Genomic DNA, 70,625 nt, shown 5'->3' with positions numbered 1-70,625 from the left:
CAAAGTATTCTTAGGGAATAACCCCATGCTTATAGTTACAGTATTTTTCCTAGTTTATATATTTTTTGTAAAAGATTACACAGTATTGGGTCTTTTTTCACTCAATATCATAGTTAAGCATTTTTCCACATTTTAAGAGTTTTCATAGACTGAGTATATCATGTTCACATAAAATTTCATCCTGTAGCTGGACCATGATTTTCTCAACCATTTTAGAATAGCCAGACATTGACACTCAGAAGCTGAGGATGGATTGGGTAGTGAGGCACAGCCCAGTTTTCTTGTGCATTTCAGTTGCCTACATGGTACAGCCCTAATACACTGAAGCAAGACCTACCAGTTCATTCAGCACATATTAATTGAGCTCCCACAATGTGCTAGACTCTGGTCTAAGAGCATGGGTTAGACTGATGGTAAACAAAGCTCCTTGCCCTTAGAGGGCTTACCTTCTAGCAGAGGGGGACAGAAAATACACCATAAATATATTAGGTTGGGTCAAAAGTAATTGTGTTTTTGACATTAAAAGTAAGTTGCACCAGCCTAATAATATAACGGTAAATTAAATGATAGAGGATGATGTATTCTATGGGGAAAAAATTAAGCACAGAGGAAGGGAGATCAGGAGTGCAAGGATGCGGTGAGGCTACTTGCAATTTGGAAATTAGGAGTTGGGAATGGCCTCGATGCAGAGTGAAAGTGATGAGTGAGTAAACACTGGAATGCTGTGAGGTAAGTATTGCAACTATTTGACAGAAAAGAAGCTCAGGGAGAGACTGCCAGTATTTGGGCTCATGACAGGTTCAAGTTGCTTGCGTTCCAGAAACCAAAAGGAGAGTGTACCAGGAGAAACCAAGCCTTTTAGTATCTACGAGTTTAATTATAAGAAAGAAAATACATGTCCCAGGGAAGCTGAGACAGTTCATAATTATCCTTTGATCCAATGTAATAGGGAGATATTTGAAATATCCTGCATGCATTGCTATTCTCACTCATGAAACCTTTTTATGCCTTTTGCTGTTGTCTGCTCCCTGCTTCCTGGTAATGGTTTTTGATGACTATGTATTATTTCATCATATAGCTTATCCACAATTTTTTCATAACTCTTCTTTTGGTAGATATTTGGATTAATTCCAATTTTCAATTATTATAAGCAATGCTACAGTGATATCCTTGCTAATATAAATTATTTTTAAAGAATATAAAAATAATAACTGGCCAGATGTGATGACTCATGCCTGTAATCCTAGCAATTTGGAAGGCTGGGGCAGAGGGTCACTTGAGCCCACAAGTTCAAGGCTGCAGTGAGCTAGTGAGCTATGACTACACCACTGCACTCCAGCCTGGCTGACAGAAACAGACTCTGTCTCTAAATAAAACCAAAAATTCTCTTTGCAGTTCACAAGTTGACAGTACAGGAAAATGGACATACTCCTAAACTACTAATTTGTCTTTAACTGTGTGAAGAGTAATTTGGAAATACATAAAAAACAGGTTAAACATTATCAAGAAATCCTTGAAATTTGTTCTCTGAAAACAATATGAAATGGGCAAAACATTGTGTGATTAAGAATGTTCATTGAAGTATGATTTGTAATGATTAAAAATGAAAATAAATTTAACTTATAAAAACTGTTAAATTAATGATATATCTATATGTTGAATTATATGGAAAAAGCTCATAGGTAGCACATTGTATATACAATATTGTAAACACATTGTATATTATGATTTTTATGGCATATTTGTATTTTTTGGTGTCTGGTGGTGGGATGTTTGTTTTTATAAACACTATGAAACACACTTTTGTTTGTTTGTTTGTTTTTTTGAGACGGAGTCTTTGCTCTGTCACCCAGGCTGGAGTGCAGTGGCGAGATCTCCGCTCACTGCAAGCTCCGCCTCCCAGGTTTACGCCATTCTCCTGCCTCAGCCTCCCAAGTAGCTGGGACTACAGGCACCCGCCACCTCGCCCGGCTAATTTTTTGTATTTTTAGTAGAGACGGGGTTTCACCGTATTAGCCAGGATGGTCTCGATCTCCTGACCTTGTGATCCACCCACCTCGGCCTCCCAAAGTGCTGGGATTACAGGCGTGAGCCACTGCACCCGGCGAAACACACTTTTAATAGAGATATAAGTATTCTATTAATGTACACAGCATTTTTTATTCCTTTATTTCCATTTCTTTTGTAATGTTTCTTGGGGTTGAGCATTTACTAATGAAACGGTGTCCTGAGGGGATTTTTCTTTGTCTTGTAGACTTTTTGACCACCTCTGACCAAATACTCATCTATTCTGTGTATTAGAGGTATTTGTGCATGTAATGCTTTGTCCCCAGCATGCCCAGATCACCAAGCTTGATTTTTTTTCTACGTTTGTCTATATCATACCTATAAGACCATGCATCATGCAACTGTGTGTCTTTCCCTTCTCTAAATCATGTTAATAATGAGTGCTTATAGACACCTTTGAAAGAATCATTCATGAGACAACAATCATGCAATTTCCAGTGTAGTGGCAGCTACTTGGTTTTCTTCCTTCCTCTCTTTCTCTCTCTTTGTATCTCTCTCGTGCTCTTGTTTTTTCTTTTTTTTATCGTTGTTGTTATCTTTCCCTTGTTTGCTATATATTTTCATATCTCCATGTTATTTTAATACAAATTTTGTGGCTTAAAATAGCATATTCATCTGAGTGCTGCTTCTGTTCCATATAGCCTTGGCTAGAGTCACTCATTCAGCTATATTTAGCTGGCAACTGTCCAAGAAGACTTTAGCCGTTTGTTACACATCTCAATACTCCTCCATAGGACCTTTTTAACTGTATGTGACCTAAACATGGCAGCTGGGACAAGTTTCAAAGGGACAAGTCCCTAAAGGCAAGCTCTTAATGATCCTCTACATTACATTTGACCCATTTGGTCAAAATGAATCACAATGCCAAGCCCAATGTGGAAGATTCCCAAAGGGTATGAATACTGGGAGGTGTGGGTGTCATCAATGTAACAGTCTACAGAGTAACACTTTTTACTAATGGATCCCAGAATGTGCCCAACTTCCAATCTTGAGATGTATGTGTCTCTTCATGTTTTTATGTGATAATTCCTGCTAGAGAGATGTTATATACATATATACATGGTACACACACACACATACACACACAGGTGCACCCATACCCACATGCACACATTCTCCAAGAGTAAAATTGCTGGGTCCTAATTATGTTTATATTTAATTTGCCTTAAGTACTATCACAGTGATCTCCAGAATTGCTGTACCTGTGGACATTACCATCACCAGTACATGAGAATTCTCATATTCCTATATTCCTTGCCAACATTTGGCACTGTACTGCCTATTTTCCTTTCTGGTCCTAACCACAATCTGACCACCTCATTCAGGAAACTGCAGTAGCTCTTTCTAAATTTGTGGTAGGGTGAAGATCTTGGATAAGAATTCAAAATCCCCATCTATTCTTATTTAGAATACTCTTTCCCCAGTAACTATGACATTTACTGCGATTATCTTTTCATACCACAACAAAACAACCTAAGAAGCTGCTCAATATCTGTATTAGATAGATTAGCCAATACCTACCTGAAAGACATGCAGTACACCCTCCATCATGTTACAGGGGATAAAATGTAAGTGTGACTGTTCATTCACCCTGTTGACTCTTTTGGTGTCACAATTTCTGTAGCAGGTTTACTATCTTCTGAATCCAGTCAAAATTACACAGATACCTAGTCATCTTTCAGCTGCAGCTTCTTCCTACTTGTCCATGATTTCTTGTTCTCCAGGACATCTCAAATTCCATCTGCCCTTCAATGCCTACTGAGCTCTTATAGCAAAAAATTAATGCTCACAAATTAGTTTGGAGAAATCTTTATCACAAGGTAATGGTGGATTTCTGAATATTTATGTGCTACTGTTGGTTGTATAAATCGGTACAGTTATGTCAGGGAGCAATTTGACAATATGTAGTCAAGGTAAAGATGCATATACCAAAAAATTTTATCAATTTCACTTCCAGGTACATACTAAAAGGAAATGTATACAGAATTTCATTGCAGTATCTTTGTTATAAGTGGAAATTTGGAACTATGTAAATATGCATTCATAGGGGAAAATCAATCAACAATAATATATGTATGGATGTAATTTTGTGCAATAGTTTAGTAAACCAGATCTTTACTTGTTAACATGAACATACTTTAAACAGGTAAAATTGAAAAGTATGTTTCAGGCTAATGTACATAGCATGATTTCATACACAGAAAATAGGATGGAAATACGTCAAAATATAATGTTGGTTAAATCTGAATAGTGCTAGCTATGTCCAAAAATTTCACAGGTTTTTTCTGGTAATTCTTTACCACTTAAACTACATACTTCCTTCCTTTATCCATTATTTGCCTGCCTTTGAGTAGGTTTTGCTAGGGATATTTAACTGCAGATACAACTTTTCCAAACTTAAATTTATTTTTTCCTTGGCATTCACTCTCCATGGATATGACATTAACACGATTTTCAGGTATTTCCTTCCACAAACACATCTCCATTCTAGGATTATTGTCTACTCCTTTCATTTATATTTGGGTCTATAAGTAAAACTATAAATCTTTTATTATAACATATAACTTCAGTGGAGAGATTAAATTTTTGCTTTATATACCACACCTCAGTTGATGTTATCATGTTATTTCCTAAACCTTCCGGCACAGATTTTCTATATAAGATGCATTTCCTGCTACTATGGTAGTTACCAGAGGCTCATGAAACTTCAGGTTCCATCTGCAATAGGGGGAGCTTAACCATAACTCAGCCTTCAAGAATCAAATTTTTTCAACAACATAAGATTCCAGGTGTATTAGTCCGTTTTCACACTGCTGATAAAGACATAGCCAAGACTGGGAAGAAAAAAAGATTTAATTGGACTTACAGTTTCACGTGGCTGCGGAGGGCTCAGAATCATGGCGGGAGGCAAAAGACACTTCTTACATGCTGTCGGCAAGAGAAAAAATGAGGGAGATGCAAAAGCAAAAAGCCTTGATAAAACCATCACATCTCGTTGAGACTTATTCACTACCACGAGAATAGTATGGGGGAAACCGCCTCCATGATTCAAATTATCTCCCACTGGACCCCTCCCACAACACATGGGAATTATTGGAGTACAATTCAAGATGAGATTTGGGTGGGGACACAGAGTCAAATCATATTACCAGGTATCATTATGAAGCACTGACCATCTACCTCCCAACCAATTGAATGTACAATGGGAAAATTCCTTGTTCATTTGCAGCACTGTGGCCAGGAAATAGTAATGTTACATGAGTGTCCTTACCAGAGAATCATTGACATTGGCTTAGTCTGTACATAATATTCCTACAGATGTACTCCTGTAGCTTCAATCTTTATCATCTTGAGCCACTGCCTCCCCACTTTTAAATACACTTTTTTTTTTTTTTGATGGAGTCTCACTCTGTTGCCCAGGCTGGAAGGCAGCAGTGCAATCTTGGCTCACAGCAACATCTACCTCCCAGGTTCAAGCAATTCTCCTGCTTCAGCCTACCAAGTAGCTGGGATTACAGGTGCCTGCCACCACACCTGACTAATTTTTTCTATTTTTAGTAGAGATGGGGTTTCATAATGTTGGTGAGGCTGGTCTAGAACTCCTGACCTCAGGTGATCCGCCCACTTTGGCCTCCCAAACTGCTGGGATTACAGGCGTGAGCCACTGCACCTGGCCTAAATACACTTTTAAAAGCAGTTTTAGGTTTATACACACACACACACACACACACCCACACACACAACTGAGTAAAAAATACAGAGCTCCCATATACCCCCTCAACCCACCATCCCCAGTTTCCCCTATTATTAACATCTTGTATGATTGTGGTACTTTTGTTGTAATCGATGAGCCAATATTAATGCCTTATTACTAACTGAAGTCCATAGTTTACGTTGGGATTCACTCCTTGTGTTGTACATTCTATGGATTTTGACAAATGCATAATGACATGTATCTAACATTACAGTATCATACGGACTAGTTTCACTGCCCTAAAAATCCCGTGTGCTCCATCTATTCACTTTTCCCTCCTTCCCTCAAGCTCCCATCAATCACTGGTATTTCTAAATTCTTTATGGTTTCCATAGTTTTATCTTCCCCGGCATGCTATATCAGTGGAATCCTGTGGTATGTAGCCTTTTCAGATTGGTATCTTTCACTTAGTAATATGCCTTTAATGTTCTTTCATGTCTTTTCATGGATTGATAGCTCATTTATTTTTATGTTGCTGCCCTATTATTGCAATCAAGATCTTATCAAATCCTTCCTGACTAAGGATATGTGCTCTTTCCCAGGATGTTTGGGAAGTGGATGCTCCATTAGTGTAGAAATATCTATTGTCCCTTGTATCCCTACATTATCTTTTCAGGCAGCTTCCAGTAATGCCAGGTCCCCTAGGTGCTTTATGGATATTCTGTGAGTAGATCACCAGTGATAAATGAATATACAGAAGTATGAACATGGTCAACATAACTTGAGGAAAGAAAATCCCAAATTATGATTCCAACTTGCTCTTCTTTTAGGCAGGTCATCAAGGGATACTGATTGATATACTTTTTCAAATAACTCAAACAGAGTTGTTGGGTTAACATCAGAGTTTGCCTTCAGGTCACTTCTCCACTTCCGGGGAAAAGCAAATCCAGGGGTTGTCTCAGCATGGATCCTGACCCATACCCCACCTTGAGAGAACTAAGAGTCTTAATTATCTTGCTCTGAGTCTCTCTCTCAGGAAAAGAATAATAGCATCCTTTCCCATTTGTCATTAACATGCTCTCTTCCCATCTCTCACAGTGTCTCCCTTTCCATTTTCACCTGTCTCATCTCAGACTTGTCCTCTTCAGGTGAGATTTTTCTCATTCAGTCATTCTACCATCTACAGACAAGTAGCAGAAACAGCCTTCCTTGAACATCCCAATCTTTTGTCCATTTTCAAGAAGAAGTACCATTAGAAAGGTAAGGATTATAGGACTATCCCTACCAGAGGCAGTGGGTCAGCATTTCCAGTCAGCCCCCCGTTAGTTACATGATGTGGAGTCCTCACTCGATCTATCTGTTCCCTTAGGAATATTTATACTTTCTGAAGAAGTGGCATAATATTTGCATGGTCATTCTTCCCAGGATGCAGGGCACACAAGTGTAATCCCAGATCTGGTACAACTCGATGCAGTAAAATAAGAAAAATGTTTTTGAGGTGAGAAAGTCAGAGAGTATCCTTGAACCTTCATCCTCATCCCCATATCCCAGACACCGTTTCAAAGGTGTTCCTCCTCCACTATTCCTCATATTCAGATAAGGTATTTACTCAGGAGTCAGCTCAGCTCTTCATGTCTCTAGCACATCCTTCCCACATTTTAGTAAGGTGTTTTGATTCCAGTTTGAGGGTGGTAGGGGATATAATAAGATACAATGTTAAGCTTCTTATCTCATGTAGGTACATACTAATAGCAGTGGCATGTCACCTTGTAAATAAAATGTATTTGGTAGAAACCAAACTGATCGACAATCTGTTTTTCCAAACCTTTAAGGAGGCTTAAATTTTAATAATCTCCGTTCTCAGCTAGTTAGCTCTTCCCTGACATCAACCCCATATTATCTCTTTCAAGCAAAATACAGTTTCCCCTTGAACAACGTGGGTTTGAACTCCACTGGTCCACTTATACATGGATTTTCTTCCACCTCTGCCACCCCTGAGATGGCAAGACCAACCCTTGTCCTGTCTCCTCCTCCTCAGCCTACTCAACATGAAGAAGACAGGATGGAGAGCTTCATAATGATCCACTTCCACTTAATGAATAGTAAATGTGTTTTCTTCTCTTCTTCATGATTTTCTTTTTGTTGTTGCTGGTTTTTTGTTTTGTTTTTGTTTTTTGAGACGGAGTCTCGCTCTGTCGCCCAGACTGGAGTGCAGTGGCCGGATCTCAGCTCACTGCAAGCTTCGCCTCCCGGGTTTACGCCATTCCCCTGGCTCAGCCTCACGAGTAGCTGGGACTACAGGCGCCACCACCTCGCCCGGCTAGTTTCTTTTTTTGTATTTTTTTTTAGTAGAGACGGGGTTTCACCGTGCTAGCCAGGATGGTCTCGATCTCCTGACCTTGTGATCCGCCGGTCTCGGCCTCCCAAAGTGCTGGGATTACAGGCTTGAGCCACTGCGCCCGGCCTCTTCATGATTTTCTTAATAACATTTTCTTTTATCTAGTTCACTTTGTTTTAAGAATACAGTGTATAGGCCGGGGGCAGTGGCTCACGCCTGTAATCCCAGCACTTTGGGAGGCCGAGGCTGGAGGATCACCAGGTCAGGAGATTGAGACCATCCTGGCTAACACGGTGAAATCCTGTCTGTACTAAATTAGCGGGATGTTGTGGCGGGCGCCTGTAATCCCAACTACTCGGAAGGCCGAGGCAGGAGAATGGAGTGAACTTGGGAAGCGGAGCTTGCAGTGAGCCAAGATCCCACCACTGCACTCCAGCCTGCGTGACAGAGCGAGACACTGTCTCAAAAAAAAAAAAAAAAAAAAAAAAGAATACAATGTATAATACATATAGCAAATGAAATATGTGTTAATTGACTGTTGGTGTTATTGGTAAGGCTTCCGGTCAACAGGAGGCTATTAGTAGTTAACTTTTGGATGAGTCTATAATGATATGTGGACTTTTCACTGCACAGGGACTTGGTGCTCCTAACCCTTGTATTGTTCAAGGGTCAACCGCATATGTATTTGTCGTTTTCTTACCACAGGAATATTGGAAGATAAATTAGTGAGCTATATGTGATACTTAATACTTCCTAAAATATAGACTTCCTCAAGTTCAAAAAATAGGAGCATTTTCTCAATTGTATTCTGCTACTTGACCCATTTTATGTTAGACACAACAAAATTTGTGGAGTCCTTCTATGAATCACTCAAAATACAAATTGTTTCAATATTTTTCAATATACTGAAAAAAAGGGGAAAGAATAGTATCTTCTAGCTTAATTTTTAAGAGGTCTCCAATCTCTTGGCTTCCCTGGGCATCACTATATTCAAGAAAATGGAATTTTCTTGGGCCACACATAAAATATACTAACACTAATGATAGCTGATGAGCTGGAAAAAAAAAGATCCATGTATAATTTTCATGATATCCACCAACACAGATAAGCAAAAAAGTTATTGCATTCAAAGAGTTGCACATGGCTATAATTGGAATCAATATTTGGATAAGTAGGCTGGGTCTGGAGGTTCATGCCTATAATCCCAACATGTTGGGAGGCTGAGGTGGGTGAATCACTTGAGGTCAGGAGTTCGAGACCAGCCTAGCCAACATGGTGAAACCCCATCTCTACTAAAAATACAAAAATTAACCAGGTATGGTGGCAGGTACCTGTAATCCCAGCTACTTGGGAGGCTGAGGTAGGAGAATCGCTTGAACCCTGGAGGCAGAGGTTGCAGCATAGGTTGCAGTGGCTGAGATCACACCACTACACTCTAGCCCGGGTGAAAGAGCAAGACTCCATCTCAAAAAAAAAAAAAAAAAAAAAAAAAAAAAAGGATAAGTAGAAGAATTGCAATAAAGTCAGAAGCTGCATGCCACATTGGTGGGAGAATTTCTCCAGAGTATTTACCCATTTACCCAAGATTGGGATTTCTGAGTTATGAGATATTCATATTCCTAATGTTAGTACCATCAAATTGCACTGGCCTCATTCTCACGGAACTAGTACTTGCTTATCATTAAGCTGGAAAACAATATCAAGACTTTCAGGAGTTATTCTCTTACATCTGGAAGAAATTGCAATACCATCGAGAATAAATTAGGGGATAGATTCTTTGACTTATTATTATTTCTTAAATATGTTTGAGAATTCGTCTAAAAGTCACCTTTAATTGAATATTCTGAGAGACCGAAAGTAGATCTATTACCCGAAGGGGAGAGAGAACACCGAAACTCCTGAATTTCCCTCTGGACTAAATATGTAAATAGAAGTACTTGGGAAAAAAATGAGAAAATGCCATGCACTTTCAAGATAGCATACATATAACTTTATTTTCAATTAGATTGATGTTAAGTACCACCTGTATGGGAAACATAGATTTCTGTCCCTCCAAAAGTCACTTACAATAGAACACTCCACATAAAATAGAAAAAAAAAAAGTATGTCGAATCTTAATGAAAATAAAAATTCTTTAAAACTTTATAAAGCATAAATTATACATACCATTTCTTGAATAAAGAAATATTTTGTTTCCTCATGTATAGTTTATTGGGTCTAGTTTGCATATTTAGTCATAAATAATGTCTTTTTTTCACTACACCAATATTCTTTCATTGAAAAACATTTATGAGATGTCTTTTACATAATCTTTACTGTTCTAGGTGCAGGGAACACAAAGGTGACAAACATAGTTCCTATTTCTTTACTTCATATATATACACACACACACACACATATATGCAGATAAAGACAAATAGAAATATTTATGAAGAGATATATATCTTTAATGGCTTTTATTGAACTCTCGAAACTATGGCAAAGTGATATAACAATGAATTAGTCATGATAAATCTGAAGGTATCATGAAAAGAAAAGAAAATTATTTTATTCTAAATGACCATTAACACTCCTCTATCCTATTTTTATTTCCCAGATGATTCTGAGGTGGAGGAGTCCACTGGGTCATTTCAGGTATCTTCAGCAAAAAGAAAATGCATATCCAGTAGAAATTGGTGAATAGATACTCAATAATCTCTATGATCGTGATCAGACTGGCCCCACAAAATAGACCCAACTGACCACCAAGATCTGCTGTAATAAAACCAGTAAAGATTCAATGTCATTATTTTTCATAAAAAACAAATATTATCAGAAGTTAAATTAGTTGAAGCAAAATATCATCATAACTGAGATGAAGATTGGTTAATTGTATTTTAGCATTTGATATGAATAAGTTAATAGCAATTGGCAATATCAAAGCAATATTCCTACAAATCATCATAAAAAGCAGAGAAGAAAAGCAAACATAAAATCTGATTCCAAACATATAACTCTAAGACTTTGGAGGATATAAAATCTAGGTAAATTCATTAGAGAGAGATTCTAGATAATTACAAACTCATTTCTAGGTGTTAAATGAAGAGCACAAAAGTGTCATCCAGATGGCACTACTGGATGATGATGTTTTCCAGAAAATTAATTTCCAAGCAAGTTGTGACATCAAGTGTCAAAACTGTATTTCTTTTTATCATTCATAATATTGGTTTTAACCAAAATATATTAACACAAATATATTAACACAATTGCCTTTTTTGATATTTTTAAATTGATACTTATATTTACTGTTTGTGCTTTTTTATTGTGATAAAATATATAAAACATAAAAACTACCATACTAACCACAGTATACAGTACTGTGGCATTAAGTACGTTCACATTGTTATGCAGCCATTCCATTATCTTTATCTATTTCCAGGATATTTTCATCTTCCCTAACTGAAACTCTATGCATTAAACTTGAACTCCTCATTCTTCCTCTTCTCGGCCCATGGCAACAACTCTTTTACTTTTCTGTCTCTGAATCTGACTACTCCAGCACCGCTTTCATAAAGGGATTACATTATTAACCATTATCTCATTGCCCTAGGCCATTCTGTTTTTGTAAAGTGCGATAATGAAGTATAGGCTTCTCCAAGAGCTTTGGCGAATTGACATATTTCCTCCATATTCAGGGTCTCAGCTGCAATGTCTGACTGCTGTCACTTTTGCCTGAGTCTAAGGCCTTCTTCTGTCTCCCACACGGCTTCCTCTAAGATGCGGTGAGATCTAGAAAATCAGCCACTATGTTTATTAGGGACTGTGTGGAGAAGGCAAGCGAGCAGGCAGTGGTTGTAAACGAAATGCCTAATTTTGCTTTCTCAGGTTCTTCTTTTTAAGCCACTCTGGGATAGAGCCCTGTATGGAGGTATGCGGTAGCTGACATTTACCCAGGTGTAGGATAGATGAAAGATCCTACAAGAGTCACTTGATGAGGGATCTAATGGTAAAGTGTGATGTGAGTGTGAGTGGAGACGAAACACCACCAGCCTTTTCTTTATAAAAGTCCATGTGAGATTGTACAGTGTTTTCTAGGGAGCGGAAATATGACAAATTTAAATAGCAGCTGAATGACAAGTTTAATTGAATTCTTGTCCTCCATTGATAAGCTAAACCTTAAATATGAAAGAAAAAAACGATAAAAATTTTTAAAAATAAGGAGCAATTAGGCCAGGCGCGGTGGCTCACGCCTGTAATCCCAGCACTTTGGGAAGCCGAGGCGGGTGGACCACGAGGTGGGCAGATCACAAGGTCAGGAGATCGAGACCATCCTGGCTAACATGGTGACACCCGTCTCCACTAAAAATATAAAAAATTAGCTGGTCGTGGTGGTGGGCGCCTGTAGCTACTCGGGAGGCTGAGGCAGGAGAATGGCATGAACCCGGGAGGCAGAGCTTGCAGTGAGCCGAGATCGCGCCACTACGCTCCAGCCTGGGCGACAGAGCGAGACTCTGTATCAATAAATAATAATAATAATAATGATAAGGAGCAATTAAATAACACTTACCAAGTAACTCAGGCACACTCACTGCCTTTTGCTGCTGGGTTATCTTATAGTTTAGGTCACTATAGTTAATTTCAATTTTTACAAGATTCTCTCTAGGAATAAAAAAAAGACTTAATATAGCTTAAGATTGTCAGCATTACTTTTAATTCCCATCTAATAAAAGTAATATTCATTTTTGTTTTATACGCTATTTAATGTTAAACTGGGCACAGGATTGTTTTTAATATTAGGCACCATTAGCAGGATGTAGAAGGCATTTTGTCATGTTGGTTTTTAAGAAAAAATAATTTTCCCCAATAATTTTTCTGTACCTTATTCCTGAGAAACTAGAAAAAGGCATTAAATGTAAATATCTACTGAATAAAGTATTTACAAACATTTAAATGTGTGTTTGATTTTCATTCAAATCTTGGTTCTGTCTTTTGTTACTTACACGACCTTCAAGAAATCATGTTGTATTTTTTGAGTCATGGTTTCCTCATGAGTAGTCAGGATTTTAAAGTTGTGCTCACAGAGTGGTAGTGAGGTGAAATTAAATTATGTATATGCAAAATTGACACAGAGCCTGAAGTATATTGGGTGTTCAATGAATACTAATTATTAACTATATGTCATTAGTATACTTAGGCAAAGACTCTGTTTTCTTAATGTCTGTTTGAAATCTTTATACGTGACCAGAGTGGCTAAACATCTTTTAAAATGATATTAATAGCTCGTTACATGGTCTTGGAAGCCCTCACTTTATCTCCAGCCCAGACCCCTACCTTGAACTTCAATAATATATTAAGTTCATTCTTATATTTCTACTTGGATGTCCAACAGATGTTCCAACTTTAGCATGTTCCAAGTCAAATCCTTCACATTTCCCTTATTTATAGTGTAAATTTTCACACTCCATAGCCAGTTCATCAGGAAATCCCATTTTTTGTGTTACCTTCAAAATATATCTGGACTCCTATGACCTCTCACCCCATTCAAAGCTACCACCTTTGCCCAAGCCTTCATGACCTCTCACCTGGATTTTTGCAATAGCTTGCTAACTGGTCTTTCTGTTTCCAACTTTAATGCACCCCCACTTCAACAAGTATTGTCAGGAAGGACTTTTCTGATAATAATCCACAGACCTGAGAACAACCTTCTCTGACCCTAGCTTCCCCAGACTGCTTTTCTGCTGCCGCTGCCTCACAGTGCTTTATACCATCCGACAAGACTATATACAGTGATCACCTATTTCCATCCCAGTGGACAGAAGTGCAGCAAGGCAGGATTTTTGTTTTTTGTACACCGAGGTATCCCTAATGCCTAGACTACTCCTGAATCTTAACAAATAATAGGTTGTTCCTTACCTATATGTAAAATGGACAAATAAGGGAGCAAATTAAAGATGAAAACCAATAAATGAATGGATCAATATTACCCTCTCAGTGTTATAAGCTGAATCTGAAACCAAGCACCTTCTGATTTTAAAATGTCAATAATAATAATAGTATCCATTAAGAATGGATACTATCAGCAGGGTTTCCTAAATTATGTGGTGACCTTTAACACACCTAAGGAACATGGCTGTAAATCACTCTCCTTCATGTTTACAATTTTTGAAATCAATAATTACAAATATACTTAATTCAAAATATATCATTAATATGTTTACTTAATTTCCACTGGTTTAACCCTGAGTAACAGGAGAATGTACTATGTTTAAGTAGATAATCAGGGACTGCAGTAATATTTACAAATGATAAACCAGTTCCCAAAGTAATGGAAATAATAAAGTTGTCTTGGAAGTCCAGAAATTTTAGTAATATTCCAATCTCTTTGGCCTCCATTGTGCTCCTAATTTGCATGTGCACTGATAATATTGTTTAATTTCCCAAGCACAACATTCATAATCATTTCCAAGCATTATCCACCTGCGATTTTGAGAGAAGATAAATTATTCCCCTGCAAAAATATTGTGATATTTGCTCAACTTCTCTCAGGCAGTTGTTTTGTCCAATCGTTTGTGTCTCGCTGAATCTGTGCCTCATGGCAATAGTGAAATTGTTCAGGATTTAACAGGATTTAACTCCAAAAATATTTATTTGTGTCAGGAGAGGCACAATTATAAAATAAAAACTAAATTTTTTATTCTATCACAAGATAGTTTTTAAAGAGCTTCCAGATGCTTGAACAGGAGTGCTGCATTAGAGGAATTAATTAATTTGGCATAAAGGAAATAATTTTATACAATTTTTATTTCAAAATTTGTTAAGTTCAAACAGAACAATTTTAAAAATTCACTTGTTTTACTAATGAGGTTGGCCTAACTTTAGACACAATTTAGCCTTATCTTCAACGGTAAACTCCACACTGCCTGCTACGGTCAAGCTAAGCCTCTCAACATTTTGAGGTCCAGCAGCAGCTTCACGAGGCCCTGGATTGACCATGAAGTAGCCTTTATTTCTGTCCCAGGAAGACACACATGCAGCTTCATGATTAAGTGAGGGGTTGCTTCTTTTAAAATGACTGCTGCTAACATTTCACATTTGCCGTCCTGACAAACTGCATTTCTGTTTTCTGATTTACCACTCTCTGATTTCCAGCACCTTTGCACAAACCAGTTATTTAATTATATGTGTGACTTCTAACTGTCTCTATGTAGGAGCTGAACAATCCCTGAATCCAGCCACCTTTGTTCAGCTGCCCACCTTAGTCTTCCTGGTAATGGCCTCCACTATTTAAAACCATGTAAGGTCCCTACATGTACATTATGTGATAAGATTAATTGGAGAACTATTCATAATTATATGGACAGGAAACAGAAAAATACTGGGTAGAAGAGGGCAGTTCCCTAGCAAAGGCCCACCCTCAGGCCTGGATAAAGTGGCTCTAAATGAGAACAGGCATTTCTGTTTTTGCACCCAAAAAGTTGCCTTTTGGCCTACTATACCCCTTATCCTGCCTCCATATGAAACCCAAACCCCAAGCTCCAGAAGATACCAGCAGACCAGCAGATCAACAAACCAGTGATGGCAAAATGATGCGGCAGAGAAAGAGAGAAGAGGAGGCACATCTGAACACCAAAGGGAATTCAGCCAGGGGTGTAGAGAGAAGAGTCTAGCCATAGGCTGCCTGCTTCCACGCAAAGATCGCAATCCCACTCCATCCCTCCTTCTGGCTCCTGGTCCATCTCAATGAGAGCCACCTCCACTACACAATAAAATCTTGCACTCATCCTTCGAGCCCGTGTGTAATCCGATTCTTCTGGGACACTGGGCAAGAGCTTGGGATACAGAAGGCTGTCACACTGGCCCTTGCCTTTACGATAAGGCAGAGGGTCCATTGAGTTGATTAAACCTCCAGCCATCTGTAGACAGCAAAGCTGAAAGAGCTTTGCAACCCTAGGGTTGCAGGCACCCACCCCTAGACACTATCATGGGACAGGAGCCCAAAGCGCTCCCCTGGCCTCTGCACCTGCCCCTCTGCATGCTCTCCATAGGAGTTTGAGCTGAGAGGACACCGAACAGGCAAGCCACACCCCTTCTGCACATTCTGCAAGGGGAAATCAGAGAACTCTCCTGTTTCAAGAACAATCTGAGTTTTTGGGGGGGAAAAAAGAAAAACACAGCATTCCCTAAGATCCTCTTGTTTCATACATGGCTTTCTTTTCTGATTCACCAGTATGTCTCCAAAATCATGCCTACTTTCTCTGCATATTAAATAATTATGAAACTCAGGAGATTTCCATCAACCAAAAGACACACGAAATGTTCTTCTAAGTCATATTTAAATATATCAGGAACAATATTAAAAGCAAATCAGTTTCCCACATTAAAACAAAATATATAAATAGATGTCTGTGCTGGAGTTGGAAGTGTAAACAAACATAATTGTACATTTTACAGCTGTTTATCATTTTATCTGCTGTTTGGAATCACTCCATTAGCCCTGTTTTGATGAAAATCCTTTTTCTTTCTGATCTGTAAAGACCACTTTATTATCTTGGTGTTTACATGGGAATATTTTTTTTTATTTTATTAAAGTAAGTACAAGGCTAACATTGGAATCAAAGCATGCTTTCCAAATTATGTACACATCTATGAAAATGTACCTTAAGTTAGTTAACATATTTTTATTTTAATAGATATAACTACAAACACCAGTATACTATATATATTGCTGCTTCATGTCCTAGTCCTAAAACTACAAAGAAGAAACACAGAGAAATGCTAAAGTTGCTTCCCTGTTAAAAAACAAAGAGTTATTTATGAAGTTTGATTTGTAATTTTTAAGAGGCAGTATGGTATAACAGAAAGAGGACTAATTTAATTCTCAGTTAATCAGGAAACATGGAATCATGTATCTGGGTTGCAAAGACATGGGGACCAGCATCAAAGTTCTTGGGCATAACTTCTTTCTGGGCCCCTGACTACCTTCACAGAACCATTTCTTAAAATACGATGTCCTTCAGTTTCCTCTTCTGTAAAAATAGAATATTAATTTCTGTTTCATCTACCTTGTACAGTTATTAGAAGATTCAAAGTGTATAACGTACAGGTAGGAAATTTTCACATTTTAAGGCATCCGTTGTTATCAGTCAACATTATTATTTTCCCCAGTTTGGGCAATAAAGGTTTGATCATGAGCAGATTACTCACACAAGCATCATTTTCCTCTTCACACAATTAAGGTAAGGAGTTGAACGATATGATCTTATCTACTTTTAAAATTCTATGGTTTCATTGTTAGTTCAGTGAAAAAAGCTATTGCCTCCCTTGATTGATCAGAATTTCATTTCCTAAGTCTTTGAGGGTTTTCAATAAAGAAAAAAAAATCTATGTTAATTATCAGTAGTTTAAAAAGCTAGTAAGATTACCTGATGTATTTCCGGCTTTGATTCAACTTCTTGGAAAGATATTTCAAAGCTTTTTGACTTGGAAAAGAGGAATAAGAAATAGTGGCAGGGTATTCTGTTTCTTCACAAGAAACAGGGCAGCTAGAGTTATGTGTTCCCACTGTACATAACTCCTTAAGTTCAATGTGGTCTGAAATGAAAATCAGGACAGGGAATTCAGAGAAGAGAAATATTTCATCATGGGTAGGATAGTTTTATAAAGTTTATCATTTCACTTTCAATGTTTAAAAAAAAGTGGTTACCAACAACAAATGGTGTTTATATGTTACTCTGAATGTAGCAGAGGAGACACAATATAAGGCCTGGAAGTTTTTATCTTTGAATTCATTGAGTCACTGGATTGGGATCTTTACTGGATTTAAGAAATTATTTTCAGGAAGTATCTGGGTCTATTTCTGTAAAATATCAGATATTTGGACAGAAGAAAGATGGAAAGTGTGTGACCCCATGTCACTTTGAGAGGGACAGTCAAACAACCCTGCAAACCAATGTCTCAGGTTTACACTAAACATCTTCAGATTTCTCTCAACATACAGTGGTATGAAATGTGCTCCTGGGTATTTGCAGTCTCTTATTTCTGTTGGCCCGGTCACTTCCAAATCAACCCCCGAGGTTCTCCATTCAGTGTTCTCTCTTGGCTCCTTCAGAGCAACCAGGCTATCCATGCAAATGCATACTGGAAAGAAGTCCCTGCAGCAGGTAGTGTTTGTCTCCAGCTTCCCTTTGGACCACCTCCCAGTGCCCATTCTCACTGCTCCTCATCCAAGCTAGATACTCAGGTTCTTGTTTTTCCTTTGGTTTTGATACTGAAACCCTTTGTTCTCATGAACCAGTTGTTTACCAAGACCTCCCCGTAACTGACAAACTTTAGGTTTGTTTTTCAGCCTCTAACTTTGACTTCTCTGGGAGATAACTTTTGCATGCATCTGCTAGTTCTTTAGCATTGCTGGTAAAGACCACCACTCTTCCCCTACACTCACATGCACTCACACAATCCCATACACACATAAGCTCACACACACATACACACACACACACACACACACACTTACATACATATACTCTCATGTACATAATACTCTCTCACACACACAAACACACACACTATTCTGACCCCCTTATCCCACAACAGTCCCTGCTGAACTGCATGCATGGTTTTTTTCTCCAAGCTCTCCCTCCAGCCTCCAACAGGGATAAGGAATCAGAAGAAATCTGGCAACATCATTTCAAGTCTATTGGTTAGTAATATGGCTTTTGCATGTTCAGTCTGTGGTCTACATAAAAAAAGATTCCTTCTACCTATAGCCATACCTTGAAATATTTTACAACCATTGAAAAGAACCTTTTCAATCTATTCCTGCTATCCTGGAGATATTTCCACAATGGATTAGAAAAGCAAGTTGTGTAGAAGGGTATATACTGGGATTCTGTTTTCATAAAACAACCCATGACTTCAAGTGATATGGAGATGTGTATGTGGAGAAAGTGATGGTAGGATATACTAAAGTGTTAGCAATTGTTCCAGGTTAAGGTAAAAGCAAAAAAAAAAAAAAGAGTGGGCTCTTTAATAACAACTTGCCCCCAATAAATATGGCATGTACAGTTATAATTACATTTATGAAAAAAATTTATATGCCATGTACATACAATGAAATGAATGAATGAAAGATTACTCCCAAACAGTGAGAGGAATTCTCAGTAATAAAATTTCTACTTATTTTTACGTGATTTCCTTTCTATTCTGTAGTATTTTAACTATTCACAATAAACATGTTTTATTTGTGGAACAATAAAAAAACAACTAGGAAATTTTGATTATAAAAAAGAACAAAATTTGAAAATTCGGATGTGTCTTAGTATCAGAGGGTTTTTGTTTGTGTGTGTGTACTGCCTGTGTCTGTTAGCTACTATTTAAGAACACTTACAAAAAGATCTTCTCGTATGTACCATATTCTGCTTAATTTCTGGGCTATCCATAGTTTGACTTAATGTCTTGTATTACTTTGAGCAACTTTAATATAAATCCTGAAAACAAAAGTAAATTAAGCACTTACCAAGTACAGGAGAAACACAGCTGAAGTACTTTTGTAGGTCGCATTCTATCCCATTTCCTTAAAAATAATAAGTGTAACATATAGAGACTTTACATTTTGTAAAATAAGTGATCTAATGACAAAAATACCTTTCTTACCTACATCTGTCCATCCATTCATCCACCCACCCATTCATCTATATGAGCATTTATTCTTTCATAAGCAAAACTATGGAATCAAGTTAGTATTCAGTGAAAATATGTGTTGGGAGGAAGAATAATGCTTTCGTTTCTTTCCATACCTCTTTCCATCTGTCTACATTATTCTAAAATCTTTAAGTGGGAATAATAATTTTAAAATGTGAGTAGTTTCCAAATTTAAAATTATGTTCACAGTTGTCATCTCATTTGACGCTGTTCACAATCCTGCGATATGAGAATCTTCATTTTACAGATAAAGAAACTAAGCCTCAGAAAGTGGCTTGCTCAAGACCACACAGTTAGGGGAACTTTGGCACATTCTGTGTATCTTCCATCCTGCTCCCTCTATCCATTTACACACACACACACACACGCACACACACACACATTCCTGATAGACTGCCATTCCAGAGGTAGGATGGGAGGGGGGCAGGTAAGTACCAATATTTGTTAAGCACCTACTCTAGATTGTCAGATTGTCAGATATGTAGTAAAATCACTATGTATCAGAGCTGGGTTTACTCCTAGGGCTGATTCTAAAGCCTTAGTCGCTTAGCCTTAACACAATATTTGTCTATCGCTATAGTCCATGTGGCTCAGCTGTTAGCCACAATGTTTAGTCAGTAATCTTAAAAATAACCAAACGAGATTGTCCACTTACAATGTGTGGACAATTTGTGGAATGTTTAACTAACTATAAGGAAGTGCTCTTTATGAATAAAATAAAATAAGTTTAAAAAATCTACCTCCAACACTGAGTTAGGAAAAAGCCTCATTTTTCTGAATTATTTCTTGCTCTGGCAATAATATTTCTTCCATTATAAAGAACAATTCAGAAAAAAAAAAAACAAAGATGGTAGATGGAACACAAAAAAGAAAACAAAAAGAAAGACAAACAAACAAAAAGAGCAATGACATTTTGGAAATAACCAATATCTGAAAAGCTATTTTGGAGATTGCTTCCTCAAATTGTTAGTGGAATTACCTCAGTGAATTCATTTAACGTTTAGAATCTTCCATTTATTCATATATCAGTAGACTTAAAGGTATGTGTGAGAATCTAACCAAATAAGATCATATTCCTGAATGCATTTGATATATATCTTAAAGATCATGCAGATATCATTCTTTGTGTTTTATGTAGCACCTTGCCTAGTTTCTGGTCCACATTAGCCAGTAGGCTTTTGTTTAATAATAATAAATTTTAAAATTGTAAACCTTATTCTGCATGAAACAATTCAGACTTCTTTCCAGTAACTTTGCCAGTAAATTAGGAAGGAGAAATCAAAGCCAGAGCCAGCAGTTTTACATAGAACAGCAGTTTTTGGAGGGGCCAGAGATCAATAATCTGGATACTAGAAAGAAGGATGTGATGATTCTGGAAACCTCTGAAAAATAATGAAACCACGTTTGCAAAATTTATATCTCAAACAATGATTACAGTGAAAGAGATTTGACGTAACTGACTCCATCTTGTTTCTAACCTCCAACCTGTCCTTGTTCATTCTTGGGCGTTAGCTGAACTTTGGGAGGAACTTAGTTTTTTATGGTTTAGCTCTGAAACAGACAATAACAGCCCTTTCCCAAAACAAACCCTCTTCCTGCCTGGGGACTAGACTGCCTTTGTAGGGCTAACAAATTAGTCACAAGATTAGAAATTATGTTTAGGAGTCATGCAGCTGGAGGGTGAAAGATTCTAAACCTCCCCAAATTGCTTCTAGTGATAACATTACTATTATAAAAGCTAAGATCAGTGCTTGAGATATGTTGCAGACCCTGCCTCCAATGATCAGCTGGAACCACTCAGATAAAAAATCTGGCCCATCTGGTTTTGTGACCCCTACCCAGGAATTGACTCAGCGCAAAAAGACACCTTCAACTCCGTATCATTTCACCTCTGATCTGACCAATCAGAATCCCTGATTCACTGGTTCACTGGTCCCCTTCCCACCAAATTATCCTTAAAACTCTGATCTCAGAATACTCAGGGAGACTGATTTGAGTCATAATAAAACTCCAGCCTCCCGCACGCAGCTCTGCATGAATTAGTTTTTCTCTATTGCAATTCCTTTGTCTTGATAAATCAGTTCTGTCTAGGCAGCAGGCAAAGTGAGCCCGTTGGGCAGTTACAATATTTTGGCAGGTAGATTGTGTTACAATATATCTTTCTAGATATGCTGTGGGAGGGGGATGTAAGAGACCTGAATAAAAATATCTGACATTTATATAGACTGTATTCTGTGCCAGGCACTATTTGAGCCACTTACATACCCCTTTCATTCTTACAGCAACCCTATAAGATGGAATTCTTATCCTCTCCTCCATTTGACAGCAGAGTAGAGAGGTTAGGTCACTTGTTCAAGATCACCTAGGGGAGAAATTGTGGAGCTGGCATGAGCGGCCTAGTTGAGATCTGGCTCTTATTCACCCTGCTCGATTGCTTCCTTGAATGCTTGCCTCTCACCCATGGTTCTGGAAAAGCTGCAAATTGTATGAAAAGGAGGCCCCGGAAGGTAAGTTTACAGTCACAAAGGAAACAACTTTGCAACAGTGAAATCTTCAGGCTTGGTAAGACATATCCATGATCTAATTTTTCTTTCAAAATTAAGAAAAACTTGGTGTGCTGTTTTAGATATTTGAGACCATCAAATTTTAGCCTTTGGGAGTAAGTATTGGGGCCCCACCCTGATAAAACAATTTTCTTTTCCAGAAATCTCTGCTATGATTTTATAATGTAAAACTTGTCAGTCGAAGTTGTACTTGGCAAGTGGATAATTTTCCAGTGCAGAATTTCATAAGAGTGGAAAACAATTTAGTGACATGTTGATTTGCTATGTTTCAAATTAAGTAAATATAAACATAAAATTCAAAGAAATTTAGGACTGAACTTCTGATGACTTTGTCACTAGTTGTCATTTTAGGCTGCAAAGAGAAGGAACAGGCTTAAGAATATAATAATTTTCTGTGAATGGGTTAGCAGCATCTGTAATTACATTTAATAATACTTAATATTCCATTTGTATTTCAATACTCTATTCCTCCCAGACCTTTTGTAACCCTGTAAGAAACACTTAACTGTCTAGTTAAGTAAGGGGGCAGTTAGTCTTTATTTACCAGGAAGAAGAAAAGGCACACATCCACATTGCTTTTTTATGTGCTGTGCTTTGCATTCCTTCAAGCAACCGGAAGTGCTGTAGTTGCTAAAATTCTGCAGCTTGATGTTAGGATTGCATTCTCCCCAAGGGTATTCTTGATGAACTGTCTTAAGATAAGATAAATACTTGGTTCAGGAGATTTATTTACATCAATTTTCCATCAAGAAGCTGATACACATTTTTATTTTACTCTCAGAGCTCTTGGATTTCCAAAACCAAAATTGGTTACATTTGTCTATTTTGCCTACTCTATTGACCTGAAATTCCCTGAAGCTAAGTATAATAGTGATCCTTAAACATATATCCCAAATGTGAATTAACAAAGTCAGACACACTGAGTATTCTAAAAATCAACTCATATAAGGAAAAAAAGATCACTTACGTAAATGTTATATTAGTGTAGTAATCAGCTCACCTACAAAACAGCAACCAAAATCACATTTTAAAAAGATCCTTTAACAAGCAACTATTATGTGCCAGGCAACATGGTGTTGCAGAACTTTCTCCTTAGTTCAGCTAAAACTGAGCTCTTGTCACATGACCAGGAAACATGAGGCTCACAGACACATAGAAGGGTAAGGAAATGGAATTTATTGGGTAAAAAGGAAAAAAAAATGACTCTCAGCTAAGTGAGAGAGAGTCTTGCTGGTAGGTTTCCCACCTCACAGATTGAATCTGTGGTCACCACACAGATACAGGAGAGGCCAGGCTCCTCCCCACTGCAAACAGTGTAAACTTCCCAAGGCTCCACCCCTTCCTCCCAATGTGCAGGTGGGCATTTTTCAGAAAGAATCAGGTGGGAAAGGGCAGACTTCATCTGAGACAAGCAGTCTAGTTTTTCAGCCTTCAGACTGTTTTAGACTTGAAGGTGGAGTTTCACCAGGGGCCATTGGCTGTCTCTTGTGTCTATCAATGATAAGTGCTTTCTTTGCAGTACTTCACTTAAACTTCCTTACTATGAAAGGAAAATATTACCCCTGTCCCATTTGTGCAGAAAGGAGATGCAAATTCAGGAAGCTAATTAAAGAAAGTTACTGAGCAAGTAAGTGGCTGGCAAACAGAAACCTACCAGACCAGCCTGACTCCAAGATTCCTGCTTTTCCCACTAGTTTTCTTCTTCCCAGATAGTCTGATTGAAGAATCATGGCTCAGCAACTTATGTACCTTTTTATACTTAATGACCCTTTCCATTTCTAATGAAATGTAAAGTTACTTTGGATTTGATAGGCTTCCCAGCTTTCACTTATATAGTTTCTGTTCCCACTAATCATGTACCTTCAGATAAAGGAAAAGAATCTGAAATGAAATTTTGGAATTTCTAATGGTGTTTTACAGGTATGGGAGAAAGGAATTTCTAGTGAAAAGCATTACTTATGTGTTTGATGCATTCACTACCCCACCTAATTTCCTCAGACTCGACTTCTCTGCAGTATTTACCTTCACTTGGCGGATGGTTACCCTTGTGTGCATTCCCACAGGTGACAACAAGCCTAACCCATCAAACTGTGGCACCGTCTTTGGTGAATGGATAGCAAAGATGATCCCAGCATCAACGAAACCAAGGGCTGGGTTATCAGTGAATGCCTCCTGAAACAAAAATATGTTTTTGCCCAAATTGCAAATTGACTATATCAGTTCTATATAAGTTTAGGATTTCGTTTTATCATCTCATGATAGCATTTGACTAATTCTAAATATTTTATGTTATATTTCAACCTCTTTTTGTCTAAAGTGTGTGAAAATTAAACATCTAAGACATACTTTAGTGGTTGAATCTGTGAAAGGAAAATATCTTGGGTCCCTTCAAGCTGGGGTCTACTCAGGGCAGTCCTGAAATAATTGAGGCTTGTCTCATTATTTTTCCTGATTGACGTCTAGTAACTACAAAGGGATCCTGAGTGAAGGCAACCTGGCCCGCAGCAGCTAGCCTATCGGTGCTTGGTACCAGCTTGGGCACCTTATAGCCCAAACCAATAGGATGATTGATGAAGTCCAGAAATTCTTTCCTCCAGGGATCCCTGATCATCCATTGTTTTTCATTTGGGGGTCTGAGGTTCATTCGCTGTTCAAAAAAACAAAAAAACAAAAAAACTCCTTTTGTTGTGGAAGTTTCCACTCGCTTCCATCAAGGAAGGTGAACCTGTCGGCTTCTGCATCGGCAGAGAGCAGTTTTCAGCTTGGTCCCCATCACTAGGTGAGAAAACTGGTTTGGGATTCTTTCTTGCAAATTCTTTTTAAAGAACTAAAGTTAGCATTAACAACCAGCTGGTATTAATTTCTGCTTAAACTTAGAGCGCTCAGAAATCATATAATTTGTGTGATCATTGTTAGTTTTGCTTAACTGTTTTGTTGTTTGTTTCTGTCTTGTTGGGTTCGTGTATGTGTTTTGGTTCTTTCTCTCATTGGATTTGACCAACTCAGAATCCTCTAACTCATGAATATGGAATTTTCCACTCCAAAGAAATAGAGCACCTTGCTCCCCTAAGCCTTTTGGGGCATTCTCAGGTGACTGAGAATCACATGGGGGTGTCTGGGAGGAATGCTCCCTAAAATGTGTAGTGGCTCTAAATAAGTATCCCCCTTAGAAGAATATACTTAGGGTCTAATCTCAGCTGGCAGGTGCATAGTAGGAGCCGACCCCTCCTGCATCTTGAGCCCCTGACACACTGTGCCAGGGAGCTGCAACACAAGAGGACCAATCTGGTTCAGGGGGTAACAGCCCTGAAAAGCTAGGTCTGTTAGCAGCACATTTTGGGTCCAACGCACGTCCCAACTTGGTTAAATCCAAAGGGGAACTCTAAATTATGGGGAACAAGGCCTCTGAAGTGGAAAGAAAATAGCAATCAAAAGGGAAAAAAAAAAAGGAAAGATTTTTGATTTTGACTACTAAAGGGGCTTTATTTACATAACAAAGTCACCTTTTTATCAGCCAGACCAAACTGAAAGAGCAATGGCTGTACTTCTGAAATAGCAGCATTTTGTCCTAGCTGAAATATGGTAATGAGATCTAAAAAGAATTTTTTTAAAGGAGCTCAATGGTTCAAAGTCAACTAAATTAAAGGTTAACATCCAAGATGTGTGTGTGTATGTGTGCATGGGTGCATGTTTGTATTTAAAAGACCTTCAGGTTTTTGGGGTTTTTGTTTTTCTCTCCTAAGACTTTGTCTATTTTTTTGAGCAAAAGTTTTTTTTTTGTTTTTGTTTTTTTTCCTTCAGTTGACTGAATTCTGTTTTCATCTGACCTTTTGACTAAAATAGTTATTGCAACAGAGGCTACTCTTGGGTTTTTAAGGAAGAGTGTAATTTAGACACTCAGAAATGTCTTTGTTTAAAAAAAAAATAAGCGCACTGTAAAAGCATCACATGGTCTAACCTCAAAATAATTCTACCTTTTTTTGGAGACCCAGGATTCAATGTGAGCTCTGCTCAGAGCTTAGAGAGCCAGTTAAAATATAGGTAGTCCCTATCTAAATAAAACTGGTCTCGTTATACAATACTATGGTAGAGTTCTATAAGTTTAGGTTAGATTTGGTTCAAAGAAAATTAAAAGCATCTCCCTCTAGCACCAACAGACTTTTTCTCTCTGTACCTTATGATATAAAGTTTGCTATTTTATTTTCAACTGAGTTGTTTCATTTAATAAGCAAATTTAAGGCTATTTAGCTAAAAACTGCCTAGGGTTGCAAAACAGGTTATCAAGAATCTGAAAGTCTAAGATAGGAAAAAAATAATAAAAGGATCTTTATGAATCTATAAAATGTACCTTTATTGGCATACCTAACATGTCTATGTATTTATATGTCATGTACACAGTGTTTCACTACAGAAAATATATAAAAGGGCTCTAATTAATTGGCTTAAAGAAAAATAAAAGTGTTTAAATCAAATATTTTATTGGGAAAAAAGAAAAGAATAGTCAAATTATTTTTCAAGTTTATGTAACTTAAGTAAAATCTTTAATTAAAAAAACTAGCTTTAAAATTACTGGTAAAGTAATATCAGAAATGTCTTAAGAATTGCCAGCATACTTTTTTTGTTTATATTTATTAATCAGGCAATTTCAACTTATCCCTGCCAAATACTATAAAATGTCAAAATTTGGCAGAGAGTTTACAAAACTGTAAACCTAGCCCCAAACAGAATGATTGCTGCTTATGCAGTTTTTAATAAATAAGATATTGATATTGGTTTAATGAAAATAGCTGCAGCTTAAATTTTCTAAGATTACCATAACTTCCAATCTTGTAACTTTAGGCAGCCTATTCCACAGGCAGTAAGGAGGTTTGTTGTGGAAAGGACTGCTATTGTCTTTGTTTCAAAGCTAAACAATAAACTAAGTTCCTCCCAAAGTCCAGGAATGAACAAGGACAGCTTGGAGGTTAGAAGCAAGATGCAGTCAGTTAGGTCATATCTTTTTTACTGCCTCAGTTATATTTTTGCAATGGCAGTTTCATAACTTAAATCATGACTGTTGCAGTTTTCATAAATAATCTAGGTGAACAATTAAAATAAAATAGGTAAGGGATAAATATAGAAAAGTTATCATAATTTAGAATATAAAGTTATGTTAATTTAATAATAGATATGTCATTATGTGGGTATTTTCCAATAAATATATATTATAGAAAAAGTCTTGCTAAAAAAAAGTGTGTCCTTTTTAAATAAAGATAAACAAATCTTGTCTAATTTAAAGCTTATCTAAAGGTTATGTATAACACAATTTAAAAAGAACAAGGAAACAAAAAGGGATGTAAAGAAAATTATAAAAATAAAGAGGTTTTTATTGTGGTAAGACAGCTTAAAGAGAAATAATATGGTAAATTTAGTCCTAAAATAAAATGACTGGTTGTTTAAGAAAGGAGAGGTGTTCAGGACAAGCCAGAAAGTCCAAGCATATCACTAATAGTCAGTGGAAGTCACAATAAAGATTTAATTTTTAAAAAACCAAAAACTTTAATATGATTAGTTGTCACATTATTATTAAGTTTTGGTTTGCTTAAGAAAAACACTGAGATAAATTTTTTTTTAAATTAAGGTTATTACATCCATGTATCTTCCTGTATGTGCTTTTATAGTCCTTGTGACATTAAGTTACAGGGCTTTGACTCCAGGGTCTAAAAAGGACACCAAGTCCTACTAAATCTTAAACACTAACAGCAATTAAAGCCTCATCTTCAGGCCCCATAGCAGACTCCAATCAAAATGAAATGCATTCCTGGCCAGCACAGAAACTCACACCTGTAATCCCAGCACCTTGGGAGGCTGAGCAGGTGGTTCACCTGAGGTCAGGAGTTCCAGACCAGCCTGGCCAACATGGTGAAGCCTCATCTCTACTAAAAACACAAAAAATTAGCTGAGCATGGTGGTGCATGCCTGTAGTCCCAGCTACTTGGGAGGCTGAGGCATGAGAATCACTTGAACCCATTCAGCAGAAGCTGCAGTGAGCCAAGATCATGCCACTGCACTCCAGCACTCCAGTTTGGGTGATAGAGTGAAACTCTGTCTCAATAAAATAAATAAATAAATAAATAAATAAATAAAATGCATTTTTGAGACATAGGGCCAGAAATTAAAGCCATTCAACTCCTCAAGGCCATGTGCCTATTGAGGAAGAAGTGGGCATGTGAGATTGCAATGGGTGACATTAAGAGACAAAATAAGTTCAGTTTCTCTATAAATTAATCATGAACATCAAAGGCACAATGATTCAAGACCAGCATATTGACTCCTGTGTCAGATTAACAAGGTTTTCTTGAAGCATTAACTAACTACTTAATAAAGGTCATAAAGGTTATAAAAGGCTTATGGAAGTTATATTTTATGGTCAAGATTAAATTTTATTGATTGTTTACAAAATTTTGAAAAACAAATTTAATGGCTTCATGCTGTTTTTATTAAGGCTTCTTATTTGGAAAATTAAGTCTCCTCTCTCAAAGAATGAAGATTTTTCTTTTTTAAAAAAAAATTCTTGAGTTATCACTTTGGTTAAATGAATGACTTTACAATGACCTGTAATCCTATTTCATAATGTCAAGTGTTTTAAACTTTTGATATTTGATGATCTTTCTAAAATCAAATAATAAATGTCTTTTTCTGACCTAATTAATCCTTTAAGATATTAGTTTCCCTAAAGTCCAAAAATGACATAATTTGGCTTACTTGGTATAAAAATTACACAGGAAGCATTGTCAAATATGAAATTGTGTTTAGTTTTCATTGGGCTGCATATAAATGTTATTGGTATGTGTTCCAGAATTAATGGAAAGGCCTGTAATTCTGATATGACTTAGTGTACATTATCAATAATAATCATAATCATTATGCTAAAATTATTGTTTACCACCAAGGTAACAAATTTCCTTGTCAATTGTGTCTTTGACTATGTCTGCTCTAGAAACTTTTTTCATCCAAGGACAATTGTTCTCATGTTTTGGTCCTTGTTAGAAGGTGTTTTTATAATCAGCTATAAAACTCTAACAGGTGCCCTTAAATGCAGGTTTCTGATAACTTTGGAGGTTGTAACATCAGAAAAGAGGAAAAACTTTCAGTACTCATGGAGAGCTAAAATGTTCATGAGTATTAAGCAGAACAGGAATGAACTGCATGGACTCAAATAATCTTTTTGACTTTTTACTTAAAATGTTTGCTGATCCTTTGTTTTGTTTTTCAGAGTCTTAAAACTTTTATTTTGAGCTACTGACAGCTTTTAACAATTTAGTATACTCCTATGAACAAAATGTGGAGCACAGTTAATTCTCTCTGCCTGATTTCTCCAGAATTTGGAAACTATTTGTGAGTATTCTTAACTTGTGCTGATACAGTTATTTGCGTAAGTGCAATAAGAATCTGTTTTCATTTGTAACAGGACACAATTGGGGAAACTGGTTATTTTACCAAGGCTTTTACTGGAATGGTGTGCTTTCCTTTAAGGACTCAAACTTGGCTTATGAAACCAATAATGTCCTTGGAAAACTGACCTCATATTTTGTGTACAGAGTCTCTGTACAGGGTTTCTGACCTGTGGTAAGTAAAGAATGTCACTTTCTGACAGGCCCAGAAGCTCCAGGTTTATCTTGGAACCTCAAGTGGAGAGGAAATTCACCCAACTCATAGATACTTGATGGCAAAAATCCATGGCTGGACTCAGCTTTTAAAAAGTCTTATCTGAGATTCCTTCTATGGAACAAATTTCCACCAAAGGCAATTTAAAAGCCTATGTAAAAAATAACTATTCTTGCTGAACTGTATACAAATAATTTGGCAAAATAAAATAAAGTAAACTAGTCCTAACATGATTTGTCTTTAGCAAAAATGTGAAACTTTATGTCCTAATTAATCCTTTAATTAGGATTAGAGAAGAGAGAAAAATTATGTTTCCAAAACTATAGTACACCTGTTGTTAGATTCTAGTCTTGCCCAGTGTTTTTCAGTTTTTATTTTTTTCTACAGTTTGGACCAAATAATTTTTTTTTTTGGCTACAAGCCTTCAAAACAGTGTTTTCAATTTTTTTCTTTTTTTCCCCCATTTTTCCTAATTTAGAGTCCCTGAAAACTAAGCTGTGCTTTCTTAACGTCCTGCAAACTGAAGCCTGTCAACTTAAACTTTAGAAGAAAGTAACAGCAATCTATTTACATACATAGCCACTTTTCATACCTATCTACTGATGTACAGACTTCAAAGTAATGTGGACTATATGAATTTTTCCAGTATTGTTCTTTTGTTTGTTGTTGTTTTTCTCCCTTCCTCCCCCTATTTTCTCTTCATAGAACATGAGACTTTGCCATCTTCTATAAATAAAGTTTTGGGACCTACCCATCTAGTAATAAACCATCCTAACCATGAGAAAATCAGATGAAAACTGAGACCAGAGACTCATGTTCTCCTAAAATGCTTTCTCCTGAAGATTTTTTTTAAATGGAGTGGTGGAATGGGAAAGGAGATTATCTTGGGCCCCTTGAAACTGGGAGCTGCCTCCCATTCTATTCAAAGTTATTCCTTTGCTCACTGAGACAGATGCTTAGTCTGATTGCCTCCTTTGGAAAAGCCAATCAGAAACTCAAAAAAAAAAAAAAATGCAACCATTTGTCTCTCACCTACCTATGATCTTGAAGCCTCTTCCCTGCTTCGAGTTGTCCCAACCTTTCTGGATGGAACCAATGTACATCTTAGATATAATTGATGTCTCATGTCTTCCTAAAATGTATAAAATCAAGCTGTGCCCTGACTACCTTGGACTACCTCAGGACTTCCTGAGGCTATGTCACTGGTGCCTGTTCTTAGCTTTGGCAAATAAACCTCAATGATTGAGACTTGTCTCATCGTTTTTCTCGATTGACAATCATTGCTCAAGACCTCTATAGGTTTCCATGGATCACATTTCATCTTAGATAGGTGCAGGTAAGTATTTACAATTACTGTTAATGATCTTGTTTCCTCTGGCCTTATCTTCACCTAGTTGCCTTTTAGTTGCTTCCTTCTGGGCTGCTTTCTTTGACTCATTTGCTTAGAAAATCATTTGGCCCTCTTCATTTTGCAATTAAAATCCCTGCCTTTATGTAAAATTCAAATCAAAAGTGAAGATTTACACTATTTCTTTAACACTAATGTTCTTTTTAATAAATCTTAGGTCAGATGAAGAAATTTAAGACTAAACTTCTGGTGACTTTGTCATTAGTTATAATTTTAGGCTATAAGGAGAAGGAACAGGCTTAAGAGTATAAAGAATATAGTCTATGAATGAGTCAACTGCATATGTAGTTACATATAATAAACATACTAAATATTCTATTTGTAATTCAAAAGTCTATTTCTCCTGGCCCTTTTGTAACCCTCTAAGAAACACTTAACTATCTAGTCTGGAGAAATATCTCAATGTTATTTACTTATGGAACGTTGCATTGAATTTGTAGATTTTCATTGCATTCTAAAAATATTTGGAAAATTCTAGTTTGTAAAAATTGATAATATAATGTTCGAACTGACCTTATGGCTAATATTTGAATGACTCGAAAATATTAATCAAATACATTACAACTTTAGGTAGGTACATGCATTAAAGTTTTCAATGTCATGTTTGGATATAAAGAAAAATATCTTGAATGGGATACAAAAGGAAGCTATGAAGAGTACATTACTGGAAATTCTTTAAAAGTAGCCAATGGCATGATTCACTTGGATTGGGAGGTGAATGCAGGAACACCAAGTTTGTTTTTCATCTTTGTCATTAATTGTATGATTTTTGGATACTTAATTTATCAGCATTTTAGAATCCTCTTTTATAAAACCATCATAATGAAGTAGAATGCCTTTAAATGTGTAATACTAGAAGTGGTTATGTAAGACAAAAGGTCAGAATTAACTAATCTTGGGTGGGAGCTATACCAGGAAACCTTGAAGAAAACACCACGGCATTTCTTAGGTGTTTGAACATCTGCCTCCCAGAGCTAAACACTTAGAACTTATTAGGTCAATTACAACTTTCCAAAAGCTGGGCTTGGACAAAATCTATTTACATAATATTCCTTATATAACCAGGATGTTTTCCATCACTTTTCCAGATGTACATCCTATAGTTTGTTAAATGTGTATGTAGAGTTTCTTTCTAAAACATGTTGTCATATTTACAATAACATATTTCTAAAATTATTGTTAAATGCAGAGTTCTCTTAAAATAGCTACATACATTGCAACTTAGAATCTCTGCGTTTCATTATTTTGTGGCATGAACATTCCCTGGAGTCAAAAATTTAAGTCAATAAAAATCTCCAGTTTATGCCTCAAAATTTTGCCTGTTTAATTTCTAAGCCAATAGTTATATAAAATCCATAGGAGTCTAGACTAAATTAACAAAAACTGAAATAATATCCAATGTATGGGAGCTATCTGATATGGACCAATAGTCTGATCAAATTTTTGGAACCCCCACCCATTCTTGTTTGTCTTGAACCTGGAGAAAATTCAGTACCTGATTCACACTGAAGAGCAAGCTCAAGCCTCTTCCAGAGACACTCACTTTTCTCTTTGCTTGGATAGTTTCACCATGATTAAAAGTAAAACAATTTCCATATTCAGTGAAGACATGTCCAAAATCCTCCAATATGTAAATGAACCAAAAAAAATCATCAATTTGATATTTTTGTCACCTCTGAAGTTTGCTATAACTTCTTTTTAAAAAAAGCACAAATATCTAACAAGACTGCAGAAGTATCAGAGAGAATAGTCTGATTTATATGTGTTTTCAATGATAGTTTTTTTTGGTAATAAACATTTGTCAACTTGCATGTGATTATTTAAAGGAGACATTTTTATATAAAATTAAGCATGTATTTAAAACATTTTTAAAAATTACTTTTTTTGTATTTTCCTAAAGATATATGGAAATGTGTTTTTACCTGTGGAGCACTACTACAGCATCCTTTCTTGGAGGAGCTCCGCCTTCTGTGACCTGTGGTCACAGTGTGGTAGTCAATCATATGACCCTGCTCCTTTGACCCTCTTTTTCCAGCCACTACAGAGGTGTGCATGGGACACAAGCTGGGCCAAACTTAAACCTCACCTTCTTGCCTCAGTGATTGGTTCAAGAATTGATATATGTCCCAAGTAGAGCTAATCAGAGTCTTCGGTGCGATTATTAAGTGGATACTGGAGTGCTAAACTCTGATAATGAAAGTCTAGGGGCAGTCAGCAGCCATTTTGGTGAGATGGGGAGAACTCATACAGAAAGAAGCCAACCAGAATTATGAGATGGAAACAAAGTCAGAATCTTAAAGATAGTCTTGGAGACCATTGGTTCAGCATTTTTCTGAAGCCAGAACTACTGTTGGAGTTCCTGCTTAATTAAGCCAACTCATTACTTTTAGTCTTCAGTTTACTAGAACAGAAATGGGTTTCTATAATATGCAACTGAAAAATTTCTCTAACACGAAATTTCTTGGTAGTGAGTTAAACATGTTGGTGAATAAAAACAGCATAAGAGAGCTTACTTTCCAAGTTAAGAGTTTAGGTCAGAAACTCATCTCTGTGAAATGTCTCTCAGGCATTTTTTTCTGCTTATTGTGTGCTAAGATGGCCTACCAAAAACATAAGAAATTGTATCCAAGAAACAAGAATTTGTGTTTACTTAGACTCCCCTAACAACACAGGCTATGGAATTGCTGATACAGGAAATATGGCATCAAATTGCCTATGTAGTTATTTATTAATAGATTGCAGATATATCTAGTACTTTATCTTAAATGTAGATTAACTTTATAAACAATAACAGGATTTTGTATTTGTTATGTATTTGTTTTCTATTTGTTATGAGTGAGTGTATATTATATAATATATAATAGTTATTATTATATATAATATATAATAATAATACATAAATTTTTCATAGTTAAACGCTGGGATCCTCTTATTTTCTATAGTCTCTAATGCAGTACCATAAGCATATAAGCAGAGTGATGGATATTTGGTGATTATAAAAATACTATGTTGGACTAGGTTGTTTGTTGATGAATAGAAAAACTTAAAATATCCTCGTGTTAAATTGTTTTTCTTTTGGAAAGACTGTACTACAAGAAAGGCAATCAAGTTTTCTCTTTTCTATCTTTCCTTATCTAACTGCTTGAAAGAGGAAATTTGTCTCATGTGTATTCCATACCCCCAATATCATAAGGCTGAGCTAATGAAATAGAATCTGTAAGGAAATTTGGATTGATTCACCATGGGAGCAAATGCCGTGGGAGCTCAATGTGAAACAGTGTAATAAAGGAACTTATCACTTTGATTATATTTGAAGAATAGAAAATCGTTACCTTTGGGCTACATGGCTTTCCAAAAAAATCACAGTCCAACAAAGTGCTGTTGTCAAGATAAAAACCTTTGTTCCTGATAAATTCTGCAATGCTGAAGTTTTGGTGACTTGCAACAAAATCAGTAGCCTCTGTAGAGCCAGTGGAATTGGCAGTAATTTTTCGAAGATGGAGGACTTTGGATACAATGTGCCATAAGAAAAAAATAATACCAAATTTGGCTACAGCATCTGTTTGGAACCTATTAGCAAGAATGAAGGCCATAGTTAGAATAATGAAAACGTATAATTATCTAGAAGAGAGATACCAACATCTGGATTCTATTAGCTTCTTCTTATCTTGTACACTCTCCCTCATTTGCAAGACATTTAAGCAAAATTTGATTCCTAAGAAGTCTTTGACCCATTGTGCAATTAATCTTTTATTTGCACATGTAGTTTCGTTTACCTAGAATATACCCCAGACCTTGATCTGGATTACACCTAATGGATCTTCAAGATTCAATTTAAAGGAAGAGGTGGGAATGTATAGTTGTTAAAAATGCATTTAGAAGCCAGATTTCCTGTGTGTGGCCTTGTCCTGTGTCAGCTTAGCTAAATTATAACTGCATTTCCCAGCATCCCCATCCTTGTATATATATGAATTTCACTGTCGTGCAGGAGCTGTGGTAGCTCACCCACACTGCAATCCATCTGCTGACTCAACTTGCTGGTATTGGGCAGCAGCCGGGACCACAGCTCCTCCAGCTCCTTTGTGATCTCTTCCTTCAGCTTCTTCAAATACTGGGTTAGGTAAGAGTGCAACCTGGTAAAGATGACAACTATCCTGCAGGTCATTCACACCATCAAGATTGGAGGTAGTGAAAAAGAGACCTACATTTTGAGCTTGTATTTGTTTCCCCAACTTCATATCCATTTTCCCTTCCTGCTAGCCCTGCTTACTTCAGCCCCAGAACTAGGAACAGGCGAAAGACCGTACAAAGACTGCTTAACCAGCTCCTGCAACGAAGTGGGGCTTAATCCCTAGAAAAAAGCCCTTTATTCTGTCATTCATGGTGATCCCGTTTCTCCAGCTAGGTTCTAATTGTTACAGTCGTTTAATGCTATGACTTAGCTAATTTTTTTCATTTCCCTGTGACTTAAGTTTCCTCTCTTGTAAAATCTGTATATATTAATATAACCTACCTCAAAGTGTTGTTTTAATGATTACATTAATTGTTTTTCTTAAAACTTTTAGATAGCTGCCTGGAATATAGTGAGTGTTAGGTAAGCACTTATTAAATAAATGATTCATTCTGGCCACCAAAGCAGAAGTAATCTATTTAATTTAACAACTGTATCACTTTCTAATTCTCTTATCTTGTGGGGCAATTTTGTTTTGTATTCCATATAGTTCTTTATTTGCATGCCTTCCATTCCTTTACAAACATGATCAGGACTTTCATATTTTGGATATTATAAATTTTGAAACTGAACAAATGCTCTCTCTTTAAATTGACTGCTAAAAGCATAGAACGGAATGTATATTCCACTCTTGGTAAGTATATGGGGTATGTGGTTCGTATGTTATACCTGAACCTCTTTTGTATCCCAGATTTTGTTTCTATTTTCCTTTATATTATATATCTTATTTAATATATAAATATATATATCTATATGTGTGTATATATGTACATATAGAGAAGAAAATAAAAATATTTACTCTAAAATATATTTTTGGACATATTTTGAAATGGCTGCTGCAGGGTCAGCTAAAGGAAGTGACCTTGCAAAGCTGTCTTTTATGTGGAAAATTTGCATCTGTAGAAAATGTCCATTAATGCAGCCGGGCCTCCTCTTGCTAGGCATTTGCTAGGTATAGGAGACATTGAGATTCTGACACTTTTAAAAGTCTAAAAAGAAACATTTGCCATCTTGTCTCTCTGAAGAAATCATCATCTGTATAACAAGGTCATGTTTGCTAGGCAAGCCTCTTCCTTGCTCCCTACTGTAACCTGTATAACCTGTCTTGCTGTTAAAACCTGCTTTCAGTAATGTTCTGAGTCCACATCCTTTCTGTAATCTCATGATGATAAATAAGCCTCTGTATCTGGTTGGGATGTTGGGCTTTATTCTGAAGGCTCATGTGTATACACATTAAATATCATTGTAAGCCTTTTCTTCTATTAATCAATCTGCCTCATGTCACTGATTTTTCAGCATATCTTTAGGGGGCCAACACTCAGGACCCCCACGATATATACATATAATTTTTCTTTCAAATTCAAGCTATATTAAGTCCTTTCTCAGTCAAGGTAGGGCATACACAAAACACAAAAATGGAGAAACAACCTCAAGCCAACATTACGTACTCTTTAAGTGATGAAAAACTGTTTTCATAGTCAATATCTAATACTGTAGCTTACTAAACTGGCTCTGATCCTTGCAAAGCTAGCCCAGATCCTAAAACTCTGTAAATATCCTCCTCAGACTTCCTGATTCCAAGGCACTATTGATCGTCTGTCATGGTGGTATTCTGTCTAACTGCAGTACATCTAATAACCTTGCTTTTCTTGGTCAAAAGTATTTCTTGGATCATTAAGGAATTAAGAGTTTACATCAGCAACAAATTTTGGCACCCTGTATTGAGAGACGGACCTCCAAGCTACTACAGGTTTCCAACTCCCAGTGATGGACAGGTTCCCAGCAATCTGCTCCAAAGCCTTACAACTGTGAAATCCTGCACAGTCAGAGCCAGTACTCCCTGATACATGTTCATTGGATTATATTCAAAATCATTATGCAGAGAAGTAAAGGAATTACTATACATACAGGAGGAATGAATACAATTTACAGAAAGGTTAAATAGGAGGGCATCTTAAAATATTTTTAAGCCTTTTTATTATACTAATAATATTTGAGACCATGAGAGTAATTTATGTAGATTAATTAAATTTAATAAATAAAGCCTAACCATATTAAGCCAAGGAAGAAAATTTTTTTGTGAGAAATATTGTTTTGCATAAAACAAAAGTGTTTTCCACTGAGTTTATTTTCAATTGTATTTTATTTTTTGAGACAAGGTCTCAATTTGTTGCCCAGGGTGTAGTGCAGAGGCATGAACATGGTTCATTGTAGCCTCGACCTTCTGGGCTCAAACAATCCTCCCACTTCAGCCCCCCACGTAGTTAGGACTACAGGTGTGCACCACCATGCCCAGCTAATTTTTGTATTTTTTTTTTTTTAGAGACAGAGTTTTACCATGTTGTCCAGCCTGGTCTCGAACTCCTGAGCTCAAGCAATCTGCCTACCTTGGCCTCCCAAAGTGCTGGGATTATAGGCATTAGTCACTGCATCTGGCTTATTTTCAATTTTAATTTGAACTTCAAAACTCTTCCAAGCTTTCTTTTCAAAAACCTTGCTTAGCTAGAATTTGCCTTACTCTTTAATTTAACACAACTGGTAAAGAGCCTAGTAGAAGAAAATAACACTAAAAATATATTAATTGGTTTAAACAATTTAACATCTGGTAACCAATTAAATCTGTCCTTCTTATGTATATCAATGGTTCTAGATGTACTTCCCCAAATTATGTGACCCAAATGATTTTCATCTAAAATCCAAGTTGATGCCTGACTCAGGTCTTATTTGAGTCCTGCCAAAACAGACCCATTTCTTGTACATTTTACAGTTAATTTTATGGAGAAGTAAAATGAGGAACAATGTCTGCCTTTTGTATTCTTCTTTGAGCAAATTTTAACATCTTACCTTTCTCTGATTAACTAATGAAACCTTTGATATGTCTTTATATTTGTATGAGAAGCAATGATTTTACTTTTGGTTAAAAATCCTTGAGCAATTTTGTCTTGCATCAAACAAATTTGAAATAAACAATCACAGTGATTATAAACATGAAGACCCAGTACATGAGTTCTCATAAACAATGGATCAAATAGCATCAGTAGTCACTACATCCAATTATTATTTCTGATTTTAGTGGAAGAAAATAAAATTCTGAAGTTTTTACCAAATGAACAGAAATTTTTGATGAATTTTGTGATAAACATATTTTAGTGAAAATTTCAGACACAAAGACATTTGAAAAGCACTAGAACTGATACCAAAGAACCAAGTCACAAATATTATTAAAATTTCTGGAATTTTTTGTGAAATGTGACTTTTTATTAATTTCTGCCAATTGTATTCTTAGGAGTTTGTCTTTCTATATAACCATTGCTTTGTGTGAAAGAAACTTTTCAAAATTACAATTAATAAGTATTCTTTAATCAACTACAGGTAAAACTAGACTAATATGGCTGTGCTATGGAACATGAATACATGGATAAAGTTAATTTTGATGAAATCGTTGACAAATATTTATAAAGAAAGGCTAAAAAATGGAAACACAATGCTATTATTCACTTCTGTGTAAAACTAAAGAAAATATCTGAGGGGAGCCCCAATCATTTTAGAGGTTTATTTTGCAAGGTTGAGGATGAGCCTGGGGAAAAGAAACAAAATCACAGAAATATCTGTGATCCATGATTTTTCCAAACAGGGTTTGGGGACACAATATTTAAAGCGGAAAGAGTGGGCAGTAGGGGAGAAAGGTAAGAACAAAAAGGGGAGGGTAGATACTGGAGGCTAGCAGTTGTATTCTTTTGAAGCTTTAATCAATTTCACTGAATTTACATTTTACCTGTGAAAGGAGTGGGTAGTGGAATAGTCAACTACGTATTTGTCTGGTGCTCAGTGAATCTTCATTTTTATATAGGATAAAATAAACATAGAGTAGAGGAAGAAGTCAAATATGCATTTGCCTCAGGTGAGTAGAGGGATGACTTCTAGTTCTATCTTTGTCTTGTACCTGTGAAGATAAGCTGTTGATTTACATTCTCAGGGTGAAATTCAGTACAATTTCATTTTATGATAAGGATCTTGGGGCCCACAGGATATTTCCTGTGAGAAAATTGTAATAGAGGGCCCCTGAGAAGGTATGTGCCTTCTATCTTTGTGGTGATCTGTTTAGGAACAAAATGGGAAGCGGTTGTGTGTGACGCAGTTCCCAAGCTTAACTTTTCCCCTTTGACATAGTGAGTTGGGGGTCCTGAGATTTTATTTTACTTTCACAACTGGAACAGATTTTAAAACCTTTTTTTTAAAAAAAAATATGTCAGTGTCCAAAAAGTATTAATGCATTACTTTTTCTTATTTTTGTGTTTTTTTTTAACATTTTTATTGACCTGAATATACATAGGCCATTTTCATTATTTGTTTGATTTCATGACTATTACCAAAAATGATTTTGTCACATAGAGGAGGGAAGTGTTATAAAGTGATCTCTGACATACACTTGGTACAGGCTCCTGGTACCCATTGTGAAAAGTAAATCCTTTCTGATAATCCAAAGTCATTTGGCAAAGTTTCCTCATCTCAGGTGTCCATTTTCTAGTCACAAGGTGGTTTAACAAAAAAAGCATAGAAATTGGGATCTATCAGCAGACTTTTCCAGTTTCTAACTTGGTAAACTCTAAGTAAATTACAGTGTTAAGCTTTACTTTTTTTTCAATAGAATTAGAGACTATGCAACTTAGAACAATGGCCTTCAAACTAGAATGTGCATATGTCTGAGTGTTCTCCTGCACAGAGAATTTTAAGGAAATAAAAGTTCCCATCCTCTTTTTACAGTGGTTCATCTCCCATGTATAAAAAAGTGTTAACCTGTCACCCATCAGAAATCTTAACATAGAATGCATACTGGTGTATAACAACCTCAGGGCTCCTAATACGGGCATACAAATTGTATTTTGCTTCAGGGAAAGACTCCTTTAAGAATTAATCAAAGCTCCTAATATCTTGTCTTGGCCTGTCATACACATATTTGCAGCCAGGGTGAAGCTCTGCATTAGACACAGGGTATTTGACCCTTGCTTAAGACTAAATTGACAGAGTCTTAAGTAGAATAATGAAAGTTGTTATTTTTAATGTAACTAGACTATTTGTTAAGACTTCCAGATTTGGGGTTATTTGAATATAATCCACAGATAAAAATTTTAAATAATTTCTACTGGTGTATTTTAGTCAATAAAGTAGTTAAAATCTTATGAAAATACATGAAATGTTTATTCCTATTACAGTAAATCCTTATCCTATTTTATCTCATAAATATAATGATATATAATACTTACATATGTGATAATATAATTTGATATAAAATATAATATTTTTCATCTCCTAAAAATAATGAATAAATTATTTAGGGTTATGGCTAAAAATGTAGACATATGCAAGTGCAAATGCAAGTTAAATACACGGTTTTTCAAATTTTTTTATATAGCACATTAACTAAAATGTTTGAAGATCATTGCCTCTGAGAACTGAAATTATAGATTTCAGTATTGCTGAGCAATGCTGAGTATAATGTTTAAAGCGGGAATATGAATTATCTTTCTGTAAAATTGTACTTTGGGAGTTGGAGATATCTTTAATGCCTGTAAACTGATGTTGTTTTAGTTTCTTGTTCCCTAAGGAAGAATAATTTTCTTATAATTAAGAATCTTCCTGTTCTATCATTATAACCTCTGAAATATTAAATCTTTTTTTGTTGGTCTGAATACTTACATCTAACTGAGCTAGGATATATAATCATTTTTTTCAATGTCATCTAACACAAAAGCTATAATCATTGATTTGAGATTTGAGCTATGCAAAATGGATTAGGTTTTCATACCAAAAATTATAAAAGTACTCAGATCATAGGCTATTAAATATTTTTAGACATCTTTTTCTTTTAATTTAACTGTTTTCAGTTACAAATTTCCCTATAAGCACTGTTTTAGCTGCATCCCATTAGTTTGCTATTTTGTGTCTTCATTTTCATTCATCTCAAAGTATTTTCTAATTTTCTTTGTGATTTCTTTTTGATTTCTTTGTTATTTAGGTGTGTATTCTTTAATATTTACATATTTGTAAATATCCCAAATTTATTTTGATTATTGACCTCTAATTTTATTATATTGTGATTGATAAACATATTTGAATAATTTAAAATCTTTTCAACTTACTTTACCCTGTACATGGCCTTGTATATGGTCTATTCTAAGAGCATGTGCCATGTGCACATGGAAAGAATGCATATTTTGTTATTGTTGAGTAGATTGTTCTAAGGATGTTTGCAAAGTCTGGTAGGTTTATAAGGATGTTCAAGTCTTCTATGTCTTCTGTTTCATTGTTTATTCTCTGTCAAGTTGTTCTATTGATTACTAAAAGTGGGGTATTGAAAAATCTAACTATATAGGTTAACTTATGTCTCCTGATAGATTGATCATGTATTCAACATAAAATGACAATTTTTTATATCAAGTAACATATATTACTTTAAAGTCTATTTTGTCTGAGATAAGGATATCTACTCTAGCTTTCTCATGGTTGACATACCTTTTTCCATTCTTATACTTTTAACCCATTTGCATCTTCAAATCTAAATTGTCTCTCCTGTACACAGCATATAGCTGGATCTTTCTAAAAAAATCCATTCTGATAACCTCTGCCTTTCTATTGGATTGTCTAATCCATTCTAATTTAATTTCATTAGTAATATAGTTAGATTTGCATCTGCCATTTTACTTTTTGTTTTCTCTGTCTTATGCCTTTTTTCCTAAATATACCCTGACTTGTGGCAAAACTATATCAATCTCTGCTTCTATTTCACATGACTTTTCCCTGCTGTATCTCTGTGTGTTCTCTCCTCTCCCTGTAAGAACTTCAGTCATTGGATTTAGAGCTCACCCTAATGTGGTATAACCTCAACTTATCTAATCATATTTGTAATGACCCAATTTTTAAATATGATCATTCTGAGGTTCCAGTAGACTTGAATTTGAGGAGATACTATTGAAATGTTTCTTTTTTAACAGAAAAGTTTGCCTTTTAAGATAAATATTTTTTCACCAGTTATGGTTGGTTTTGTAGGGGATAGAATTGATGGACTTCCTCACTTTGCCATTCTGGAAGTAATATCTGCATTTTCATTCAGTCAAGGATAACAGCAACCAATCTTTGTTTTTGTTAGAACACATGCTACTTAAAATAGTATGAGGCAATAGTATTGAAAATCATTTTTGGGCAGGAAAGGATTAATTTGCTTTGACTTGTTAGGACCTGGACATGTATCTTGAGTTCTTGAAATATTGACAATCATACAAACAAGCTGTAACATCTACTGTATATTGAGCACCAGTTCTAGAAGTCCCCCAGGAATGAAACACAATGGAGTACTTATTACCTTATCTAATGTAACAACAAATATGTGAAGTAGATGATATTATCTTATTTTATAAATATAAAAATTGACACTAAGAAGGCTGAGTGACTTCCCTAATAACTAAGTGGTGGGTCTTAAGAAGCCCTCCTTTCTCAGGCAAAAATCCTATGTGTGATATTTCAAGCTTCACCACAGGCAATTACAAAGCATTGCCTGGAAGCCTAGTGGTGGAAAGTTGCCCTCCTCTCAGCAGATTTGGTGTACAGTCAATAGACTGCAGTTTTCTGGAATAAGTTGCAGTCAAGGACTCAAGACAGTGGCAGTAGAGCATTGAATCAAATGTAACCCTCTTCTAAGCTCAGGGTTCTTTGCAGCTGCACTGATCACAGACCCATGGAGCTGGCCTTGCCTCTACTACATTAAATAGCTCATCATGTGTACATCAGAACATTTTATATCTTTATGTGTTTGCAAAGTAGTTCCCTCTTCCAGTTCTTCTTCATCTCCACTTAGAAAGCTCTAGTCATCTTTTAATACCCAGATTTCCATAACACCCATGATGGAGACTATTAATCTGTTCTCTGGGATTTCAGAACCCATGCACATTGTTTTATTTTATTGCTCAATTACCATATTGCACTGTAATTGTTGATATTTCTCTTTTCTGCCAATTAATTAACTTCTAACATGCAGAGATCAAGACTTTTACATTGGGCTGGGCGCAGTGGCTCACATCTATAAGTTCAGCACTTTGGGAGGCTAAGGCAGGTGGATCACTTCAGCCTAGGAGTTTGAGAATAGTCTGGGCAATGCAGTGAAACCTCCATCTGTTTTACATCTATTTAATGATACGATTTGGGATGTTACCTAGAATATGATTGTGGAGGGAAGGAAGAAAAGAAGGAAAATAAGTGAAAGAAGAAATTAGTGAATTCTTTGCTCCCTTAAATTTGTGCTTTTAAGTGCAATTTAAGAACTTCAGTGGTTTTACATATGATAATTTCCACATGAGAAAACTCTTTGTCAGTCATCCAAGAAAGATTACACTAGCAAATTTATAGGAACTAATTATCTTTAAAAAACTAATTTTACCTGTTCAAATTACAAAATGTCACAGCTGGGAACTCCATCTTTTCCACATACTGAACCTCAATGGATGTTGTGGTTGGCCATGTGAAGTAGTTGAGCAAGCGACTGTAGATCTGCCATGTCACGAGTGAGACTGAGCCCAGAACCACCACCAACCACAGCACCTTGCGAATTTTGCTCCGGTTCTGAACAATATTGTGTATCCCATGAAAGGAAGTGGAGATGGCAAAGTCATGGTCAAACTTCTTTCGTTCAGTGGGAGATAGCAGTGGTTTCTTTGAAAGGCAAAGCTTTATCTTTTCTAAGAGTCCTTAAGGTTTTGCCCATAAAAAGATTAAACCAAAAAAAAAGTAATTAGTTAGGAAACCTTAATGCTATCTGTAAAAAAACACAACTCACATAAATTAAAGAGGTGACTCTTTTATGTGTAATTCATAGAAACTAAAAATTCATCTTTTGTTGCATGATTTATTCAGGAATCAAGAAGTGTAAGTGTTGACTACGTGGGTTTATTGAGAAGATGCTAATGCTATTCATAGAATGGCTATTATTAATGCAAATGTATTAGTGGTATGGTATTAATAGGTGACTTCCAGCTTTAAAACCAATCCACCTTCAAGAGGTTGGTTACAACAACTCATAAACTTTAAATATTAATTCTTATTTTTTAAATGTTCTTTCTCTTTGAAAGTCCCTTAGAAGTCATGAACAAAATCAGGCTTATTCCTCTGAGAGTCATAAGTATGGCTAAAAGTAATCTGTTCTTAACTAATGTTTGTCCTGTGATGGTATAATTTATGATAAATGCAGCTTTCATTCTTGTATTCTTTAATGTACGACTATTTTAATTTTTGTTGGTTGTTTAGTCAGAATGTTCAGTGTTCAGTTGTAGTGTTAGTTTAGTAATCTATTTTGTACCTCTTCAGGGAATGAATTCATCCTTTCAAATCTATCAGGAATCAATCAATAATATTTATTGATATTCATTGGTGAGAACCAGGGAAGGTAACACTACATTTTTTTGGCAATATATGATATGTTGAAAATTTTCTTTTGGTTAAATTTCTTTCCATTTTTTCATAGGAGAAGAGGCAAAGAATCCCTCTGTTGAGGGAAAGGTGCAATACAGGTAAGAGCATGAGATGGGCTTCGCAGTGGAAGATCAGGCTTCCAGCCCATTCCTCTCCTCTTATAACCTGCACATCTTTGGCCAAGTTTCTTAGTCTTATACCTTTTCTGTCAAATGGCAGCAATGGTATCTGCCTTATGAGTTTGTTGTATTAAATATGATAATACCTGGAGAGAGCTAAGCACATTATCCAGATCATAATAAGTACTCAAGGGTATTAGCTATATTTATTATTCTGCTAATTTAGTGGTGATGTAGTAAATGGCAAAATATTCAGGAATTTTTAAAAAACTTTAAAAGTGTCTTAAAAAATTAGTTCTTAATGGCTTTATATATGTTCATAGTTATGTGAATTAACTTTTATATCCTTTGCCCAAAATAATACTTTTGGAATATAGGTATTCAACTATCCAGCATTAATTTACTTACAAGAAGTTTAAAGCTCCATTTATTATTAAATCATTATTTAATACAACATAAACAACCAATCAATTAGCTAAGCTTTTTATTCAGTTATAGGACATATTCTATAAAAAGGTGTCTATTAACATTTTCTAAGGGAGTTCATTTCATTCACTTACAAATTATATGATTATTTTACAAATCATATTATGATTATTATTCACTAAGCAGGAGAGCCTGTATTAATATAATTAGCTTGAAGTTGGACTAAAATCTTAGAATAGCACCCTCATTAATGTTGTTTTTAGTATAAAATTAATGAACATGTATCAACTAACTGGCACAATCCCAGAGAAAAATCAGAAACAAGAAAAAAGTTATTGTTACTAATTAGCAAAATATATTTAAATATGCTCTTTTGTGTATTCTTTAGTCTTTGCACATATGCAAACATATGTGAAGAATTTACTCTGATAAAAAAACAACAGTCTCTGGATAATTTGTACCCTTCCTACAATAGGGATCAAAGCTATTAGAAGGGGAAGACTAACCTAGTAACTAGCTACTGACAAGCAAAGTATGACTAGTTGCAAGCATTACCCAAAAACATTTAACTTTCAAGTTTGCCTGTCAAAAATCAGCCCGTTTAATATAGATCTAATCCTTGACAATTGGTTTGGCCTCTCTGGAGAAATACCAGCTATTTTCTAGTGTTTTAATAGAGTTTTATTATTATTATTGTTTTAGGTGAATGTATGACTGTCAGGAAGATTAAAATTGGTTTAATAAATGGTCCACTAGTTTTCAAAGCAGAAGCTTCTTACTTTCCTGACTGAAGTATATACAGTGTAATTATGACAGGTAGACCTTGCATTGAGTGCTGATCAACATAAAAGCATTTTGAGGAACATCAAATACGTTTTGTTACATTTTAAAAATAAAACCTGCAGTCCTACGATAAATAGAAACCAAAAGAAACAAAACAAAACAAATAAACAAAATCAGATTCTAGCATATAGTAATATTTAAAAACTATTTTTGAGTCCCTCTTACAAATAACTTTTTTTCTAAGTAACTAAAACTATTCATTTTTGTAACATTGGAAATAAAATTTCCCAATAAGAAAAAAACTCCCTCTTTTCTTACTTCTGGCCTCTAGAAATGAAAATTATTACTGCTCTGAGGAGTTCACTCTTTACTCACCGTTCTCAGCATACACTTTTGATTTTTCCGTCTGCTCCATTTGTGATTTCAGTTAAGCAAGAGTCCTCAGGGTAACCCAATTTTCATCAATAACAGTATTCATTTTGTGGCCTTTATATAAAATACAGCAGTTGAGGTTGTAAAACATGGAAGCAATTTAAATGTTTGTGTTGCTATGTTTGGCCTCATAAAGCACATAATCTGAACCAAAAATGTTGACAGAACCAGGTATGGGCATTTATGAACTGAAGAGAAGCTAACCCAGAGTAAAAAGCAAAAAGTATCATTAGGAACCCATTTTCTCACAGTTAAAGGGACAATTCCTATCAAATATCTGTAGTTTAACAGTGGCCCCTGACCAGGCTAGTTGAAACTCCAATGACTCACCTGGGAACGTCTTCTTTGTTTTTCTTTTTACCTTTGTCTTTATTCAACTTCAAATCAAAATGCAGCTGGAATAAATTTTTTTGTGGGAGAGGTGTCTTCTCTTGTTGATGTTTCTTTCTTAGTATCAGAAGCTGTTTCTAACAGAAATAATAGCCAATAAATATGACAAAATAAAACACCAAAAAATATCTGAGGAAGAAATGATTACTGAAAACAACAACTTACTAAAACATAAAGGCCTATTATTTTTTATATGAGCACTTTTGGAAAATTGTTAGAATTTATTATACTGAATAATAAACTGAAAAATGTGCATTATTGTGCATAAATGGCACCATCTCTTGACAGAACTCAGTGATTGCATGTATCTCTACCTAATAGAGCTTGTTAGAGTCACCATTTTATAAGCATGTCACCATTAATCATTAATATGGTTATGTATATTTTGCATATATTTGAAACCTTGTAAACTCAGCACTGTCAGTTCAAACTAGTCTTATATGGAGGCCAACGAATTCCAAGTGATGTAAGTAAGGAACCTGGCTAGAGGTCCTCAGTCATCACAGTAAAGATTTCAGGAATAGGATCAATTTCATGATATATGAATTTCTCCATTAAAGAGCTCTTCTTTGGGGTTAAATTATGTATTAGTCTGTTCTCACACTGCTGATAAAGGCATACTCAAAACTGGGTAATTTAGAGAGAGGTTTAATTGACTCACAGTTTCACATAGCTGGGAAGACTGCACAGTCATGGTGGAAGGTGAAAGAGGAGCAAAGTTACGTCTAACATGGTGGCAGGCAAGAGAGCTTGTGTAGGGGAACCTCCCTTCATAAAACTATCAGATCTCGTGAAACTTTTTCACTATCACGAGAATAGCATGGGAAAGACCTGCCCCCATGATTCAATTAACTTCCACAGGGTCCCTCCCACAGAACATGGGAATTATGGAAGCTACAACTAAAGATGGGATTTGGGTGGGGACACAGCCAAAACATTTTATTCTGCCCCTAGCCCCTGCCAAAACTCATGTCCTCACATTGTTCAAAACAAATCATGCCTTCCCAAAAGTGCCCCGTCTTAACTCATTTCAGCATTAACTCAAAATTTCACAGTCCAAAGACTTACCTGAGACAAGGCAAGTCTCTTCTGTCTATGAGTGGGTAAAATCAAAAGCAAGTTAGTTACTTCCTAGATACAAGGGGGCACACGTATTAGGTAAATACACCCATTTCCAAATGAGAGAAATTAGCAAAAACAAAGGGCTACAAGGCCCATGCAAGTCCAAAATCCAACAGGGCAGTAATTAAACCTTAAAGTTCCAGAATGATCTCTTTTGACTCCATGTCTCACATCCAGGTCATGTTGATGCAAGAGGTGGACTCCCATGGCCTTGGGCAGCTCCACCCCTGTGGTTTTGCAGGGTATGGCCCCCTCTTGGCTGCTTTCACAGGCTGACATTGAGTGTCTGCAGCTTTTCCAGGTGCATGGTGCAAGGTGTTAATGGAGCTAACATTCTGGGGTCTAGAGAACAGTGGCCCTCTTCTCACAGCTCCACTAGTGAGTGCCCCCATGGGGACTCTATGTGGGGGCTCCAACTCCACATTTCCCTCCTGCACTGTCCTAGCAGAGGTTCTCCATGGGCCCTGCCCCTGCAACAAACTTCTGCCTGAACATCCAGATGTTTCCATATATCATCTGAAATCTAGGTGAAGGGTCCCAAATCTCAATTCTTGACTTCTGTGCACCTATAGGCTCAGCACCACATGGAAGCTGCCAAGGCTTTGGGCTTGCACCCTCTGAAGCCATGGTCTGAGTTGTACCTTGGCCCCTTTTAGCCATGGCTGGAACAGCTGGGAACAGGGCACCAAGATCCTAGGCTGCACATAGCAGGGGGACCCTGGTCCTGGTCCACAAAACCATTTTTTTCTCCTAGGCCTCTGGGCCTGTGATGGGAGGGGCTGCCATAAAGGTCTCTGACATGTCCTAAAGACATTTTCCCCACTGTCTTGGTGATTAACAAATAATAATAAGAAAGAAAGCTTCTTCTTAAACTTATTTGCTCAAATTTATTCCTCTCTTCTATGATATTTAAAAACAATAAATGTATCTGCTCTTTCTCACACAAATCCAGTAACTCCTCATCTCTCTTTTACTTTAACATGAGCATTTAAACACTTTTCTCCTTCTCTATTTAGCTTTGAAAGTACTTTATTCTCACTTCTACCTTATTACTGATTTTGGTGAATTTAAATTCCATATTCTCTGTTGAGTTAGGAAATCTCCTGCCATTTTCCCTCATTTCCCTTATTTGAAATCAAACCCAGTGTCCTCTTCAGAGTTATGCGTTGCTTCTCCTTTGTGATCTCAAGTTTCTTAACTTTCTAAGATATTTCATTGAGAACAAATATGGAAGTGCCCACTTTCCTTCCTTCTGTTTTGTCTGCTCACTAAAGTTGTTTTGAATAGCAAATGTGTTTGACAGATGTAGATTTTCATTGAGAGGGACTTGTAAAAAAGTAATAAGAAAAAAAATTTAAAAAGAGAGATTTCAAATTTTCTTCCTCTCTCCCATACCACCCAAATACTTACACACATAAAGGTAGGTAATTAAATGAAAAAACCAAACCAAGTGAAAATCTAGAGAGTTCTGAAAAACTGTTTTCCAATACCTCTGAACAGGTAGCATCAACAACAACAACAACAACAACAACAAAAACTACCTATTAGTGTTAATAAATGCAAAGGATGAAATTAAAAAGCATGTATAGAAAAACAATGCAACCAACCTTTTATCTGACCCTGCAATTGAAATTAGAGCCTACACAACATTAAAAACAATATGCAGTGTCTAGAGAAGTATATTCTTTCTGACCCATTACCAGTTTTATAGATACATAAATGTGTGTTAGTCAAATATTTCCTGTTAATTCTATTTTTAAAAAATTCTTATGTGGTTTAATATAAATTTTGATTCTGTTAAATTGGCATATATCTAAAGGTATAAACAAACTTTGACTACTATTTTTTAATTTAGCTTTAAATTAAAATTTTATAGTTTTTTTCTATTGGGGGTGATACATGACCATTAATAATGCTACAATTAATCTTTTTAGATTTAGACAAACAAGATACAGCCTACAAGGCCTGTAAACAAAGACAATTTAAGGAATGCTTTTTTAAACATCTGAAATAGATATTTTATTCTTAATCTCAGAAGGAAAAACAAAAGCAATCTCACAGCTTAGAATGTTTTTAGAGTAATAAATGGTTCAGTGGTGTCTTGCTTTGGGTCTATAATAATACAAAAGACAGAACTAATAGGGTCATTTTCTGTTATGACTATGCATAAGTGTTGTTGGTTAGCGTTTTTATTACAATATTTTTATAGAGTTCTAGGTGGAAGAAATTAGCCAAGGTATATATTCAAAGCAAACAAATTCATGCATCTGAAATAATTCCATGTAGTGAAGAGACAGACCACAAAATATCAAATCCAATACTTCTTACCATTCCCCACCCTCATCCATTTAACAAAGGAAGCTCAGAAATAAGGAGAAAGAATGTAAGCTCTACAGAGGAAGGGCTTTTTGCCTGTTTTGTTTGTTTATCTATCCAACTGCAAAGAAATATGCTGCTCATTGAATGAGTAAGTTCATCCCTGGACTGGGTGTGGTAGCTCACACTTGTAATCCGAGCACTTTGGGAGGCCAAAGTGGGCAGATAACGTGAGGTCAGGAGTTTGAGACCGCCTGGCCAACATGGGGAAACCCTGTCTCTACCAAAAATACAAAAATTAACTGGGCCTTGTGGTGCACACCTGTAATCCCGGCTATTCGGGAGGCTGAGGCACGAGAATCACTTGAACCCAGGAGGCAGAGGTTATAGTGAGCTGGAATCAGACCACTGCACTCCAGTCTAAGTGACAGAGCAAGATTCTGGCTCAAAAAAAAAAAAAAAATCAAAAAAAGAAGTTTGCCCTTTTTTATTACGCATTATGATGAAAATTATTGTAATTTTTAAAACATTTTATTTTAAAAAGTGCAAACTTAGCCTGGCGCAGTGGCTCACGTCTGTAATCCCAGCACTTTGGGAGGCTGAGGTGGTTTGATCACAAGGTCAGGAGTTCAAGACCAGCCTGACCAACATGGTGAAACCCCATCTCTACTAAAAATACAAAAATTAGCCGGGCGTGGTGATGCACACCTGTAATCCTAGCTACTTGGGAGGCTGAGGCAGGAGAATTGCTTGAACCCAGGAGGCAGAGGTTGCAGTGAGCCAAGATTGTGCCACTGCATTCCATCCTGGGTGACAGAGCAAAACTCCGTCTCAAAAAAAAAAAAAAGTGCAAACTTATGGCAAAGTTACAAAAACTATACAAGGAATACCCACATATACTTTACTTTAATTCAATGATTTTTAATGTTTTCCCACATTTGATGTATCTTCATTATTAAATGTATGAACCTCTTATCTCTTCAGCAGGATATCCTACTGCATAAATACAATACAGTGATCTCACTTAGAAAATTTAACTTTTATACAGCACTTTATTTAATGTGCAACTCATATTCAAATTTTCCAAATTCTTCCTCAAATTAAATTTATGATGTTTAATTTTCCTAATCCAGAACCCAATCAAGAATCATAGCTGACATTTAGTTTACATGTCTACTTAGGCTCCTTTAAGCCAGAAAAGTTCCCTAGACATTAATTAATTTTTTTATTTTTTTGTCTTGTCATTACATTGCTATTTTCAAAGAATCCATCTCAGAGGCTTTGCAAAATGCCTCTCAGATAAGAGTTGTTTTCTTCTTCATGATTAAGTTCAGGTCAAATACTTCCAGTAGGAGTAATACATAGGTGATTTTGTATCCTTCACAGTGCACATACATATCAGGAAGCATGTGATCTCAGGGTCTCCTATATTTGGTGACAGTAACTTTGATCTCTTGATTATGGAGGTGTCTGCAAAATTTCTACTTTGTAAATGAACCTTTTTCTTTTTGGAACTAACAAGTAATCTACAGAGGCAATTATTTCAGGTTAGAGTATTTTGTTCCCAATCTTTCACATAATGTTATTAGCATAAATCAATGAATCCTGTCTGAAATAATTACTTTTATGGTGTTTCAAAATGATGATTTTTCAAATTCTAGCATTCTATATTTATTTGTTGGCACTCATCTGTACAAAAGAACTTCATCTTCTGATGTTCCTAATTTTTAAACCTTTTTAAAAGTATTTGTGGACTCATGGATTATTTCAATATTTTATGCATTATAACCTATTCTGTGGTTACTCATTTAAGAAATTCTTCAAATTGGCACCTTTTTTAGAAGGACTAATTAAAATAAGTTTACTCATTGTATTAGTCTGTTCTCACACTGCTAATACAGACATACCTGAGACTAAGTAATTTAAGAGGTTTAATTGATGCACAGTTCCACATGCCTAGGGAGGCCTCATAATCATGGCAGAAGGTGAATGAGGAGCAAAGTACCATCTTACATGACAGCAGGCAAGAAGACATGTGCGGGGGAGCTCTCCTTTATAAAATCATCAGGTCTTGTGAGACTTATTCACTATCATGAGAACAATGTGGGAAAGACCCACCCCCATGACTCAATTACCTCCCATCAGGTTCCACCCACTGTTTTAGAAAACAAAAAACAAAAACGCGTTCTTGTCACAGGACCAGAAAAAGTTAAGCACACAGACACTTTGAATGGTGAGGGGGAATGGAATTTATTGGATGAAAAGGAAAAATAAATCTCACCAAAGCAGGATAGAGTCCTGTTAGCAGGTTTCCCACCTCACAGATTGAATCCCAACTCCCCACCCAGGAACAGAAGCCAGGCTCCTCTCCCCTGCAAACAGCATGCACTTCCAAGAATCCATCCCATCATCCCAGTGCACAGGTGGACGTCATTTAGAAATAATCAGTCAGGAAACGGTAGGCTTCATCTGGGACCAGCAGTGTGGTTGTTCAGCCTTCAGGCTATCTTAGGCTTGAAGGTAGAGTTTCACCGGGGGACTCTTGGCTACCTCCTGTCTCTATCATTTCCCCCTCTAAAGAAGTACACCTAACCGCCATTGGAATAAGGATAAGGACAAAGACTCATCTTAACTGCTTTCTGCTGACAGGGGGCGCTGTTTGGGGAAAACGGCAGTCAGAGCTCCCTCAGAAGCCTATCAAAGGGTCCCTGGCAAAAGGGGCCCTCATCCAAGTCTCCGGTTGCATGAACGTTTGGAGTTTGATTGCGTAAAGGCGAGAAACAAACCGGATTATAGAAAACATGTATCAAAACAAAATGGGGGTGGGGGTGAATACAGCTAGAAAAATTCTGAGGCCTTTTATCAGTTTGCACAGGGAGAGGGAGGCCAAAAGCCCAACTGGTAAAAAAAATCTTTTACCCTTTAGCCAGCATGTCAGGCTTCTGGGTTCCCTTCCCCTGAGCCCAATCCTAAGCCAACCAGTTTAAAGTTTGAGAAATTAACTCTCCCCAGTTTGGAGAATGCATCTGGGGGAGGTGTCCCATAGTATGGAAACACAGTTACGTATCTGTGAAGACAGAATAGAGGAGAAACACGAAAAAAGAAGGATTTTTTTTTTCAAAGGGGTCCTAGAGACTCAGGATGCATTTGAAAGGGGTACAGACGGCTGGGTGCAGTGGCTCATGCCTGTAATCTTGCACTTTGGGAGGTTGAGGCAAGCAGATCACCTGAGGTCAGGAGTTCAAGACCAGCCTGGCCAACATGGTGAAACCCCATCTCTACTAAAAATACAAACATTAGCTGGGCATGATGGCGCACGCCTGTAATCCCAGCTACTCGAGAGGCTGAGGCAAGAGAATCGCTGGAACCCAGGAGGTGGAGGTTGTAGTGAGCCAAGATCACACCACTGAACTCCAGCCTGGGCAACAAGAGTGAAACTCTGTCTCAAAAAAAAAAAAAAAAAAAAAAAAAAGAAAGAAAAAGAAAAAAAGAAAGGTATACAGACTGATGATGAATGGCTACTCATTTACAAAAAGGGGAGCAGATTCCTCCTTACTTGTATCCCCAAGTCCCAGAGACTGCGACAGGGTGGGTGTCAAAGCGGTCTTCACTTGTGTTAACAGGGGGTAATGTGGGTGGGAGTATTCGCTTTTACCCTTGTACACCCTATCTCCCCTGCTGTCAGTAGCCTTTGGATTCTCCAGACCTCATTTATGCCATGGATACTAGTGTGACCTTTATTCATGAAATGGGAAGCTTGGCATTGTGCCTTTTAACTGCCATTATCATCTGCATCTAGGTCCTTCAGATCTAGTTGTTGTTTTCCCCTAGGGCTTTGATCTGAAGGTTAGAATTGAGTTTGGCACAAAAATGTGTCTCAGGGGCTAGTGTGGATTTCTTATCACAAGCCAAATGCTTAGGTGAGGCTGTGGAATTGAGTCCTCCTCCAACAAGGAAAAGGACGTCTTGGGACATGCCCAGATAACTGGTGGCTATAGTTATCCTTGCTAAGATTTGGGTGCATGGGGCTTGACTTTGGTTAGCTCCCTTCGTCTTACTTTCCCAAAAAGGAAACCTCCAGGTGATGGGCATCCTATTTATTCCCATCACCTGGCAGGATTTGCAGGCTAATTGCTCAGAACTAGAATGTTGATCCAAATTTTTGACATTACCCATCCCTTTTATTTCTTCTGAGCTGTAGTCAGAGATTACTGGTTGGTTCACAGGAAGAAGCAGGGTTACTCTAAAATATAGGCAAAAACTTAAAAACAACTGAGTCTATAATTTAATAACAAGTGTATGATAAGTTTTGAAACATAATTTCTCTCTCTCCAATCCTCAATTTTGTTTAAAAAAAAATCATTATAGGACTGAGTTGTTTGTAAAATAGACTTTAATCTTACACTTGGACTGATTATTTGCATAAAGTGCAGAAGGAATAACTATTTCTACATAGACCTTTTACATTGTCTTTGATGGAAATTTGTTCCACAGGGAATCTCAGATAAGACTTTTTAAAGCCAAGCCCAGCCATCAGTTTGTATGCTCAAATACCTGTGAGTTGGGTAATTCTCTCCTCTTAAGGTCCCAAGATAAACTTGGAGCTTCTGAGTCTGTAAGAAAGTGACATTCTTTACTAACCACAGGTCAGAAACCCTGTAGAGGGACTGGGTAGACAAGGGTATGAGGCCAGTTTTTTCAAGAAGCTCATCTGCAAGATGAGCTTGACTCCTTAAAAGGAAGCATACCCTTCCAGTCAATGCCTTAGTAAAACAACCAGTTTATCCAATTGCACCCTCTTTCAAAAGAAAATGTATTCTTATTGCACTGATGCAAACATCTATATTGCCATAAGTTAAGAATATTGACAACTAGTTTCCAAATTCTGGAGAAGCTAGGCAGACAGACAAACATGCTCTGTATTTTGTTCACAGGAGTATACCTTACTCAAATATTAAAGGTCATAAATAGTTCAAAATAAGTTTCCTTGTATCTGAAAAAAAAAAAAAAAACAAGAATTAGCAATATTCCAAGCATAAGTCAAAAAAATTGCCTCGGTTTTTATGGATTCATGAATATTTTTGCTCTTCATGAGTTCTGTACGTTTTCCCTTTATTCCGAAGTTACCAGAAACCTGTATTTGAGAGCACCTGTCAGAGTTCTACAGCTTATTACAAGCCATCTTTTGAAAAGGATTAAAATAAGAAAATTGTCTGTGAATAACAAAATGTCCAGGTTAGTTACAGTTAGAAACACAATTGACAAAGAAGCATGGTTATCTCTGTCATTTATAATTATTTAACATAAAAACCTTAATTATGGTAACATATACTGAGACATTAGAATTTTTAAAATCCCATACAAATTTGAAACATATATTAGTATTATTTACCTAAATATAACCTAAAGAATATTGAACACCATTTTGGCAATCTCATATATGTAAATATGTCAAATAATCCTGTTTTCCTCTCTTTTGGATACTCCAGTGGCTCTCTGAAGCATCCAGAAGCCAGGCATCAGGAAAGACAATTTTGAAACTGAAGTTTGATTTTCAGAAGCGTGTTAAATGTGTTAGAGTTTTAAAACACTTGATATTATGAAATAGAACTCCAGATTACCTTAAGTTATTTATTTTGCCAAAATGATGAATCAGAAATTTAAAAAACAAAAAACCTTTTATAACCCCTCACAAATTTAGCTTAAGAGCAGATTAGTGCCTTAAAAGAACCTTGTTTTGCTTTTATTTTAATGTTCACTTCACAAGAAAACCATATAATATCCTTTTGAATTTAGTCAATATATTCAAAGATTGAATTTTTGCAAGATTAATTTGTACAATCCCTTTACAACTTGTTTGAACTTTTAGCTTTATCTTATCAAATTCAAAACAATCTTTTAAACCTAAGCAAGAACTTACATTTCCACTCTTTCTTGTATTCTTTTACTAAAAACACATCCTACTGTTCTTATACAGCTTGCATGTAAATCTATTTCCAGTAGTTTCTATTACATATTATAATGGTTACTCCTAGCAATTTTTAACGTTAAAACTTGGTAAGTTGTTTTGATTATGTGCTAGGTGTAAACAAGATTTGACTCCTTCCAGCATAATTAAGGGCATGGTTACTTCTATATGTCCCCAGGCCTTACCAATTGTGGAGCAGGCAAGACAAATAGTTCTCAAAACCCAAAAAGCAGCACTTGACCTACATAATTTAGTCCACCTATTTATATTTTGATGACATCTGCACTTTACCAATAATCTTTTAGGCTGTTTAAATTTTTTGAAGATTAAAGTCATGTGAACTGAAAGGTACCACAGCTTTTATTTCCTCTTTTTAAAAATATTTGATCCAAGCACTTACCTTCTTTTAGGCCAATTAATTAGACCTTTTTTTTTTTTTTTAAATAGACATTACACACACAAAACATATATAACTACACAGACAGGAAGAAGAAAATCCAGTAGCCATACAATTTTTCATTTGCCGACCTCCTATTTGGATTATTGGTCCCTTTAAGAGGCAGGGCTAGGAAAACATGCAGCTTTTAGAGCCTAATAGGCAGGTATTACAGGGAGGCAAAAAGAGATTTTGAGAGGGATCTATCCACTTTTAATTCCTGGGGTTCCATGAGGAAGACAGAGATCTCTCCCCTCTCATGTGTGCATTAAAATTGGTAAAGCAAAATGGAGAAAAATAATACAGCCGACTGAGAAAAAGCTGTTTTCCAGCAAAGCAAGATCTCAGAAGAGAGAAAAAAAAAAACATAAAGGCTTTTTAAATATACCTATAACTTAGATATTCATCTTTAATTAAGCTAACCACTCCTTAAGAAAATCCTTTTAAATCCCCTATTACTTGACTTTAGCCATAAGAAGAAGCCAATATTTCCGCCTTTCGAATTTTACCAAAGCCTCAGAGAAAGAAAAATCCAGGGCGGTTCATGGAGGAGAAGAGAATCAACAAATAGCAAAGTTATGCAGATATCAAACCTGAAAGGACTCAGTCGCTAAGCCAGGATTGAACCCGGGCTGTGCGAAGGCTAAACGAAGCATTGCCGTGGGGGTTACAGGTCATGCCCCCAAATCCATAAACCAAGAAGGAGGCCTGCAGCAAAGTTCACTGCTGACCATACAGAAAGTCATGCAAAGACCTGGAGTGGTGGCTCACACCTATAATCCCAGCACTTTGTGAGGCCCAGGCGGGTGGACCACCTGAGGTAAGGAGTTAGCAACCAGCCTGGCCAACATGGTGAAATCCCATCTCTACTAAAAATACAAAAATTAGCTGGGTGTGGTGGTGCATGCGTGCCTGTAATCACAGCTATTTGAGAGGCTAAGGCAGGATGATCACCTGAGACAGGGAGGTGGAAGTTGCAGTGAGCCGAGATTGTGCCATTGCACTCCAGCCTGAGTGACAGAGTGAGACTCCATCTTTAAAAAAAAAAAAAAGGGAGTCATGCAAAGCATGCCAGATTGGCTACAGCTTAAAGCCAACCTCGTAAAGAATTTGTCACAATTAAAACTCTGCAGAAAATATAAACAATGATCTCGTCACTCCTGGCCTAGCAAAACATCTTCCAAAAGGAAAACAAAACCAAAGAAAACAAAAAAAACTTGCTTAAGTCAGCTCCTGACCCAGTGGAGAAAAGGAAAAGACTGTTTAAATGCAGGGCTGTGTTAACTGCTGACAGGGTGGAGAAAAGAAAAGATGCCTGTGGAAGAACCTCTTATTCTTATGCAAATAGTTTCCTCCACAAGGGAGATAAACTTAATTGCAGTCAATCAGAGTCCAATTCTTTGGCCAGGGGAGGGAAAGGCTCCATGGTTGCATGGCAGGGAGCACTGACCAGCCTGCTGTTGGGCACCCTTGAGCCATGCAGCCCAGTCCTGGCAGGGAGGAGAGCGGGGAACCCACCATTTATTTGCCCATCCAGTGCACGCCGGCAGTCATCGGGGTGGGGTGGTGCACAATTTCCTCTCCCCTCAGAAGAGGTCCAAGGAGAAAAAGGCTTAGAAGCAAAAAGAAAAAAAAGATTTGTTGGTTTGCAGGGTACACATCCTCCTTCCTCAAGACCAATGTTGGCCACCAAAAATGTTGCAGAAAAAACTGGGTTCTTGTCACACAACCAGGAAAAGTTAGGCACACAGACACTTTAAAGGGGGAAGGGGAACAAATTTATTTTATTAAGCAAAAAGGAAAACTAACTCTAAGCAAAGCAGTAAAGAGTCCTGTGAGCAGGTTTCCCATCTTACAAATTGAATCCCAGGTCCCCACCCAGGAACAGGAGAAGTCAGGCTCCGCCCCCCGACAAATGGCATGCAGTTCCTGAGACTACACCCCATCTTCCCAGTGCACAGCTGGGCATTATTCAGAGTCAGTTAGGAAAGGGTGGGTTTCATTCAGATTGGCAGTCTGGTTTTTCAGCCTTCAGGCTGTTTTAGGCTTGAAGGTGGTGTTTCACAGGGGTGGAGGGGGTGGAGGTGGGTGGGTTGCGAAGGGTAAGTGGGACCCTTGGCTGCCTCCTGTCTCTATCACCATGACATTTGGGAGCTACAATTCAAGATGAGATTTGGGTGGGGACACAGCCAAACCATATTATTCTGCCCCTTGCCCCTCCTAAATCTCATGTCCTCACATTTCAAAATAAATCACACCTTCCCAACAGTCCCACAAAGTCTTAACTCATTTCAGGATTAACTCAAAAGTCCACAGTCCAAAGTCTCAGTCTGAGACAAGGTAAGTCCCTTTCACCTATGAGCCTGTAGATCAAAAGCAAACTAGTTACTTCCTAGATACAATGGGGGCACAGGCATTAGGTTAATACAACTATTCCAAATGGGAGAAATCGGTCAAAATGAAGGGGCTACAGGCCCCATGCAAATCCAAAATCCAGCAGGGCAGTCAAATTGTAAAGCTCCAAAATGCTGTCCTTTGACTCATGTCTCATAGTCAGGTTGTACTGATGCAAGAGGTTGGTTACCATGGTCTTGGGGCACCTCTGCTCCTGTGACTTGGCAGGGTACATTCCCCTTCCTGGCTGCTTTTACAGTCTGGCATTGAGTGTCTGCAGCTTTTTCAGGTACACAGTGCAAGCTGTCAGTGGATCTACCATTCAGGGGTCTGGAGAATGTTGGCCCTCTTCTCACAGCTCCAATAGGCAATGCTCCAGTGGGGACTCTGTGGGAGCTGGAACCCCTCATTTCTCTTCTGCACTGCCCTAGCAGAGGTTCTCCATGAGGGCTCTGCCTCTGCAGCACACCTCTGCCTGGATATCCAGGCATTTCCATACATCCTCTGAAATCTAGGCAGATGTTCCCAAATCTCAATTCCTGATTTCTCTGCACCCAATGACTTGACACAATGTGTAAGCTGGCAAGGCTTGGGAATTGCACCCTGAGAAGTAACAGCCTGAGCTCCAAGTTATCCCCTTTTCGCCACAGCTGGGATGCAGGGCACCAAGTCCCAAGACAGCACAAAGCAGCAAGGCCCTGGGCCTGGCCCATGAAACCACTTATTCCTCCTAGGCCTCCCTGCTTGTGATGGGAGGGGCTGCCATGAAGATCTGTGACATGCCATGGAGACATTTTTCCCATTGTCTTGGCAATTAAAATTTGACTCCTTATTACTTATGCAAATTTCTACAGCCCACTTGAATTTCTCCTCAGAAAATGAGTTTTTCTTTACTATGGCATCATCAGGCTGCAAATTTTCTGAACTTTTATGCTCTGCTTCCCTTTCAAACATAAGTTCCAATTCCAAACCATATAGTTGTGAATACATAAAACTCAATACTTTTAACAGTACCCAAGTCACCTCTTGAACACTTTGCTCCTTAGAAATATTTCTTCCACCAGACGCCCTAATTCAATTCTCTCAGGTTCAAAGTTTCACAGACCTCTAGGGCAGGGGCAAAATGCCACCAGTCTCTGCTAAAACATAACAAGAATCACCTTTGCTCTAGTTTCCAACAAGTTTCTCACGCCCATCTGAGACCACCTCAGCTTGGACTTTATTGTTCATATCACTATCAGCATTTTATTCAACAATTCTCTAGAATGTTCCAAACTTTCCCACATCTCCCTGTCTTCTTCTGAGCCTTCCAAACTGTTCCAAACTCTGCCTGTTACCTAGTTCCAAAGTCACTTCCACATTTTTGGGTATCTTTACCGCAGCACCCCACTCTACCAGTACCAATTTACTGTATTAGTCTGTTCCCATGCTGCTAATAATGACATACCCGAGTCTAGGTCATTTATAAAGGAAAGAGATTTAATGGACTCAGTTCCACATGGCTGGGGAGGTCTTACAATCATGGCAGAAGGTGAATGAGGAACAAAGTTCCATCTTACATGGCAGCAGGCAAGAGGACGTGTGCAAGGGAACTCGCCTTTATAAAACCATCAGATCTCGTGATATTTATTCACTATCATGAGAGCAGCATGAGAAAGACCCACTCCCATGATTCAGTTATCTGCCACCAGGTCCCTCCCACAACATGTGGAAATCACAGGAGCTACAGTTCAAGATGAGATTTGGGTAGGGACTAAGCAAAACCATATCACTCATTTTCCACAATTGTCTATTAAAAGTAAGTAATGTAAAATATGTTTTGGAAGAAAAGACATTGATAATTTAATAATTCAAACTTCTAATGCTTTAGAATTGCATTTCTCAATTTAAAGCACCAACATATTTAGCTGTAGAAAAGGAGATAGAGTTCCTGATCATTATAGCTCTCAATAATTTGAGTGGTTATGAAGAGAAACTTAAGACAACATATAGAAATACTAACTTCTGGATGGTCTTTTTAAATAACAATTTACTTATGTTATATTTATTTTATACTTTTCTATCATATATACTACAAATCAAAGCCCTAAACTTCTTGAGTCAAAACAGAAGTGAATCATATACTTCCTATTTCATTATTCCATTTTTTGTACATGACTGTAGCTAGCAAGATGTTGAACTTGTCCAATTCTTCTGATTTTTACTTTCATGTACTGATTGCATGAAATGTTCATCCTTAGATCTTTAAATGTAGGAAGCAACTGTTTTTAAAAATAATATGCACAGGAGTAATATACATAGGAAAATATTACATGCCTGTGACATCATTATCAACAAACATTTATTAAATGTGTCATGGATATATCCTAATCATTTGTACTTTTTTTGTTGTTTTTCGAGATAGAATCTCACTCTGTTGCCCAGGCTGGAGTGCAGTAGCACCATCTCAGCTCATTGCAACCTCTGCCTCCCGGGTTCAAGCGATTCTCCCACCTCAGCCTCCTAAGTAGCTGGGATTATAGGCATGTGCCACCATGCCCAGCTAATTTTTGTATTTTTAGTAGACATGGGGTTTCACCATGTTGGTCAGGCTGATCTCGAACTCCTGACCTCGTGATCCACCTGCCTTGGCCTCCCAAAGTGCTAAGATTACAGGCATGAGCCACTGCACTCGGCCTTATTTGTACTTTTTAAAAAGCCTATACCTAGCTGGTATGTTCAGTCTTTTGAAAACAAAAGGCTTTTGGGAATCTGTTGATGAGTTTCTTATTCCAGTTCTCCAGTTTCTTGGTCAGTTACTGGTTCAGTTTGTGGGAGGTTTCTGTTTGTCACTCAGCTGCAGCCACACCTTTAGTGAGACAGCTTCAGTTTAAAACAACTCCATGGTTTGCCATAAATATTGAAAGTATTCCTATTATTGGTAAAGAGAGGGGAAAGGACTCCATTAATGCTTAACTTGTAGGCCCATTAGCTTGCCAAATTATGTGTCCACACAGTACATGGTATCATGGGTCAAGGTGACTTAGACCGGGTTTCTCCAAGTATTCTCCCTGCAGTTTTATGTTTCTGTTTTCTCAACTCTGATCTCTTATCTCTGTGTACTAGAACATCAGGGAGACATTTACCTGATTGTCAATCATTTAGAACAAAAATATTGATTTGTCATCATTTACATAACTTTGGGCACTATTCTAGTAGCGGGTTATTAGTTGTGTGGTAAATGCCTTTTCTAAAAAACAGAGCAAAATAAAAGAAAAATAACTCAAAGATCGTAAAATAAACAATAGAGCATTGAAAAGGCACAGTTCCTGGGTGATAATATAACATAAATGATTGACAATTTTTTCTCATGTAGATTTTACACACTATAGTAAAATAGTATTTCCCAAGATTCATGTCCGTCCAGAACTTTAAATTATGAACTTATCTGGAAATAGGGTCTTTATAGTTACAGTTATTTAAGGATATCCAGGTCCTGCAAAGAGTAAAATAGTATTTCCCAAAATCCATGTCCATCTAGAATCTCAGAATGTGACTTTATTTGGAAATAATTTTTTGTTTGTTTGTTTTGGTTTGTTTTGAGACAGAGTCTCACTCTACTGCCAGGCTGGAATGCAGCAGCACGATCTTGGCTCATTGCAACCTCCACCTCCCGGATTCAAGCAATTCTCCTGCCTCAGCCTCCTGAGTAGCTGGGACTACAGGTGCATGCCACCACACTCAGCTAATTTTTGTATTTTTAGGAGAGACGGGGTTTCACCGTGTTGGCCAGGATGGTCTTGATCTCTTGACCTCGTGATCCACCCGCCTCGGCCTCCCAAAGTGCTGGGATTCAGGCGTGAGCCACCGGGCCCAGCCAAGATTTTTATAAATATAAGTATTTAAGGAGTTCAAGACCCTGGACTTAAGGTGGTTCCTAAATCCAAATAACTGGTGTCTTCATAAGAGACCAAAAAAGAGAGGAAGATTTTGGACACAGAAATGTACAGAAAGGAAAGCCGTGTGAAGATGGAGGTGAAGCAGAGGTGAAGTTAATGCTTCCACATGCTCAGGAAGGCTAAAAGCTACCAGAAGCTGGAAAGGGCAATGAACATATTGATCAGCTGTGTCAAATGCTGCTGAGGGGTCAAGCACAATGAGGCCTGAAAATTGACCACTGATTTCAGCAATGTGGCAGTATGAAATGTTCATCCTTAGATCTTTAAATGTAGGAAGCAACTGTTTTTAAAAATAATATGCACAGGAGTAATATGCACAGGAGTAATATACATAGGAAAATATTACATGCCTGTGACATCATTATCAACAAACATTTATTAAACGTGTCATGGATATATCCTAATCATTTGTACTTTTTTTTTTTTTTTTTTTTTTTTTGAGATGGAGTCTCACTCTGTTGCCCAGGCTGGAGTGCAGTGGCACTATCTCAGCTCACCACAACCTCTGCCTCCCAGGTTCAAGCGATTCTCCTGCCTCAGCCTCCTAAGTAGCTGGGATTATAGGCATGTGCCACCACTCCCGGCTAATTTTTGTATTTTTAGTAGACATGGGGTTTCACCATGTTGTTCAGGCTGATCTTGAACTCCTGACCTCGTGATCCACCTGCCTCGGCCTCCCAAAGTGCTAGGATTACAGGCGTGAACCACTGCGCTCTGCCTTAGAAAAGTGGTAGAAGCAAATAACAGACGACTATCTTGAGGAGTTTTACTACTAAGCAAAACAATAAAATGGTGCTGACATGGAAAATGTAACCAATAAAAGTTTTTTCATGAATTACAGACATAATACCATATTTATAAATTTATAAATTCATAAGTATAAATGCCCTAAAAAGTAAATATGTGGGAGGAAGAGGGCCTATTTATCAGAGCACAATTCTTGAGGAGTTCGATGAATCATGATTTAATGCCCAAATAGAGAGTTTGGCATAGATAGTTCATTTGTGATATGAACATAGGAATTCAGATTATTTGGGAATACATACTAGGAGGCTATCGATATCAAAATGGTAATATTCCTCTGATTATTTGAAATTTCTTAGTGAAAAAGATATCAAAGTAATCAACTGAAAGTAGAAATAGAGGTTTGAGAGAGAGGCTAGGGTGTGAAAATCGATAAAATCAATGATCTGGTAGGTCAGGCACAGCGGCTCACTTCTGTAATCCCAACAGTTTGGGAAACCAAGGCAGGCGGGTCACTTGAGGCCAGGAGTTTGAGATCAGCCTGGCCAACATGGCAAAACCCCACCTCTAATAAAAATGCAAAAATTATCCACATGTGGTGGCGTGCACCTGTAGTTCCAGCTACTCAGGATGCTGAGGCACAAGAATCGCTTGAACTTGGGAAGCAGAGACTAGAGTGACCTGTGACTGTGCCACTGTACTCCAGACTGTGTGACAGAGAGAGACGTGATGCTGTCTCAAAAAACAAAAACAAAAGAATGGTCTCAAAATGTAACACGTGATGTCCTAGCAATGTGGAGAGTCCACTTGACATTCATGGTTACGATTTTAAAGTGAACCTAGTAAGTTTGGTTTTGAGTTTTTGTTCATTTGTTTTTTCTCCAGCCACATTCAGTTGCCAGAGAGCAGGCACTGAGTCACTGGAGAATGCAATTTAGCCAGGGTAGAATTTTGGCTCTAGATGTGTGACCAAGTGAGACAGAACAAGGGAACTGAGAGTAAATGGCAAGAAGTGACTGAAATCACTAATCATTAATCACCAAGTGTAACAAGGTGAGAGTGGGGCAAGCACACTCAAGGGGTGAAGGACAGAGAAACGGTAGTTAGTTCAGTGCCTCAGAGATCCCAGAAAGATTGCTGAGGTCAGGATGGTAAAACAAATAAGCTGTAAACAGAAAGGTGGTGGGCAGAAAATGGTGTGCAGGAAGTTAAAATTAGGAAGAGTGACAGTTATTTGTTGTAGAAAACTCCAGGCTAGAGCCATCCAATAGAAATGTAGTTCGAGGCACATATATAATTTTGGATTTTCCTGTAGATGTAAAAATGTAGAAAGAAATAAGTAAAATTTAATTTTTTTTTTTGAGACAGAGTCTTACTCTGTAGCCGAGGCTGGGGTACAGTGGTGCGATCTCGGCTCACTGCAACTTCCACCTCCTGGGTTCAAGAGATTCTCTTGCCTCGGCCTCCCGAGTAGCTGGGACTACAGATGTGCACCACCATACCCGGCTAATTTTTGTATTTTTAGTAAAGATGGAGTGTCACCATGTTGGCCAGGTTGATCTCACAATCCTGACTTCAGGTGATCCACCTGCCTCTGCCTCCCGAAGTGCTAGGATTACAGGCATGAGCCTGGCGACAGAGTGAGGCTCGTCTCAAAAAAAAGAAAAAATAAATAAATAAAAATAAAGAAATAAAGAATGGCTACTCCATAGGCAGAGCAGTGGCATGGGCTGCTCAACTGAGTATTCTTATAGTTATTTCTTGATTGCATGCTAAACGAGGAGTGGATTATTCATGTATTTTCTGGGAAAAGGGTGAACAATTCCCAGAGCTAAGGGTTCCTCTCCTTTCTAGACCATTTAGGGTAATTTCCTGATGTTGCCACGGCATTTGTAAACTGTCATGGTGCTGGTGGGAATGTCTTTTAGCATGCAATGCATCACAGTTAGCATACAGTGAGCAGTGAGGACCACCAGAAGTCACTTTCGACGCCATCTTGGATTTGGAGGGTTTAGGCCGGCTCCTTTACTGCAACCAGTTTTATCAGTGAGGTCTTTATAACCTGTATCTTGTGCCTCCTATCTCATCCTGTTACTAAGAATGCCTAACCTATTGACAATGCAGCCCAGCAGATCTCAGCCTTATTTTACCTAGCCCCTATTCAAGATGAGGTCACTCTGGTTCAAACACCTCTGACATCTCCAATGAAAACTCTAGCCCCACTTTTTCCTTCTGCTTCCTGGATGAAAATTACAATACCTAATCACCAGTCACTATCTGTTGCATATCATCATGCTGCTTCTTGTATTTTCTTTTATTTTACCAAGTTTGCACAGTAAAGTTAATTTCCAGATTCTAATGTGAGTTAGGCAGTGTTTCAGATATCTAGCAGAGGAATTCTCAGATTGTGTTCTATATAATACCAGTCCAATGATAAATTTCTTTGATTTTTTAAACGTCACCTAAATTTGAGATTCACCATGCATTTTAGCAGCTTTAAAGGTTTTAAGAAGCTTTGAAGGATGTAAATTGGCTTGTGTACAGCCAGCCTTTGATTACAGAAACTTTCCTTTATTACCCCTAATAAATCAATGGCAGAAATTCCGTTTTAGACCGCTTCCTAAAGTGCTGAGTTAAAACTGAAGCATATTTAAAAAACTTCATAGGCAATTTAGGCACATCATAATTCTCAATCTATTGATGAGAATAGATATTAAGGCACAATCTATTGATTGAGAATTATGATGTGCCTAAATATCAATTGAGATTAGTGCTCAACTCACTGACATTCTAGGTAGTCTTATATTAGAATAAAGGGATTTTCTCTTTTCCAGGGCTGCTTGTGATATTCCTGAAAACTAGTTTATTTTTATTTTAGTGGGACTGTAGATTATGTACTTATGTAATTTCTTTCTTTATGTTGGCTGCTAGAAAACTTGGGGCCAAATTTTGACCCATGTCTAACAACTCTCTTGATTCTTACAGATCATGTTGTAATAATCTCATTCCTGGCTTAATAATATTTTACTACATGCATTTTTCTTTTGCCCTGTTCTCCCTATCTTCCTGTTTCTAGCTGCATTTTTTCATATCCATTGAAGGTCTATTTTAAATTTTTTAAGTATTTTTTTCTTTTGGAACAGGAAGGTTATAAACAAATAATAATATTTTAACAAACTATCTTGTATGCATTTTGTTTAATGAGCCCACTCTTCTTTTAAAGAAGTTTTGAAACATAAGGGAATGATCATTGCATTGTTGGAGGCATGAGACTTTTAAATGGCTTTGTCCCAATTTCACCTCTAATTAGCTGATGCACTTAGGCAATATTTTGAAATTCTCTGGACTTCCGTTTCCCATCTGTGAAGTGAGTCAGTTAGAAATAGACAGCCTTGGTTAAAGATTACAGAGAAAGTTGTTTTGGCAGGAGACATAAAGCAACTTCTGCCAGCTGTAGAAAGAGTAGAAAAAGATGGGGCTAGCTTCAGTCAGACATAAGGAAGAAACATGGCTGGGCTAAGATATGTGGGCAATTAGAGTTAGCTAACAATTTGGTTGTCATTTAAATAGATATTATCTTATAGATTTGTTTGTTTGGCAGAAGGAGAAAAATTTTTTATTTAATCAGAATTGTTTTTAAAAACAGACTCATTTCCAATATCTGAAGTGAAATGAATAGATAGAAAAAATTCAAAAATGGCATCTATATTATTCTTCTGTTTTAAACATTTTTTTTCTGAAACTAGCATAAAAAAGGGTTGAAAAATTATATGTTGAAAATAATTTGTTCCCATTAAATGTAAATATTTTTGCACGAATTTGTTTCAGAATTTTAGCCAACTGCGTTGCACATGCTTATGACCAGAATGTTCTACTGCAGTAGGTCAGAGCTAATGAGGAGTTTTCCTCCTTCCTTCCAGCCTTGAGAGTGCTTCTATGTTGGCAAAAGAAAGCTCCATTACATTTCACCAGTTATACAAGAAGGTATGCATTCGTTTACATACCTGTCATCACCCAGTACTTCTCTAACTTCTGTTCTAGGCAAATTAGAAAAGAACACAGGTGAGTTTCATAGGTATATGACTGTTCACACCAAGCAAATGCTGGATGTTATCACTGTGTTCTATTGGAAGAGATGTTTTAGGATTTTATGAATAGACAAAAGAGTTCAAGAAATTGAGGCATCACAGGGCTCTGTCATTGTAGACCAGCAAGACTCAGAAAACCTGTGTTAAAACAGTTGTAAATAGTCACACTGTGGCTGATACTTCAGTTTCAATAGAACATTAAATTAGATTTGTAAATTTAAGCATATTGAACATATTATTTTATTTGTATGTTTTTATAAATTTGCTTTGGAATTAAAATTCTGTAAAAGGTACAAGCATCTTTATATTTGATCTTATATTCACTCAGATCTGTGCCTGGCTGATTTCTCACCATTTGGATTCCATTGGTGCCTCCCTCTCAGAGGAGCTTTCCCTTCATCTTCTTCTCCACTATTCCCTGTTCCATAATCCTGCTTTTTTTTTTTTTTTTTTTTGTAGCCCTAATTGTGATCTAAAAATCATCTTATTTTCTAATTTTGTTCAAATATATATTTTTAAATTATTATACTTTATGTTCTGGGATACATGTGCAGAACGTGCACGTTTGTTACATAAGTATATGCATGCTATGGTGATTTGCTGCACCCATCAACCCATCATCTACATTAGGTATTTCTCCTAATGCTCTCCCTCCTCTAGTCCCCAACCCACTGACAAGCCCCAATGTGTGATGTTTCCCTCCCTGTGTCCATGTGTTCTCATTGTTCAACTCCCATTTATGAGTGAGAACATGTGGTGTTTGGTTTTCTGTTCCTGTGTTAGTTTGCTGAGAATGATGTTTTCCAGCTTCATCCACGTTCCAGCAAAGGACATGAATTCATCTCTTTTTATGACTGCATAGTATTCTGTGATGTATATGTGACACATTTTCTTTATCCAGTCTATCATTGATGGACATTTGGGTTGGTTCTAAGTCTTTGCTATTGTGAACATTGCTGCAATAAACAAAGGTGTGCATGTGTCTATAGTAGAATGATTTATAATCCTTTGGGAATATATCCAGTAATGGGATTGCTGGGTCAAATGGTATTTCTGGTTCTAGATCCTTGAGGAGTAAATAATATGTAGGAAACACTAAGCCCTTCCTTGTTATTATATGAGTCTTTAGTTGTCCTATTGATTTTATCCTATTAACTTCAGGTGCATTTCTTCCAATTTGGCTGCTTAAACAAGCCCCAGGCATAAAGCAAATTTGGAACTAGCAAGACTCATTCTTTTACAAATACCTTACTTCCTATAGACACTAATAAATTTGTCATATGGGTCAGATTCTGAATATTGCAATTTTGTCTGTGTAACAAGATACAATTTGAAATCAAAGTCAAATTAACACATAATTTCTGTAAAAATTTAATTTCCTTATTATGCAAGGGATAATTAAAGGTATTTCTAGATTTACAGCGTGTAAAACATAGGGTTTTATCTTTGATAAAGAAGATAATCAGGAAAGATATGTTATTAAAGTCTAACAGTTGGGAATTACAAGACAGCCTGAGTAGGAGAAAGAGTAAAGACTTTAGAGTGAAAGAGGTCTTGGCTTGTACCCTCACTCTGTCAATTACCAGCCTTTCTCAGAAAGGCTAAATGCATGACCATGTGCAACACCCTAGCAAAATGTCTGACATGTGGTAGGTATTTTGAAAACATAGTTCTTCCTTCTCCTTCTCCTTCTCCTTCTTCTTCTTCTTCTTCTTTTTTGAGATAGAGTCTCGCTCTGTCGTCCAGGCTGGAGTGGAGCAATCTCAGCTCACTGCAAGCTCTGCCTCCCTGGTTCAAGCTATTCTCCTGCCTCAGCCTCCTGAGTAGCTGAAACTACAGGCATGAGCCACCACGCCCAGCTAATTTTTGTATTTTTAGTACAGATGGGGTTTCACCTTTTTGACCAGGCTAGTCTTGAACTCCTGACCTCAAGATTTGCCCACCTCAGTCTCCCAAAGTGCTGGGATTACAAGAATGAGCCACTGTGCCCGGCCCTTTATTCTTCTTTATTAATTATTTTTTTTCATTTGGGCAAGTAATTTCATAAATACTGGTCAATTGTTTGGGAGTGGTCAATTTAGTCTTGGATTCATGAAAATTCTAAATGTGTCAGAGATAATTTACTGCACTTGAACGTTTTTTGAGAGTGCTCAACAAAAATTCTTGATTTACTGACATGCATGTGTGCAAATATTTGGATATAAATATAGTACAATTCATGACATTTGATGCTTCATGACTTTGAAACAAAACTCATTGACTTTCTTCAATGGCTATCCTTCCCATATTTCAAAATGCCATTAATATGCTACTTCTCTGCTAGACACCTAAGCATTTGGATTCATCGTTTTTTTTGTTTGTTTGTTTGTTTGTTTGAGAAGG

At 36.9% G+C, this 70,625-nt stretch overlaps 1 protein-coding gene across 1 annotated transcript; it reads right to left on the bottom strand.

Annotated features, from left to right (window-relative positions):
* Nucleotides 1–10,530: 10,530 nt before the first annotated feature.
* Nucleotides 10,531–46,881, bottom strand: ASIC5 (acid sensing ion channel subunit family member 5). The gene is made up of 10 exons (XM_050791282.1): nt 46,791–46,881; nt 44,060–44,366; nt 34,730–34,967; nt 32,893–33,018; nt 24,365–24,514; nt 22,887–23,034; nt 19,594–19,650; nt 17,501–17,669; nt 12,646–12,737; nt 10,531–10,853 (listed from the first exon to the last, which is right to left on the bottom strand). The coding sequence occupies exons 1-10, from the start codon at nt 46,828–46,830 to the stop codon at nt 10,663–10,665; spliced, it is 1,518 nt and encodes a 505-aa protein (XP_050647239.1). The 5' UTR covers nt 46,831–46,881; the 3' UTR covers nt 10,531–10,662.
* Between the last annotated feature and the right edge of the window lie 23,744 nt (nt 46,882–70,625).

Source organism: Macaca thibetana, chromosome 5 (assembly GCF_024542745.1).
Source record: "Macaca thibetana thibetana isolate TM-01 chromosome 5, ASM2454274v1, whole genome shotgun sequence".
NCBI lineage: Eukaryota > Metazoa > Chordata > Mammalia > Primates > Cercopithecidae > Macaca > Macaca thibetana.
Note: the sequence above shows the minus strand (reverse complement) of the source record. Positions and strands in the feature narration are given on the sequence as shown.

What these genes read in the sequence shown, in the direction of transcription:
- ASIC5 (XM_050791282.1), bottom strand. Translation starts at nt 46,830, where the DNA reads ATGGAGCAGACGGAAAAATCAAAAGTGTATGCTGAGAACG. An exon ending in GAAAGCCATGTAGCCCAAAG is followed by an intron (nt 33,019 to 34,729) that starts GTAACGATTTTC and finishes TACATATTGGAG; the next exon opens with GATTTTGGACATGTCTTCAC. An exon ending in TGTGCCTTTTCTTCTTCCTG is followed by an intron (nt 19,651 to 22,886) that starts GTAAATAAAGAC and finishes ATTATTTTTAAG; the next exon opens with GAAATGGGATAGAATGCGAC.